The sequence below is a fragment of the Aegilops tauschii genome, chromosome 1 (genome assembly GCF_002575655.3).
Source record: "Aegilops tauschii subsp. strangulata cultivar AL8/78 chromosome 1, Aet v6.0, whole genome shotgun sequence".
In the NCBI taxonomy this organism is placed as follows: domain Eukaryota; kingdom Viridiplantae; phylum Streptophyta; class Magnoliopsida; order Poales; family Poaceae; genus Aegilops; species Aegilops tauschii.
In genome coordinates, this window is record NC_053035.3 from 493,722,665 (window position 1) to 493,794,446 (window position 71,782).

The 71,782-nt window shown below is 46.8% G+C and overlaps 4 protein-coding genes and 2 pseudogenes across 4 annotated transcripts; all 6 read right to left on the reverse strand.

Annotated features, from left to right (window-relative positions):
• Nucleotides 1-13,147: 13,147 nt before the first annotated feature.
• Nucleotides 13,148-23,097, reverse strand: LOC120972877 (E3 ubiquitin-protein ligase WAV3-like; annotated as a pseudogene).
• Nucleotides 23,098-32,189: 9,092 nt separating this feature from the next.
• On the reverse strand, nt 32,190-33,996 carry LOC109766232 (serine carboxypeptidase-like 50). The gene has a single exon (XM_020324999.4). The coding sequence runs from the start codon at nt 33,988-33,990 to the stop codon at nt 32,323-32,325; it is 1,668 nt and encodes a 555-aa protein (XP_020180588.2). The 5' UTR covers nt 33,991-33,996; the 3' UTR covers nt 32,190-32,322.
• A 1,384-nt stretch (nt 33,997-35,380) lies between these two features.
• Nucleotides 35,381-35,855, reverse strand: LOC109766248 (uric acid degradation bifunctional protein TTL-like; annotated as a pseudogene).
• A 1,702-nt stretch (nt 35,856-37,557) lies between these two features.
• LOC109766250 (ADP-ribosylation factor-like protein 2) lies at nt 37,558-40,789 on the reverse strand. Its single transcript, XM_020325017.4, has 6 exons — nt 40,536-40,789; nt 39,280-39,356; nt 38,996-39,106; nt 38,476-38,638; nt 38,174-38,254; nt 37,558-37,941 (listed from the first exon to the last, which is right to left on the reverse strand). Exons 2-6 carry the CDS (start codon nt 39,342-39,344, stop codon nt 37,804-37,806), a joined length of 558 nt encoding a protein of 185 aa, XP_020180606.1. The 5' UTR covers nt 39,345-39,356; nt 40,536-40,789; the 3' UTR covers nt 37,558-37,803.
• Nucleotides 40,790-41,745: 956 nt separating this feature from the next.
• LOC141020516 (uncharacterized) lies at nt 41,746-44,733 on the reverse strand. Its single transcript, XM_020325019.4, has 3 exons — nt 44,255-44,733; nt 42,908-43,066; nt 41,746-42,250 (listed from the first exon to the last, which is right to left on the reverse strand). Exons 1-3 carry the CDS (start codon nt 44,626-44,628, stop codon nt 41,914-41,916), a joined length of 870 nt encoding a protein of 289 aa, XP_020180608.1. The 5' UTR covers nt 44,629-44,733; the 3' UTR covers nt 41,746-41,913.
• A 3,221-nt stretch (nt 44,734-47,954) lies between these two features.
• Nucleotides 47,955-50,775, reverse strand: LOC109766233 (WRKY transcription factor 28). Its single transcript, XM_020325001.3, has 3 exons — nt 50,223-50,775; nt 49,247-49,405; nt 47,955-48,614 (listed from the first exon to the last, which is right to left on the reverse strand). Exons 1-3 carry the CDS (start codon nt 50,615-50,617, stop codon nt 48,245-48,247), a joined length of 924 nt encoding a protein of 307 aa, XP_020180590.1. The 5' UTR covers nt 50,618-50,775; the 3' UTR covers nt 47,955-48,244.
• Nucleotides 50,776-71,782: the final 21,007 nt, after the last annotated feature.

Consider the following 71,782-nt stretch of genomic DNA (forward strand, 5'->3'; position numbering starts at 1 on the left):
CATGGAACCCTCATCACGGCCCCTCTGTTTGGTGTGTACGCGGAAAGAGGTTTGCAACTTACTAAACCGTATTCTTTGCAGAAAACATGTGGTAGCACGAAAAGAGGCGGACGGTAACGTGACTCGGTCCACGTTAACGTCGGAGTTTAACGGTTGACATAAGACTGGCATGCTTCGACAATACCATCTTACCACCTTTCATGTCACCACATGATCAGGTTATCTCCCATCCTAAAGATCACATCAATATTCGAAGCATGTTGGTAGTTGCCTTGCACGCAACATGACACTCACTGATGCATACATAAACCTGTTATGCACTAACCATGCAAGCAAACATGCAAAACACTCATCATATCAAAGGTTCAAACATGCTTTCCTGGTTCGGAGAAGTCGGAGTCTAGCTCGGCGAAGTTCGCGGCTCCGTCACCTCCTCCGGTATCTACGGTATAAAGAACCGTATACTAACGTGAATACCGTGTGTGTATAAAAATTATTCCAAATTTTTTCCAAATAAATACTATAAAAAACTAGACAAAAATATAAGACTGAAAAAAAAATAATCAATCAAAAAGCATCTTTTGTTTAAAAGATATAAGGGTTTTAGTCCAAGGACTAATATGTGATGAAACAGAAAAGATCCAGGGGCTTGTTTGAAAAAGCAGGAAACGCCTCGGTACGAAATATGCCAGCCCAGAAGGAAAACACACTTTGCCCGAAGGCGTCTTCAGAAAACGGTTCGAAGAAAAGAAAGAGAGGCTGACGGGGGGGGGGGGGGGGGGGGTCCCACCCGTCAGGTTCAAACTTTGAACAGAGCTCGCCGGCGCCCGAGGGCTGCGGTGGTCGCCGGCGTTGATCCACGGCGAGGTAGGGGGATCGGAGGGTACCTACGGGTTCACTGTGCCCTTCCGCGTCGGTGGGTGGTGCACTTGACCGTCGGCGAGCACCACGGCGATGGCGGCCTTATCTCCGGCGGACGGTGGTTCGGGCGAGGATGAAACTCTCCGGTGGGTGCTGCAAACTTCAAATTAGTGCGCGGGTTAGAGAGGTGGATGCACTAGGAGGCTACTGGCATGAGTTGAGAGGCGGGGGTGCACGCACTGGAGTGAATCTTGCCGGATCCCGAAGCGGGTCGAGGCGGCTGGAGTTGGGGAAGAAGACCTCCTCGAGGCCTTCCCAGTGGCTTGGCGTGGTTCTTGTGGGGTGGAGTGATGGTGCGTGGTCGAGATCGAGCTCGGGACCTCCTTTTATAGACGATCCGAGGAGGTGGCCGTGAACGGGATAACGCCGGCGAGCAATTACGGCGAGGCAGAGGTCGGGCAGGAGGTTTAGGTGATCTGGCATCATCGTGGTGGTCCACTGGTACCGTTTCTTAGTTAAAACCTCGGTCGGACTTGGGTAATACTCCGGCCCTCGACGGAACGGCCGTACGGGCACTTCGGCGGCAGGGAGCGCGCTCCGTGCCTTCCGGTTCACGATGATGGCTCTGCAGCGTGCACAGGGGAGGGGACGGCCACGCGGTGGCCTCTGGTGGCTTGGCCGGTGCTGGACGGCGCCGTCCCTCGCTGCGCCTCTCTGGCAGCCACAGCGGGTGCTGCTGCCGCCGCTCACGGGGCGACGCACCTCTGCCAGCTCGCCGCCGACGCCCGCAAGCGTCCAGGTGACCGTGCGGTGCGGTGGATAAGAAGGAGGAACAGGGAGCAAGGCACCACTGCAGTTACTGGCGAGATCGACGTGGGGTTCTGAAGAAAACGACATTGACACCTGAAGCTGTTTCTCTGAAACTCTGAACTTCGACAGGCACAGTGCATGCCAGGTGTTCGACGATATGATTTGGGCACGAGGAAAATTTTTCTGGAGCTGGGACTTGGTGAGGTGACCTCTTGATGCATCCAGAGGCTGCCTGATTTTTCTCAGATTTTTAGGAGGAGAAAACAAATGAATTTCACCAAATTTGGCAAATATGGCCCAAACTTGCAGCAAGCATATTTTGAAAATTTTGAACTGGGGACCAGTGGATCTTCCTGGATCTTGGTTGAGGCTTCTCAGGACTAGCCAGGGAGGCTGGTTTGGAATCAAAACTCAAAGGAAATCTTGTGGTTCCTTTGTAAATCTCTAAGGGCCAAAATAGAAGACAGAAAAGATTTTTGATTAAAAATAAATGGAGATAAAATCATGGGGGAGTTAAACTTGCTGGATTGGAAGTTTGACTTGACACAAAGTGGGAAGATGGTCTTTGGGAGGGGTTTTCAACTTTGGTCATGGTAAGAGATGATTTTTGAAAGGGGAAGGATCACTCCATAAGCCATAGGGCTATTTATAAAAGAAAAGATTTTCAAAAACTTTCCCAATGAAAAACATTTGTGTTGAGTCAACATAAGATGAAAAACCCTCAAGACCAAAGATCAAGTTTTGGATGAACCCAAAGAAAATACTTGTCATAAAAGAAATTTTTTGAAGGGGAGAGTCCTTTAGAAAAATAAATAAATTTAAATGACCTCCTTCAAATCAAATAAATAATTTGATAAATCCAAATAAATTTTTTTTGGGTGTCACACATGATCTACGAAGTTTGTCCGGATGCTCAATGATCTTGGAGTTTAGCTTGATGGAGCACATTGCGTATATCGCTTGTGAGGTGACTACAGAGTTTAGAAGTGTCAACTTGGAGCCATAGTCAAGCAAGGAGACTGCTGCCGGAATTTTCCTCTGCACTGCTGTGACCAAGGGCATCAGATTAGTCACCGTGGGGCGGGTTGTCCCCATAGGCAACCCTAAGTACGTGAAAGGCATATGTCCCACAACACATCCAAAAATCTCCGCCATCTCCGACGCCGTCGCCGGATCCAAGTTGATCGGAACGAGGGTTGATTTATGGAAGTTAATCTTCAGACCTACTGACGTGGCATAATCCATCATAATTCCCTTGAGGACTTGAGCTTGGCTAGAGCAGTCCGGGAACACCACAATCGTGTCGTCAGCGTACTATATTACCGGATAGTTATCATCATGCGATGGTATCGGTAGAAGCAGCTGTCCGGCCCTGCACGCCTCGTTGATCGCCGCTTGCAACAGGTTTGCAGCAAGGACAAAAATGAGGGGCGAGAGTGGATCGCCCTGTCTCACGCCACACAGACAGGAGAACTGCTTCCCGGGGGTTCCGTTGAGCAGGACAGACGAAGTACCCGAGGAGAAAATACATTTGATCCACCCAATCCACTTCTCGTCAAAGCCCATGTGTCTCATGATCTCTATCATAGGTTCATGCTGTATCGTATCAAATGCCTTGGCAAAATCCAATTTGATCAGACAGCATGCATGTCCAGAAGCTTGACATTGGTGGATGTACTCGAATGCCCAGGCCAAGCAGTCTTGGATCGATCTCCCTTTAAGAAAGCCATACTGGTTCCGGTGGATGATTTTGAGAATTATTTTCTGCAACCGATTAGCCAGCAACTTGGTTATCAACTTCGGGCAGCAGTTGAGGAGGGTGATAGGCCTATATTCATTTGCAGTCTCGGGTGAATAGGTTTTCGGGATCAGGGTGATAAACCCAGAATTAAGACTTTGCAGGTCTAACTTTCCATCATAGAAGTCAGCTCACAGAGTGTAGAAATCTTGCTTTATAATGTGCCAGCAAGATTTCAAAAAACACCCATTAAAGCCATCCCGACCTGGAGCACGATCAGATGGCATTTCTTGGACCACTTTATCGATCTCATCATTCGTAAAGGGTTTTGTCAAATCCTCAAGCCCTTCAATCTTTTTGATAATCCGTGCGAGATCATACTTCATCTCATGTGGTTCTGACCTGCCCAACCTGTTTTTATACGTCTGATAGAGCTCTTGTGCTTTCCTTACATGATCAGAGACGACAGATCCATCAGAGAGTTTTAGTGAGGCAATGGAATTCCTTCTGAAACGTTCACTTGCAGCCGAGTGGAAGAATTTAGTGTTGTCCCCGACACACTGAAACCACCGCACAGCGTACCTCTTCTTCCAATATTCCCGTTTAAAACCAAGGAGAATCACCAAATGTTCTTTAAGAATTGCACGGAAGTTTTTCTCCGGTGTTGTGTGAGGCCTCAATGTTGGAAATATGCCCTAGAGGCAATAATAAAATGGTTATTATTATATTTACTTGTTCATGATAATTGTCTATTGTTCATGCTATAATTGTGTTATCCGGAAATCGTAATACATGTGTGAATACATAGACCATAACATGTCCCTAGTGAGCCTCTAGTTGACTAGCTCGTTGATCAACAGATAGTCATGGTTTCCTGACTATGGACATTGGATGTCATCACATCATTAGGAGAATGATGTGATGGACAAGACCCAATCCTAAGCATAGCACAAAGATCGTGTAGTTCGTTTGCTAGAGCTTTTCCAATGTCAAGTATCATTTCCTTAGACCATGAGGTCGTGTAACTCCCGGATGCCGTAGGAGTGCTTTGGGTGTACCAAATGTCACAACGTAACTGGGTGACTATAAAGGTACACTACAGGTATCTCTGAAAGTGTCTGTTGGGTTGACACGGATCGAGACTGGGATTTGTCAGTCCGTATGACAGAGAGGTATCTCCGGGCCCACTCGGTAATGCATCATCATAATGAGCTCAAAGTGACCAAGTGGTTTGTCACGGGATCATGCATTACGGTACGAGTAAAGTGACTTGCCGGTAACGAGATTGAACGAGGTATTGGGATACCGATGATCGAATCTCGGGCAAGTAACGTACCGATTGACAAAGGGAATTGTATACGGGATTGATTGAATCCTCGACATCGTGGTTCATCCGATGAGATCATCAAGGAACATGTGGGAGCCAACATGGGTATCCAGATCCCGCTGTTGGTTATTGACCGGAGAGTCGTCTCGGTCATGTCTGCATGTCTCCCGAACCCGTAGGGTCTATACACTTAAGGTTCGGTGACGCTAGGGTTTTAGAGATATTAGTATGCGGTAACCCGAAAGTTGTTCGGAGTCCCGGATGAGATCCCGGACGTCATGAGGAGTTCCGGAATGGTCCGGAGGTGAAGAATTATATATAGGAAGTCCAGTTTCGGCCACCGGGAAAGTTTCGGGGGTTATCGGTATTGTACCGGGACCACCGGAAGGGTCCCGGGGTTCCACCGGGTGGGGCCACCTATCCCGGAGGGCCCCATGGGCTGAAGTGGGAGGGGAACCAGCCCCTGGTGGGCTGGTGCGCCCCCCATGGGCCTCCCCCTGCGCCTAGGGTTGGAAACCCTGGGGGTGGGGGGCGCCCCACCTGGCTTGGGGGGCAAGTTTCCCCCCCTTGGCCGCCGCCCCCCCATGTAGATGGGATCCTAGGGCCGGCGCCCCCCAGGGGGCCTATATATAGTGGGGGGAGGGAGGGCGGCAGTACCCTAGCTCCTGGCGCCTCCCTCTCCCTCCCGTGACACCTCTCCCTCCCGTTTGCGCTTGGCGAAGCCCTGCCGGGATCCCCGCTACTTCCACCACCACGCCGTCGTGCTGCTGGATCTCCATCAACCTCTCCTTCCCCCTTGCTGGATCAAGAAGGAGGAGAGGTCGCTGCTCCGTACGTGTGTTGAACGCGGAGGTGTCGTCCGTTCGGCGCTCGGTCATCGGTGATTTGGATCACGACGAGTACGACTCCATCAACCCCGTTCACTTGAACGCTTCTGCTCGCGATCTACAAGGGTATGTAGATGCACTCCTTCCCTCTCGTTGCTAGTAAACTCCATAGATGGATCTTGGTGATGCGTAGAAAATTTTAAAATTCTGCTACGATCCCCAACAGTGGCATCATGAGCCAGGTTTATGCGTAGTTACTATGCACGAGTAGAACACAAAGCAGTTGTGGGCGTAGATCATGTCAATTTACTTGCCGCTACTAGTCTTATCTTGATTCGGCGGCATCGTGGGATGAAGCGGCCCGGACCGACCTTACATGTATGCTTACGTGAGACAGGTTCCACCGACTGACATGCACTAGTTGCATAAGGTGGCTAGCGGGTGTCTGTCTCTCCCACTTTAGTCGGATCGGATTCGATGAAAAGGGTCCTTATGAAGGGTAAATAGTAATTGGCATATCACGTTGTGGTTTTACGTAGGTAAGAAACGTTCTTGCTAGAAACCTATAGAAGCCACGTAAAAACATGCAACAACAATTAGAGGACGTCTAACTTGTTTTTGCAGCATATGCCTTGTGATGTGATATGGCCAGAAGATGTGATGAATGATATATGTGATGTATGAGATTGATCATGTTCTTGTAATGGGAATCACGACTTGCATGTCGATGAGTATGACAACCGGCAGGAGCCATAGGAGTTGTCTTTATTTTTTGTATGACCTGCGTGTCATTGAATAACGCCATGTAAATTACTTTACTTTATTGCTAAACACGTTAGCCATAGAAGTAGAAGTAATCGTTGGCGTGACAACTTCATGAAGACACGATGATGGAGATCATGATGATGGAGATCATGGTGTCATGCCGGTGACGAAGATGATCATGGCGCCCCGAAGATGGAGATCAAAGGAGCAAAATGATATTGGCCATATCATGTCACTATTTGATTGCATGTGATGTTTATCATGTTTTGCTTCTTATTTGGTTAGTACGATGGTAGTAAATAAGATGATCCCTTATAATAATTTCAAGAAAGTGTTCCCCCTAACTGTGCACCGTTGCGAAGGTTCGTTGTTTCGAAGCACCACGTGATGATCGGGTGTGATAGATTCTAATGTTCGAATACAACGGGTGTAAGCCAGATTTACACACGCAATACACTTAGGTTGACTTGACGAGCCTAGCATGTACAGACATGGCCTCGGAACACGGAAGACCGAAAGGTCGAGCATGAGTCGTATAGAAGATACGATCGACATGAAGACGTTCACCGATGTTGACTAGTCCGTCTCACGTGATGATCGGACACGGCCTAGTTAACTCGGATCATGTTTCACTTAGATGACTAGAGGGATGTCTGTCTGAGTCGGAGTTCATTGAATAATTTGTTTTCACCTCCCGTTTGCGCTTGGCGAAGCCCTGTCGGGATCCCCGCTACTTCCACCACCACACCGTCGTGCTGCTGGATCTCCATCAACCTCTCCTTCCCCCTTGCTGGATCAAGAAGGAGGAGACGTCGCTGCTCCATACGTGTGTTGAACGCGGAGGTGCCGTCCGTTCGGCGCTCGGTCATCGGTGATTTGGATCACGACGAGTACGACTCCATCAACCCCGTTCACTTGAATGCTTCCGCTCGCGATCTACAGGGGTATGTAGATGCACTCCTTCCCTCTCGTTGCTAGTAAACTCCATAGATGGATCTTGGTGATGCGTAGAAAATTTTAAAATTCTGCTACGATCCCCAACACTCAAGTCTTCAATTCCATCCAATTCAAGCAGAGCCCAATTAGAATTGCCAATGCACAAATTTAGTCTGGAGATGTTTTTGCTCCACTTCTTCAGAGCATACCTCAAGTGTTTAAATTTTTTGCAGAGCATAGCAGCCGAATTGTGGGCAAAACAACTTTTGTTCCAAGTGGATTGAACAACTTCAAAGAAACCAGGGTGTGAGATCCAGAAGTTCTCAAATCGGAAGATTTTGGTTTCAGGGACCGTTGTTTCAATGGAGATCACACACGGTACATGGTCAGAGACCGGTTTTGGGAGGGGGGCACTGTTGTCTTTGGGTAGCTAGAGGTCCAATTGGCCGATGTGAAGAACCAATCGAGTTGCTCCAAAAGTGGGTCTGTTTGCATGTTACTCCATGTAAACCTCATCCCTTTGATTGGCAGTTCAACTAAAGCTTGCGATTGGATGAAATCATTGAAGGTGAGCATATCATTCACATTCCCTCCTGGTTTATTTCGATTATCTGGGGCCCTGATGTAGTTAAAGTCACCACACAATAGCCAGTCCTCATCATCTGGTATGTCTAAATCAAACATCCAGGAGGTGAAAATGTTTTTTACTTTTGGTTACTTCGGTAAGTATGATTTGTGACAAGTGAAATAGTCGATCAGTGGAAATTGGATGGAGGTCGAACGCAAACTTTTAAGTGTGAGTTCAAGGTTTAGAAATTATTACCATGCGTGACTTTGTCTACAATTTTTTGCATTGAATGAACATGGGAATTGTGAGGAAGATGGCTTTTTATGAGCGTGCCAAAGGAGGAAAATGACCGCTGCATGTGAAGAGGCGAGTGCCGTTGGGGAGGAGCCTGTGCATTGAAGACTGATGGGTGGTTGGGGAGATAGCGGTTGAGGCTAGCTCAACCACATTTGGACAGAAAGATCACCCTCAAGGATAGAAGCGCGTGGACTGTGGCATGGATATACAGAGCAATGCACGACGAATACGCGACGAAGAAACTTTGAATACAAATCAGCTAATATGTGATTGCGGATCCCGATGAGAATTGATGGGGCAGATTCCCGTGTGTTTAGTCGCCGAGTGCTCCTATGCAATTTCGGAGAGGGGGGAGCCCTAATCCACCAGTTACAATGATATTTACATGCGGACACGACCGACCCCACCTAGACTAAAGCTATCCGCAGATCCGTAGGACTACTCATTACCGGCCCACCGCTTCTCATCCACACCGAATCCACTATCATCACCCTTGAACAGACCGGCCTTCGCCCATAGCCTCCCCTCGTCCTGTATATGCTGAATGAGCCTTAGATTTTCAGGTGAAAGATGCCACTGAGGATAGCTCGAGTCCCATTAACCTGGCCGCATAAACTGAGCGGGACGAGAAGTTGCCATTCGCTTCCCAAGCCCAAGCGACCGAATCTTCCACCCCATCCATTAGCTGCCAGGCTGTGATCAGCGGCCATAGTCGCAGAAACTGGCCCAAGGTCGCTTGGGTAATGTCAGGGCCAATATCTCCTGCCCAGTTGCTCTCTACGGGTGCATCTGCCACCAGTCTGCTTCTTCTGATTCTCCTGGGGATCTTGTTATAAACATCTGGTGTTATCTCGCAAATTCGGAGTCCGTTAATCCATCGATCCTCCCAAAACAGTGTGGATCTCCCGCCGCCGACCGTCGTGCGTGCGGCCGCCTGGACTAGAGCGTGAGCTTCCTGTGGAACATCGATTTGGAACTCCGCCCATGGTCTATCCTTATCCACCTTTTGCAACCATGGCCACCGTGCTTGTAGTGCCTTGTTCAGCTAGTGAAGATTCAATATTCCTAGGCCACCGGCCCATTTCGGCGTGCAGACCACCTCCCAAGCTACCGCACAGTTTCCACCTCGCGCTTCTTTCTTGCCGCACCATAGGAATCCTCGACAGATTTTGACCAGGGCTGATAGGGTTTTTAAAGGCAGCTGCAGTGCTAGCATTGAGTGGACGGGGATGGCGCATAAGACAGATTGTATGAGAAGTAGCCTGCCACTTTTTGGCAACATGGCTGCCTTCCAAAGCGGGAGACAGTCGGCAACCTGGTCCACCAGGCCTTGGAGTTGTACCGCAGAAGGCTTTCTGAGCGTCAAAGGCATACCCAGATATTTGCACAACAACAGATATGTAACGCAGCCCAGGGACGTCGAGACGGCCTCCAACTCATCATCCGAGCATCTTATGGACATGGCTGCACTTTTACTCATGTTCACTACCAGGCCTGAGGCATGTCCGAACAGCCTCAAGATCGCATCGCATCGCTGTTCATTATGTTCTTATTTAGACTTCAGCATGCAGCCTCATTTTGTTCCTTTTTTCACAAGAAAACTTCTGATCTATTTATCAAAAAACTGTCAAGGGGTAGTACAAAAAACATCAGAAACAAAAATCACGTCTAGCTTCATAGACCACCAAATGACGACTACATGCACTGGAGCAAGCCGAAGTCATGCCGTTGTCATCGCGCTTCCCTCATCGGAGCTGGCAAATATTATTGTAGTAGACAGTCGGAAAGCTGTCGTGTTAAGGCCTCATAGGATCAACACACTAGAACAACAATCGCCGCTGATGAAAACAAGCGTAAATCAGAAAGTTCCAACCTGTAGATACAAAAGCGCGGATGAACGAAGACCGGATCCAAGTGGATCCATCAATGACAAATGTCGACCTGATCTCACAAGATCCATGGGAGACACATCTCCAGACCCCATCCGACGACATTAGAAGCACCGTCAGAAAATGGGGGCTAGGAGGGAGAACCTTATTCCATCTTCAGCAAGCCGCCGCCGCCTCATTTTGTCCTCTACTATGCGTAAAAGCCAATGTTGTGATTATTTTTGGACAATTTATACAGAGAAAACAAATGCTTACTGATCCTAACTGCTAATTGGTGCATTCTTACCATTCTTAGTATTGTACTAATTGATCGTACACCATGGAAATTTTTCATGTCGAATCATATCTTAGATCATCTCTACCCCCCCCCCCCCCCCCACCCCTCTCCCACTGTCCCACCATGTCTGGGCGGATAGCCAAGATAGGGTTCAAGCAAAAAAGCATACCCAGCCAGACCCCCCACCCCCTCACCAAAAAATGCATTTTACATCACCTTAAACTTTTATGCTCCAACAAATGATGTAAAATAGGTCACCAATTTGTTCGAACACGTGATGTATATTGGACACGGCAATTGCAAACATACATATGGCATAAAGGTGATGTATATTTTGTATGTGGGCACTGGCTGCGTGAAGCAAATTTGCATCACCTTGGGCTCATTTTACATCATGCCCTAAAATGGGACCACACAAATATATGTTTACATCACCTGCTGGAGCTCGTTTTTCGGGCACGACGATGTAAAAAACGGTTTTACATCAAGTGCCCTATTGTACATCACATGTTGGTTTTACATCAAGGTTTGAGTGGTGCCGAACATCCCGGACATGTCTTCCACATCATCTATCTATCTATCTATCTATCTATCTTTTTCCTCGGCTGGAAGATGACGTAGCATGATCGGCGCGTCCGAGCCTGGAGCTTGGGCGCTTTCACAGCCGCGTCCAAGGCCAGAGAAGACCTCGCTCTCACTTCCAGGGAGGAGCTCACACATCGGAGCTCACGTCCAAGGCTAGAGAGGAGCTCAAGCAATTCTGGGCCCACACTCCCAACCGTAGCTGGTCCTCATGCGCCCGTGGTCGGACCTCACGCCAGCGGAGCTCGCTCATCTGCGGGTGGATCTGGTACCCCACTGCGAAGCCCGCCTGCAGGTTCCTCAAGGTTGCCCGGTTTGTTGGATTATGCAAACAACCAGTTTGATGAAATGTCGCGTGCGGGACGAAAAGTTGGGGTTCAAGGAGAGGATTGTGATTGTGTGGCAGAAAAAGTGGGTTCTAAGTGGTTATGCCCAGAAACTGCCCGGGTGCGTCCCCAAACATATAGAGGTTCAGATTTGCCCATTCCAATTGTAGATGATTTGAAGTTGTATGCCATGTTTCAAGGACAATGCACCACTTGACAAAGATAAATACAGTCGAGACCAATGTTTTTTTAGATGAAACGAGACCATATTTTTGTACCCAGAAAATCGAGGCAACGTTGGACATTTGGGAGGCCGGAATTTTAAAATTTTCAAAATTCAAAATTTTTAGTATAAAAAAAATCCTGAAGTATATATGTGTAAAATTTCATGATGAAATAACTTTCAATTGTGAGCTGCACAAAGAAAACAAATCATGGACTTTGAGAATGAACGGTGCATGTGCTGAAAAGTCACATTGTAACTCTCATTTAAACGTTTTACATCTTGAAAATTTACACACGTTTATATCATGTCTCTGGATGTATGTGTGTTTTCGGGATTTTTGGAAACATAAAAGTATAAATTCGACCTCCATAAAGCTCATCCTTCATTTGGCCTTTCTGCAACTTACATTGCTTTAGACCCAGCATGTGTGGTTGAGAGATCAAACCTCGTTTGTTTGTCCCAAAACATGCAACTATACGCCCCGGATTCGCTGACTTGAACAAGCAAAGTCAGCCTAGCTATTGTACCGTTGACTTTGCTATATGCGAACCATTAGATCTGAAGACAACGTCTCAGATCAGATGCTACAGCAGATATCTACAGTACACTGCTACAAGGACAGAATAGTGGCGCTACACTACTTCATGCACATCTAGCTATCTCTTCTGTTCGTTTTTTATCTGACGGTCCACGGAAGCAAAGTCAGGCTCCTGTAGCTAAGACTTAGCAATGTAAAGTCAGCCAATCTGAGCGTATTATTACCAGTCTGCGTACTGGGAAGATGACGCTGCTGCAGTGTTAAACACTAACACTTGTCCAACGAATCGAGATTGATTCTCTGGCCTAGCTACATGCAATAATCCTACACCTACGAAACAAGTTACGAAAGGCTACGTAAACTTTCCTTAGATAATTCTCTTCGGCCCCCTGATTTTAAGTGGGGTGGGCCCCTCCTTCCCCCCATCCTAATCACAAATTCCCATGTGGCTAATTATGTAGCCTTTCATTAACTCATTTGTAGATGTAGAATTGCTCAGCTACATGGTACGGTATATTTAGATGTTATGAACAATGCACACCCATCAAAAGCAAACAATATCATTTGTCCTACAAGGACATGAAGACATATGCTGTATATTTCGCTAAGCCCTCGAAATCTGAGTCTTCGGTGCTAGCAGGAACCTGGAGTGCAAAGGAATGACAGAGATTTGGTCCATAGTTTGAAAAGAAGCTCATTCGAGAAATCCCCAAATATCAAACCCTAACCCGAACTCTGAGAACTGACCTTAATGGTGCCGTCGTCGGAAGCTGAGCTCATGTACTCCAAGGTGTGCTCGCTGCTATCCGACCCATCACTCCACGACACCATGGCGCTGCGGCGGCGGCGGGGCGTGGCGGCGACGGATGCGGCGACCAAGAACAGAGCGAGAGCGAGAGATGCACGAGCGAGGAGCGAGCAAGCAGAGTGGTGGAGAAGTGGCAACGGTTCACGCTTTCGACTGATAGGACCGAACGGCGGCGACGGCGCCGTCTAACACAGTCTACCGGCTGTCGGGACGGCCTGGAGTGCCACGTAGGCGAAAAACAGGCCCCAGCTGTCATAAACTCACTTAACACGGCCCGATCCGCCGGTCAGTGGTTTTTGCAAAACAATTACGCTAGACGTGGTGCTTTCTGCAGCGAATCTGTATCCTAATGTTTTTCGCAAACCTAGCCCCTCAAAGTGGTGGTTTTATGCAATTTACTCCTATGGATGGCTCTTGGCCGGTCGTCACCTCCGTCGGTCTCTTCACAATGGCGTCCTCACCGGCCACCTCCATGGACTTCCCTGTCGCCGCGTCTTTGTAGGTGCACCTCACCTTGATAAGAGGTGTGGCCATGGCGTCATTGTCTTATGTGGCGCCGGCGACTCTTGGCACGTCCACGAACAGCAGGAAGCGCCTCTCCTCGTCGGCGTAGAGTTTGCCAATATCCACCGAGGCGGCACGTCCATAGGCAAGGACGCGGCTCTCATAGCGGACTTGACGTCCCGGACGCACACGTCAGGGTGTGGGCACGAGATGGCGATCCATGCCTCCTGCGCGGTGACCGAAAGGAGGCCGCCAATGCACTGCCAATGCACTGCGCGAATGCGTCCTGCACCACCGCCTGGTTCTCGATGAAGGAGTAGGTGTCGCCAGTCAGCTCGGCGATGGCGTGCATGGCCGCCGGATCATGTTCGGTACCGAAGCCGAACGTGTGGATCGGCGCCATCGGGCGGCCACCTTTGTTGGAAATATGCCCTAGAGGCAATAATAAAATGGTTATTATTATATTTCCTTGTTCATGATAATTGTCTATTGTTCATGCTATAATTGTGTTATCCGGAAATCGTAAAGCATGTGTGAATACATAGACCACAACATGTCCCTAGTGAGCCTCTAGTTGACTAGCTCGTTGATCAACAGATAGTCATGGTTTCCTGACTATGGACATTGGATGTCATTGATAACGGGATCACATCATTAGGAGAATGATGCGATGGACAAGACCCAATCCTAAGCATAGCACAAAGATCGTGTAGTTCGTTTGCTAGAGCTTTTCCAATGTCAAGTATCATTTCCTTAGACCATGAGATCGTGTAACTCCCGGATGCCGTAGGAGTGCTTTGGGTGTACCAAATGTCACAACGTAACTGGATGACTGTAAAGGTACACTACAGGTATCTCTGAAAGTGTCTGTTGGGTTGACACGGAGCGAGACTGGGATTTGTCACTCCGTATGACGGAGAGGTATCTCTGGGCCCACTCGGTAATGCATCATCATAATGAGCTCAAAGTGACCAAGTGGTTGGTCACGGGATCATGCATTATGGTACGAGTAAAGTGACTTGCCGGTAACGAGATTAAACGAGGTATTGGGATACCGACGATCGAATCTCGGGCAAGTAACGTACCGATTGACAAAGGGAATTGTATACGGGATTGATTGAATCCTCGACATCGTGGTTCATCCGATGAGATCATCGTGGAACATGTGGGAACCAACATGAGTATCCAGATCCCGCTGTTGGTTATTGACCGGAGAGTCATCTCGGTCGTGTCTGCATGTCTCCCGAACCCGTAGGGTCTACACACTTAAGGTTCGGTGACGCTAGGGTTGTAGAGATACTAGTATGCGGTAACCCGAAAGTTGTTCGGAGTCCCGGATGAGATCCCGGACGTCACAAGGAGTTCCGGAATGGTCCGGAGGTGAAGAATTATATATAGGAAGTCCAGTTTCGGCCACCGGGAAAGTTTCGGGGGTCACCGGTATTGTACCGGGACCACCGGAAGGGTCCCGGGGGTCCACCGGGTGGGGCCACCTATCCCGGAGGGCCCCATGGGCTGAAATGGGAGGGGAACCAGCCCCTGGTGGGCTGGTGCGCCCCCCCTGGGCCTCCTCTGCGCCTAGGGTTGGAAACCCTAGGGGTGGGGGCGCCCCCCACTTGGCTTGGGGGGGGGGGGGAAGCCACCCCTTGGCCGCCGCCCCCCTTGGAGATCAGATCTCCTAGGGCCGGCGCCCCCCAGGGGGCCTATATATAGGAGGGGGGAGGGAGGGCAGGCGCACCACAGCCCCTGGGGCCTCCCTCTCCCTCCCGTGACACCTCTCCCTCTCGCTGAGCTTGGTGAAGCCCTGCCGAGATCCCCGCTACTTCCACCACCACGCCGTCGTGCTGCTGGATCTCCATCAACCTCTCCTTCCCCCTTGCTGGATCAAGAAGGAGGAGACGTCTTCCCCAACTGTACGTGTGTTGAACGCGGAGGTGCCGTCCGTTCGGCGCTCGGTCATCGGTGATTTGGATCACGACGAGTACGACTCCATCAACCCCGTTCACTTGAACGCTTCCGCTCGCGATCTACAAGGGTATGTAGATGCACTCCTCTCCCTCGTTGCTAGATGACTCTATAGATTGATCTTGGTGATGCCTTGAAAATTTTAAATTTCTGCTTCGATCCCCAACACTGGCATCATGAGCTAGGTCTATGCGTAGTTACTATGCACGAGTAGAACACAAGATTGTTGTGGGCGTAGATCATGTCAATTTACTTGCCGGTACTAGTCTTATATTGATTCGGCGGCATCGTGGGATGAAGCGGCCCGGACCGACCTTACACGTACGATTACGTGAGACAGGATCCACCGACTGACATGCACTAGTTGCATAAGGTGGCTAGCGGGTGTGTCTCTCCCACTTTAGTCGGATCGGATTCGATGAAAAGGGTCCTTATGAAGGGTAAATAGTAATTGTCATATCACGTTGTGGTTTTACGTAGGTAAGAAACATTCTTGCTAGAAACCTATAGAAGCCACGTAAAAACATGCAACAACAATTAGAGGACGTCTAACTTGTTTTTGCAGCATATGCCTTGTGATGTGATATGGCCAGAAGATGTGATGAATGATATATGTGATGTATGAGATTGATCATGTTCTTGTAATAGGAATCACGACTTGCATGTCGATGAGTATGACAACCGGCAGGAGCCATAGGAGTTGTCTTTATTTTTTGTATGACCTGCGTGTCATTGAATAACGCCATGTAAATTACTTTACTTTATTGCTAGACACGTTAGCCGTAGAAGTAGAAGTAATCGTTGTCGTGACAACTTCATGAAGACACGATGATGGAGATCATGATGATGGAGATCATGGTGTCATGCCGGTGACGAAGATGATCATGGCGCCCCGAAGATGGAGATCAAAAGGAGCAAAATGATATTGACCATATCATGTCACTATTTGATTGCATGTGATGTTTATCATGTTTTACTTCTTATTTGCTTAGTACGACGGTAGTAAATAAGATGATCCCTTATAATAATTTCAGGAAAGTGTTCCCCCTAACTGTGCACCGTTGCGAAGTTCGTTGTTTCGAAGCACCACGTGATGATCGGGTGTGAAAGATTCTAACGTTCGAATACAACTGGTGTAAGCCAGATTTACACACGCAATACACTTAGGTTGACTTGACGAGCCTAGCATGTACAGACATGGCCTCGGAACACGGAAGACCGAAAGGTCGAGCATGAGTCGTATAGAATACGGTCAACATGAAGATGTTCATTGATGTTGACTAGTCCGCCTCACGTGATGATCGGACACGGCCTAGTTGACTCGGATCATGTTTCACTTAGATGACTAGAGGGATGTCTATCTGAGTGGGGGTTCATTGAATAATTTGATTAGATGAACATAATTATCATGAACTTAGTCTAAAATCTTTACAATATGTCTTGTAGATCAAATGGCCCACGTTGCCCTCAACTTCAACGCGTTCCTAGAGAAAACCAAGCTGAAAGATGATGGCAGCAACTATACGGACTGGGTCCGGAACCTGAGGATCATCCTCATAGCTGCCAAGAAAGATTATGTCCTAGAAGCACCGCTAGGTGATGCACCAATCCCAGAGAACCAAGACGTTATGAACGCTTGGCAGTCATGTGCCGATGATTACTCCCTCGTTCAGTGCGGCATGCTTTACAGCTTAGAACCAAGGCTCCAAAAGCGTTTTGAGCAACACGGAGCATATGAGATGTTCGAAGAGCTGAAAATGGTTTTCCAAGCTCATGCCCGGGTCGAGAGATATGATGTCTCCGACAAGTTCTTCAGTTGTAAGATGGAGGAAAACAGTTCTGTCGGTGAGCACATACTCAAAATGTCTGGGTTGCACAACCGCTTGACTCAGCTGGGAGTTAATCTCCCGGATGACGCGGTCATTGACAGAATCCTTCAGTCGCTTCCACCGAGCTACAAGAGCTTTGTGATGAACTTCAATATGCAATGGATGGAAAAGACCATTCCTGAGGTATATTCAATGCTGAAATCAGCGGAGGTGGAGATCAGAAAGGAACATCAAGTGTTGATGGTGAATAAAACCACTAAGTTCAAGAAAGGCAAGTGTAAGAAGAACTTCAAGAAGGACGGCAAGGGAGTTGCCGCGCCCGGTAAGCCAGTTGCCGGGAAGAAGCCAAAGAATGGACCCAAGCCTGAGACTGAGTGCTTTTATTGCAAGGGAAGTGGTCACTGGAAGCGGAACTGCCCCAAATACTTAGCGGACAAGAAGGCCGGCAACACTAAAGGTATATGTGATATACATGTAATTGATGTGTACCTTACCAGTACTCGTAGTAGCTCCTGGGTATTTGATACCGGTGCGGTTGCTCATATTTGTAACTCAAAGCACGAGCTGCGGAATAAGCGGTGACTGGCAAAGGACGAGGTGACGATGCGCGTCGGGAATGGTTCCAAGGTCGATGTGATCGCCGTCGGCACGCTACCTCTACATTTACCTACGGGATTAGTTTTAAACCTCAATAATTGTTATTTAGTGCCAGCTTTGAGCATGAACATTGTCTCTGGATCTCGTTTAATGCGAGATGGCTACTCATTTAAATCCGAGAATAATGGTTGTTCTATTTATATGAGAGATATGTTTTATGGTCATGCCCCGCTAGTTAATGGTTTATTCTTAATGAATCTCGAGCGCGATGTTACACATATTCATAGTGTGAATACCAAAAGATGTAAAGTTGATAACGATAGTCCCACATACTTGTGGCACTGCCGCCTTGGTCACATTGGTGTCAAGCGCATGAAGAATCTCCATGCTGATGGACTTTTAGAGTCTCTCGATTACGAATCATTTGACACATGCGAACCATGCCTCATGGGCAAAATGACCAAGACTCCGTTCTCCGGAACAATGGAGCGAGCAACCAACTTATTGGAAATCATACATACTGATGTGTGCGGTCCAATGAGTGTTGAGGCTCGCGGTGGCTATCATTATGTTCTCACTCTCACTGATGACTTGAGTAGATATGGGTATGTCTACTTGATGAAACACAAGTCTGAGACCTTTGAAAAGTTCAAGGAATTTCAGAATGAGGTGGAGAATCAACGTGACCGAAAGATAAAGTTCTTATGATCAGATCGTGGGGGAGAATATTTAAGTCACGAATTTGGTACGCACTTAAGGAAATGTGGAATCGTTTCACAACTCACGCCGCCTGGAACACCTCAGCGAAATGGTCTGTCCGAACGTCGTAATCGCACTCTATTGGATATGGTGCGATCTATGATGTCTCTTACCGATCTACCGCTCTCATTTTGGGGCTATGCTTTAGAGACTGCCACATTCACTTTAAATAGGACACCGTATGAATTATGGTTTGGGAAGAAACCTAAGCTGTCGTTTCTAAAGGTTTGGGGATGCGATGCTTATGTCAAGAAACTTCAACCTGAAAAGCTCGAACCCAAGTCGGAGAAATGCGTCTTCATAGGATACCCTAAGGAAACCATTGGGTATACCTTCTACCTCAGATCCGAAGGCAAGATCTTTGTTGCCAAGAACGGGTCCTTTCTGGAGAAAGAGTTTCTCTCGAAAGAAATAAGTGGGAGGAAAGTGGAACTTGATGAAGTACTACCTCTTGAAGCGGAAAGTAGCGCAGCTCAGGAAAATGTTCCTGTGGTGCATGCATCGACTAGAGAGGAAGTTAATGATGATGATGATCAAGGTACGTCGGATCAAGCTCCTACTGAACTTCATAGGTCCACAAGGACACGTTCCGCGCCAGAGTGGTACGGCAACCCTGTCTTGGAAATCATGTTGTTAGACAACGGTGAACCTTCGAACTATGAATAAGCAATGGCGGGCCCAGATTCCGACAAATGGCTAGAAGCCATGAAATCCGAGATAGGGTCCATGTATGAAAATGAAGTATGGACTTTGACTGACTTGCCCGATGATCGGCGAGCCATAGAAAATAAATGGATCTTTAAGAAGAAGATAGACGCGGATGGTAATGTGACCATATATAAGGCTCGACTTGTCGCTAAGGGTTATCGACAAGTTCAAGGGGTTGACTACGATGAGACTTTCTCACCCGTAGTGAAGCTGAAGCCCGTCCGAATCATGTTAGCAATTGCCGCATTTTATGATTATGAGATATGGCAAATGGAAGTCAAAACGGCATTCCTTAACGGCTTTCTGAAGGAAGAATTGTATATGATGCAGCCGGAAGGTTTTGTACTAACAAGGTATGCAAGCTCCAGCGCTCCATCTATGGGCTGGTGCAAGCATCTCGGAGTTAGAACATTCGATTTGATAGGATGATCAAAGCGTTTGGGTTTACACAGACTTATGGAGAAGCCTGTGTTTACAAGAAAGTGAGTGGGAGCTCAGTAGCATTTCTCATATTATATGTGGATGACATACTGTTGATGGGAAATGATATAGAATTCTTGGAAAGTATAAAGGCCTATTTGAATAAGTGTTTTTCAATGAAGGACCTTGGAGAAGCTGCTTATATATTAGGCATCAAGATCTATAGACATAGATCGAGACGCCTTATTGGTCTTTCACAAAGTACGTACCTTGACAAGATATTGAAGAAGTTCAATATGGACCAGTCCAAGAAGGGGTTCTTGCCTGTATTGCAAGGTGTGCAATTGAGCACGGCTCAATGCCCGACCACGGCTCAATGCCCGACCACGGCAGAAGATAGAGAAAAGATGAGTGTCGTTCCCTATGCCTTGTCCATAGGGTCTATTATGTATGACATGCTGTGTACCAGACCTGATGTAAACCTTGCCGTAAGTTTGGTAGGAAGGTACCAAAGTAATCCCGGCATGGAACACTGGACAGCGGTCAAGAATATCCTGAAGTACCTGAAAAGGACTAAGGATATGTTTCTCGTATATGGAGGTGACGAAGAGCTCGTCGTAAAGGGTTACGTCGACGCTAGCTTCGACACAGATCTGGATGACTCTAAGTCACAAACTGGATACATGTATATTTTGAATGGTGGGGCAGTAAGCTGGTGCAGTTGCAAGCAAAGCGTCGTGGCGGGATCTACATGTGAAGCGGAGTACATGGCGGCCTCAGAGGCAGCGCAAGAAGCAATCTGGATAAAGGAGTTCATTACCGACCTAGGGGTGATTCCCAATGCGTCGGGCCCGATGACTCTCTTCTGTGACAACACTGGAGCTATTGCCCTTGCCAAGGAGCCCAGGTTTCACAGGAAGACCAGGCATATCAAGCGTCGCTTCAACTCCATTCGTGAAAATGTTTAAAATGGAGACATAGATATTTGTAAAGTACATACGGACCTGAATGTAGCAGATCAGTTGACTAAGCCTCTCCCTAGAGCAAAACATGATCAACACCAGAACTCTATGGGTGTTCGATTCATCACAATGTAAATAGATTATTGACTCTAGTACAAGTGGGAGACTGTTGGAAATATGCCCTAGAGGCAATAATAAAATGGTTATTATTATATTTCCTTGTTCATGATAATTGTCTATTGTTCATGCTATAATTGTGTTATCCGGAAATCGTAATGCATGTGTGAATACATAGACCACAACATGTCCCTAGTGAGCCTCTAGTTAACTAGCTCGTTGATCAACAGATAGTCATGGTTTCCTGACTATGGACATTGGATGTCATTGATAACGGGATCACATCATTAGGAGAATGATGTGATGGACAAGACCCAATCCTAAGCATAGCACAAAGATCGTGTAGTTTGTTTGCTAGAGCTTTTCCAATGTCAAGTATCATTTCCTTAGACCATGAGATCGTGTAACTCCCGGATGCCGTAGGAGTGCTTTGGGTGTACCAAACGTCACAACGTAACTGGGTGACTATAAAGGTACACTACAGGTATCTCTAAAAGTGTCTGTTGGGTTGACACGGATCGAGACTGGGATTTGTCACTCCGTATGACGGAGAGGTATCTCTGGGCCCACTCGGTAATGCATCATCATAATGAGCTCAAAGTGACCAAGTGGTTGGTCACGGGATCATGCATTACGGTACGAGTAAAGTGACTTGCCGGTAACGAGATTAAACGAGGTATTGGGATATCGATGATCGAATCTCGGGCAAGTAACGTACCGATTGACAAAGGGAATTGTATACGGGATTGATTGAATCCTCGACATCGTGGTTCATCCGATGAGATCATCGTGGAACATGTGGGAACCAACATGAGTATCCAGATCCCGCTGTTGGTTATTGACCGGAGAGTCGTCTCGGTCGTGTCTGCATGTCTCCCGAACCCGTAGGGTCTACACACTTAAGGTTCGGTGACGCTAGGGTTGTAGAGATACTAGTATGCGGTAACCCGAAAGTTGTTGGGAGTCCCGGATGAGATCCCGGACGTCACGAGTAGTTCCGGAATGGTCCGGAGGTGAAGAATTATATATAGGAAGTCTAGTTTCGGCCACCGGAAAAGTTTCGGGGGTCACCGGTATTGTACCGGGACCACCGGAAGGGTCCCGGGGGTCCACCGGGTGGGGCCACCTATCCCGGAGGGCCCCATGGGCTGAAGTGGGAGGGGAACCAGCGCCTAGGGCCTCCCCTGCGCCAAGGGTTGGAAACCCTAGGGGTGGGGGCGCCCCCCACTTGGCTTGGGGGGGGGGGGGGGGGGGGGGGGGGGGAAGCCACCCCTTGGCCGCCGCCCCCCTTGGAGATGAGATCTCCTAGGGCCGGCGCCCCCCCCAGGGGGCCTATATATAGGAGGGGCGGAGGGAGGGGAGCCGCACCACAGCCTCTGGCGCCTCCCTCTCCCTCCCGTGACACCTCTCCCTCTCGCTGAGCTTGGCGAAGCCCTGCCGAGATCCCCGCTACTTCCACCACCACGCCGTCGTGCTGCTGGATCTCCATCAACCTCTCCTTCCCCCTTGCTGGATCAAGAAGGAGGAGACGTCTTCCCCAACTGTACGTGTGTTGAACGCGGAGGTGCCGTCCGTTCGGCGCTCGGTCATCGGTGATTTGGATCACGACGAGTACGACTCCATCAACCATGTTCACTTGAACGCTTCCGCTCGCGATCTACAAGGGTATGTAGATACACTCCTCTCCCTCGTTGCTAGATGACTCCGTAGATTGATCTTGGTGATGCGTAGAAAATTTTAAATTTCTGCTTCGATCCCCAATTCTTGCCAGGGAGCGTGGCACCAGATCTTGGTAGCTTCTTTGCTCCAGGTCGTGGCCGTCGGACAGCAGAATGATGCTGGCGATGGTGTTCTTGTGCGTGCAGCCATCAAGCACCTTGGCAGCCATCTTAAGGCCCTTGAGGATATCTGTGAAGCCATCGACATAGAGCGACTGCACGACGAGCTTCACCGAGGCCTAATTCCTGGCTTCCGACATGCGCGCCAGCGGGGTGACCCGGCGAGCCTGGTCCGAGAAGGACACGACGCTGAGGCGGTCGGCGGGGCCAAGGTTGTCCACGACGAACCCCGTCGCATCCTTCAGTAGCTTGAGCTTGTGGCCGGTCATGCTCTCGCTGTCGTCGAGCACCGTCACTAGGTCGACCGGCGTTTTTACGGCGGTGGACGCCATGCCGGGAGCTTTGGCGTGCACCAGCACGGCGAAGCCGTCATGGGCCGTGCCCCTCGCGACGGCCGGAATCTCGCAGTGTGTCTTGAGGACGAGCGCTTCTTGGACGACGCTCCGGCCATCGTGTGGAGGCTCCTCGACGGGCTTGTTGTCGTCGTACACGCAGGTCTCCGGGGCGTAGTCTGTCCGGAACGACAAGCTTGTCTGCACAGACCCCGGCTGCATGAGCGTGGCCGGAGGTAGTCCAAATCGAAAATTGTCCATCGCTGGCGGGAAGGAGAAGGGGTTGGCCATGGCCCGGTGCACCGGCTGCACGCGCGACCAACCGAAGAAGAAGGGGTTGGCAGTGGACCGATGCTCCGGCTGCGCGGGCGGGCCGCCGAAGGAGAAGCGGTTGGCCGTGGACCGATGCTCCGGCTGTGCGGGCAGGAAGAAGGGCCCATGCACCTTCGGGCCGCAGGCTCCGGCTCGGCGGGCGAGACGCCAAACGTGGTGGTGCGCGCGGCGTCGCAGACCGGACAGGTGGCCGCGGCGCCGAAGCGAGGGTGGAAGCAGGCGGGGCACCGGCTCTCCATGGATCGATCGGCGAAAACCGGGGATCGACCGAACGTGCAGGCGGTGGAGTGGATGAATGGATTCGAGTTGAAGATGTTTGAATTTGTGCACGTACGTATTTATAGGCAATGCAACCGACAAAGCAGAGGTGTACTTAGCGTGAATCCGGGCGCCAACTCAATTGCGTTCGGTGGACGCTAAGGAAGAAGCATCGATCGATATGGAAGACCTGGCAGCAGAGCCAGACTCGGTTTAGGGCTTTAGGCTCGTGCATGGATGGAAAATTAGCCCCCTTTAGCCTCTACCGCCGCAATGTGGACACAGACCCGACTAAGTTATTTAGCAAAGCCCAAATATACGGCAGTAAACACGCTGTTCATTCTCTCGTATGTTATGTTCTTGTTTAGGCTGGTCATAGTGGGGAGTAATTTCTACTAGTGTCATGCATATGACACTAGTCTAAATTAGTAGTACTTTCATAGTGCAAAGTAACATAATAGTATGTCATAGATGGGTTCATTTATTAGCTTGTAGACTCATCATTTCTTAGTTTTTGTTCATTTATTACTACACTATGTGCAGGCAGCCTCATTTTGTTCTATTTTTTCACGATTCGATCTATTTATCAACTGTCAAGGGGTAGCACTAAAAACACCAGAAACAAAAATCATGTCTAGCTCTATAGACCACCAAATGACGACTACAAGCATTGGAGTGAGCCGAAGGCGCGGTGTTGTCATCGCGCTTCCCTCATCAGAGCTGGCAAACATTATTGTACTAGTCAGTCGAGAAGTCGTCGTGTTAAGGGCTCATGGGACCAACACACTAGAACAGCAACCGCCGCCGATGAAAAGAAGCGTAAATCAGAAAGTTCCGACCTGTATGTAGATACAAAAACACGTACGGACGAAGACCGGATTCAAGTGGATCCATCAAAGACAAATGTCGACCGGATCTCACGAGATCCATCGGAGACACACCTCCAGACGACTCTAGAAGCACCCCCGGAACGGGGGCTAGGCGGGAGAACCTTATTCCATCTTCAGCAAGCCGATGTTGCCTCATTTTGTTCTCTACTATGCGTACAAGCCAATGTTGTGATTATTTCTGAACAAATTTATACGGAGAAAACAAAGGCTTACTAATTCTAACTGCTAATTGGTGCATTCTTACTGTTCTTAGTATTGTACTAATCGATGGTACACCATGGAAATGCATTTTACATCACCTTAAACTTTTATGCTCCAACAAATGATGTAAAACCGGGCACCAATTTGCTCCAACGTATGTATATTGGACATGACAATGGCATACAGCTAATTTGCATCACCTTGGGCTCATTTTACATCATGCCCTAAAATGGGACTACACAAATATATGTTTATATCACCTATTGGGGCTCCTTTTTTGGGCACGGTGATGCAAAAAACGATTTTACATCAAGTGCCCTACTGTACATCACATGTTGGTTTTACATCATGGTTTGAGGGGTGCCGAACATCCTGGACACGTCCCCCACATCAGCCAAATTTCACCCAATCCACCAAGGCCCCATCTGCAGCTACACATCCCTCCCCCTCTCCTCTCTCTCTATCTTTTTCCTCGGCTGGAAGAGGAAGGAGCATGGTCGGCGCGCCAAGGCTGGAGCTTGGGCGCTTTCGCAGCTGTGTCGAGGCCAGAGAGGACCTCGCTCTCACTTCCGGGGAGGAGCTCACGCGTCGGAGCTCGCGTCCAAGGCTAGAGAGGAGCTCAATCAACTCCACGCCCAGACTCCCAACCGTAGCTGGTATTCATGCACCCGTGGTTGGACCTCACGCCACCGGAGCTCGCTCGTCCGCGGGTGGATCTGGTACCCCACGGCGACGCCCGCCTACAGGTCCCTCAATGTTGCCCGGTTCGCTGGATGGTTCAAACAACCAGTTTGATGAAATGTCGCGTGCAGGGACGAAAAGTTGGGGTTCAAGGTGAGGATTGTGCTTGTGTGGCAGAAAAAGTGGGGTTCTAAGTGGATATGCCCAGAAACTGCCCGGATGTGTCCCCAAACATATAGGGGGGTCAGATTTGCCCATTCCAATTGTAGATTATGTTATCTGATAATTATATTGCCGGTTTTAGATTGTTTGAAGTTGTATGCCATGTTTCAAGCACAATGCACCACTTGAGAAAGATAAATACAGTTGCTGCCACTTTGACGTACGCTTCAGCCGAGACCATTGTTTTTTTAGATGAGCCGAGACCATAGTTTTGTACCCTAAAAATCTAGCATTGGACATTTGGGAGGCCGAAATTTTCAAAGATTCAAAATTCAAAAAAATTAGTATCAAAAAATCCTGAAGTATATATGTGTAAAATTTTACGATGAAATAACCTTCAATTGTGAACTGCACAAAACAAATTCATGGACTTTGAGAATAAACGGTGCATGTGCTGAAAAGCCACATTGTAGCTCTCATTTTAACATTTTACAACTTGAAAATTTATACATCATGTCTCAGGATATATGTGTGTTTTCAGGATTTTTGGAAAAAAACATAAATATAAATTCGGCCACTATGAAGCTCATCCTCCATTTGGCCTTTTCGCAACTTACATTGCTTTAGACCTAGCATGTGTGGTTGAGAGATTAAACCTCGTTCGTTTGTCCCAACATGCAACTATATGCCCCCGATTCGCTGACTTGGACAAGCAAAGTCAGCCAAGCTACTGTACCGTTGACTTTGCTATATGCGAACCATTAGATCTGAAGACAACATCTCAGATCAGATGCTCATGTGTCAGGATGACACCAAATAAGATTCCGCAGCTTGTCAAAACACAGACTTGTATAGCAATTATAGCAGCACACAGTAAACCACTTATTCGTAGGGAACTCTCATCCCAATCTTTTTCCTTGAGGTCCATTTGATATAATATATGTTCTTTCAATTAAATTTGATGCCTTCGATTCTAGAGTTCACTGAGATTGCTGATTCTGAGTTCATGATTTTGACTGTCAGATGGTCTTTCCTTTCACATGCTGTTCATGTTGACACACTGACACATGATCTTTGACATGCACGCCTTAAAAACCAAGCAAGCAAAAATGGTGTTGACCGTTATATCTCCTTGCATGTTTACTTTACTTCTGCATAAGCCATAACAATGTGCACCTTCAATTGACCTCCACTTCACATCTAAATGACAGTAGCCAATAATATTTCTTACTCCCAGTGGCGTACCCAGGTTGAGCTACCCGGCTGCACAGGACACCGGGTGCAAGATGTTTTCTTTGTAAGTTTCATGCAAAATATAGTGTGTGACACCCCATCTTTAGATGAGAAATATGAGTGATCATATGCTAGGACACCTGGACGTTTTCTCTCTAGGTCCACCCCTGCTCATTCCATATGTGCTCAAATAATATTTCTACACCTGTATCAGGGGCAGCCAGATGGATGATATATGATGATGGGAATGGGAGCTGGTGAGGAAAGGAATCTCATGCGACAACCAGATCGACTCCGTTCTCTTGATTCATCAAGTCTTAAGTTTCGACCCCGATACTCTGTTATTCACTTGAACGTAACTAACCAACTCTGGGAGTTCGCACGACGCGGTTGGATGTGTCTACGATAAGCCTGACACGAGTCGTGCGGTGGTCCATGGTCAACGGTTTGGTTTCTAGAACGACTGGACAAAAGAGGTATGGGTTGCCTTTCCCGATGATCCTCTCGGCCTTGTGCGCCTGAGACCAACGACCCCTGGCCATGAGCGCCGCTGGTATATCATCAAGTTTGATTCGGTCGATCGCCATTTTTTTCTCCTTGTGTTGTCTACTCCAACCTAGAAAGAAGGCAAGCATGGATCATGTAAAACTTCGGTCATCCCTCTAAACCTTCCCACAAACTCAGCCACGACCGAACCCCGAACCTTGTCCGCAAGATGATCTACTCCCTCCGTCCCATAATATAAGAACGTTTTTGGCACTATACTAGTGTAAAAAACGCTCTTGTATTATGAGACGGAGGGAGTATGTTTTTCTTCTAATTTGGTGATAAAGTGGTCGACAAACAATGCGTACCTTTTTTAGTTTCGGTGGTGATGACACGGTGACCTCTGCAACCGTTTCCAGCTCCTCAGCCCTCACAAGATCTGATTGGAGTTCAGATTATGCCGAATATGTGTGAAAAAACAGTGCTTGTTTGCAATAAATGTTTTTACCTGCTGGAGGGCCGGGTCGAGGGGCGCCCCGGCTACTCCCGATGAAGCTCCTTCTCCGGGCTCCCCCATTATGATTTGTCACGGCCTTGGACAATACAAGATACAAAGGTGGAATCAAACAGCCCCTTTCTTGAAGGACAAGAAATAAACATGAGATGAGTCGGCAAAATCATCTACAGTGCGTGCAAGCGGCAGGAATAGGCTATCGGCCGGCAGTTTAGAGCAAGGTTTTTTGTAGCTCGAGCTCTGTGATACCTCCTATCTACACCGTTCACTGAACCTTCCTGTTCCTAGAGATTGGCGCAAAAGCTGACCAGTTTTGCTGGGTTTGAGTTATTTGTTCTGCAAATCTGAAGCTGGGGAATTTTGCTGGCATCTGCCGCGTGCAGACCCGTGACAAGGTCTTGTCGGACTTCCCAGTCCCAGCCCACCTCTACTCTCTCTGAGTTGCAAGATTTAAATAGTGCCAGCCACGACATTGCAACTTTTCAGCATGCGTACAGTGATGTGATCCCATCAGAGAAGCCAAAATAGAGGCAAGGAATATTGCCAGCTCTCTCTCCTCCCTCTTCGTTTCTCTCTCACAGCCACTCTCTTCTTGTTGTTCCTTCCTCTCTCAAGCCTCTCACATCCACTCTCTTCTTCCTCTTCCTTTCTCTCTCTTCCTCCTCTTCCTTTCTCTCTGACGTGTGTGTGTGATTCTTGGAGAGAGAGAGATCCCTCCCTCAACAGCATCTTTTTTTTTCTCTCACGAACAATACTTCCATCTTCTAACAACACCCCCTCTCTCTCTCATCTCTCTTTTCTCTCATAATCTGGAGCTGTTTCTATGAGGAGGTGGAAGCGGCCTGGTGTGCTACAGATAGGAGAGGATCGCGAGCACCTGTTCTTTACATGCCCGGCTGCTCGGGGCATTTGGCAGGCTATCTCCATTCGCCCGTGCTTTACGCCTATTAGTGACCTCTTCTCTACGAGGTTACTAACTGCTTTGCGAACTTCAGTCCGCTCCTTCATGTTCCTAATCGTCCTCTGGAAGATCTGGGACACACGGAACAAAAAAGTCTTTCAGGGAATAGACCTTCCCACTGCTGATTCCATTAAGGCTATTATTGATGACATAACTATATGGGCTCCTCGGCTCAAAACCGAGAGCCTAAAGGAACACGCCGGGCTGTGGCGTGACTTCCTCTCCTCACAAAACTTGTGAGCCCTGTACTCTTCTGCTGTGTTTGAAATATATTCAGGTGGGGAGACTTTCCCCCGTGACAATTTCAAAAAAAAAAACAAATAGGAGAGGATGGGTGGCTGAAAAGACGTGATAAAGGTTAATGCGTTGGGCAGGAGGTGGTCGCTGACAGCTATAGAGTGCCACGACACGCACAGCTCCAGAAATAGGTGGACTCCACAGGACTAGCCTGCAGACCTGTACCTACTTTTACTATTTAGCTAGATAGGACAGCTCCTGCTAATTACACTGCATCGAACTGATGCGTTGCTCGTGACGCTCCAAACTGCACAAATCTCGAAACGAATCAATGCTCCAGATAGAAGGCACCGGGGAGCTCGGCCTATGAAAGAACTTTGTGGGCAGTTTATGATCATGCATGGTCTCATGGAAATTAAGAAGACCAACCAGAGCAACAAGCAATGAGAAATTGAGTAAGATAAGGCGACGAACAAGATCGTCCTACCTGGATAATAAGCACGGCGGCGGCAGACTGGGGGCGAGTCACGGTTAGGGTTAATTTAGCTAATACAGACGTTTTATCCTGGCCGGCCGGTGATATCCGAAATTTCTGTAGCAGTTTAACAGCTCGTCGGACCCACATGTCATACAGCTGTCATGCACATATTTGTCTAGGGAAAATATACCATTTACCTTTTTCTAATTTCCTGAACCTCCTCCATTGACAGGCCAAAACTCGACGGTCAGTACAAGTGTTACCACTAATGGGCTGCTTCGTTACAAAAGATTCAGTTTTCAGAAGACCTCCTGGTCGCCGCCCGTGAGCGAGCCCAAATGGGCCAGCCCATACTGGGAAAGGTCCCTTGAGAGGGTTTTATTTAGTTTTTTTCTCTTTCATTTTTTCCCAAAAAACTGGCTGCTGGATGAATTTATCTTCGGTTTTCCTATTTGGTTTTTGCAGAAAAATGTTCGGTGCGTGTTTAATAAAGTTACATGTAGATTAAAAAAGGTTCACAGTACATTGAAATGGTTCAGTTTGTACTAAAAAATTATTCAAGTATATCAAGAAAAAGTTCACTGTTTATTAGAAAAAGTTCATCATATGCTGGAAAAAATCACCATACATTAGAAAAATACAAGTTTGCATTAAAAATGTTCACTATATATATATATATATATATATATATATATATATATATATATATATATATATATATATATATATACAAGAATAATCATGTATTACAAAAAAGTTCATCGCATATAGAGAAAAGGTTCACCATATATTATAAAAGTTCATCATGTATGAAAAGAGAAGTTTTGTACATATTAAGAAAATGTTCACATATATTTAAAAAATGGAAAAAATATAAATAGCAAAAGAAGCAAAACAGAAACAAGAAAAAATATGAACAACAACCAACAGAAAAAGGAACAAAAGAACGCACAGTAGCTTAGCAAACACACAAACAAAATCTAGAAACGGGTGCCCGGCCCCGCCTGCGAGCATCGCCCCATCTATTTGCCGCTCACATGGGGCAAAAAGGATCCACCGGCTTTCAGCAGAAAAAGAAAAATTATCACGCATAGGCGTAAATCCTAGATCGCCGGTAGTGTCATACATCTATTGTCGACGAGTTATGCGGAGAGGCCTTATAATTCGTGGCCCGTCAGTGCTAGACGTTGCACAGCTCGGCACCTTTGAGGCTAAAATATCCCACTAAATGTCAATTGTGTTCCATGCACTTTTACCCATGGCATTAAACCCACATGGGCAAGGCCCAAACCCTACGCGACTAGTCATGGTAGCGCGTGGATATAACTCTGTGTTAATGGGCATGTCGGAACCCGACCCGACAAGCTGGCATGTGGTGCCTTATTACGGTATGTGACCCTAACTATTTAAGTTCTAAACATTTATTTGTGTGATGTGGGCATGTGCATGGAGTCCTTCATTTGGCCCCTTGAAGTCATTCGTTTGAACTATTGAAGTTATTTATGTTTGATAATATCATGAACCTTATTTTAATTTTGTGTTTCAATATTAGGTGATATATTTCAATATGTGTGTTGACTTTCCTGTTGGGTACCACCGGGTGTGGGCCTCGCAAGGTTTTATGCACACCAACATGGCACACATGAGCAAGTTGGGTATGGTATGAGATTGTAATATCCGTCGTATACTTGACCCATTGTCATCCTAGTAACCAAATCTCCAGCCCCCTCAGCGGCACCATCCCCCTCCCCCTCGGCCACCACCAACCTCTCTGGCACACTCACCTTCACACATTCTCTCTCAAGCACAACACACACACTCTCTCTCTCTCTCTCTCATCCTGCTCCCCCGGCCCCACCCCGATCCACCGCCCATTAGCCTCCTCTGGCCACATCCTTCCTACATGGCAGGACTCATGGATGCACACATTATGCGGAAGCGTTTCTTGTGGCCCTCCATCGCAGAGAGAGAGAGAGAGAGAGAGAGAGAGAGAGAAATAGTTTTAGAAACATCAATTGTGCATCATTTTGCATTCTCGCATGCTAAAAATTAGGGGAATTTAAATTTAAAATATTTACAAACCATGTCTTGAATATGGCTGTGTGTTACATTGTGCTTTGTACAAAACTAGGAATAATTCGAAATACTTATCTAACTAAACAAAGTTATGCTATTACTTAAGACACCAGTCATTAAATTAATACACTATTGGTTATGAGTCTTAACACGAGGAAATAGAAGTATAGTAAACCATAAGGCCTAAAGTGCAAAGTGCACATGTATCGAAATCAAATTCAAACCATAACATATCAAATGAATTAAATTTAGTGAAACAAAGCTTGCTTATATTACATTAAAGAGTTCAAACCAGCTCGAGTCGTGTGTGTACCCAATTTAGTGTACAACTCCCGAGAGACGACTGGATAGGTGAAACCGTTGCCTCCTTCCTTCGCGGGCGATGTCCCCGGTCCTTGCCTCCTTCGTCGTCTGCTTCGGCAATTGCAGGGAATGTGGACCTCATGGTTGACAGTGGCTCGAGGATTCATGATGGGTGGGCAAGATCCCCGTCCGACACATCACAATGACAAAGGCCTTGCCCGCGGCAGACTTCTTCATTGACTCACAACACCCTTTTGGGCTCTACCATTCTAGTGACCAAAGCCGACACTCTACAACACTTCAGTAGATTCCAAAGCTGCCATCACAGCTTCCTCTCTGACTAGTGACCACGGCGATTGAGATTAATATGTGAAAGAACAAATGAAGTGACCACACTATAGTCTACGTCGATATTAAACGAAAAACAAAATTGTCATCATTCTTATGTTTTTCATCTGTCATTTCCAAACATTGGTAGGGCAAAAGTCAATGCCCTTTTGTATGTTTTTTGTACATCAATTTTGTTGTAAATTAATCTGTCACTAACGAGATTGAGTCTGTTAGCTCTGATTTTCGTAGTAGAATCATTCTTTTTGTAGAATCAATTTTTCCGATGATACGACCGATATTCAGTACAAGAAAATTCATTATTACTGAACCATTTTCGTCACAGCAAGAAAGTAGCTTTTTCAAGCTGGAAGCATTAGGTCGCCGTCGCCTGGTTTGGGTTGCCGGCCGGCAGCAGACCGCGCGACCTCATGCCGCTGCCGAATACGCCCGTCTGCGTGACCCAGCCCTCAATCATCTCCTGCGTGGCGCGCCCATTGTCCGCCGGCACGAGGTGCCCAGCGCCGTACACCACCACATGCGTCAGCGCCCCCGACCGCTGCACGTAACCGGCGAGCTCCTGCCCGTCCCCTTCGCCGGTCCGCCACACGGCGCGGTCGGCGTCCTGGAACGCACGCAGGCCGCCCCAGCGCAGCTCCTTCATCCACGCCTCCTGCGACACGACGCCGTCCCGGAGGTCGCGGATGCCCTGGTAGAGGAGCACGCGCGTCTGCCGGAGCAGCGCCTCCACCTCCGGCAGCACGCTCTTCATGATGTCCTCGTGCATCGCCGCGCCCACCGCGTCGCTGCACTCCTCCCACGTCACGTCCGGGCGCGCGCCCAGCGCCGCCTTGACCTCCGGCCGGTTGACGAACTTGCCGACGCCCGCCGACGCGTACGGCCGCTGCTTGGCGTAGTCGTAGAGCGTGGCGAGGCCCGTGGCGTTCTGCAGCCAGTCGAGCACGCGGCCCCGCGCGTCCGACGCCTCCCGCCACCGCGCGGCCTTCGTCAGCGCCACCGCCTCCGCCTGGAGCGCCTCCAGCTCCCCGCGCTGCCGCGCGTTGATGAGCCCCGTGAAGTAGGCCGAGTCGGCGTGCGTGGCCACCTGCGCGACCGGGTGCGTGAGCCCGTTCCCGATGGCCACGCCGCGGAGGTTGACCCTCCGCCCCGCCGGCAGCGTCGGGTTCGCGGCGAAGATGTGCGCCCCGGCGGCCGGCACGTACTTGCCGGCGTAGCTCTCGCCGGAGAGGAAGAACGGGCGCCTGCGGAACGAGGGCGGGCTGGCGTCGAAGAAGGACTGGAGGGCGGCGAGGATGTGCGCGGCGACGGCGGTCTGGTTGGTGGGGATGAGGGCGGGCGACGGCGCGGCGCTGAAGCCGGTGCCGAGCGGGCTGTCGAGGAAGAGCAGCCCGAAGCGGCGGTTCCAGGCGAAGGGGTTGCGGGAGAGCGAGGCGCCGTCGGGGGCGGCGAGGTAGGGGCCGAGCTCGAAGAGGTCGCCGACGAGGCCCGAGCAGCCGGGCCCTCCCTGCAGCCAGAGGAGCAGCGGCGTGTCGGCCGGCGCGGCGGCGAGCGGGGCGCTGGCCTCGTAGAAGGCGTAGAAGAGGGAGGCGTTGGCGGACGGGTCGACGGAGAGGTAACCCGAGCTGGTCGGCAGCGCCTCCTTGGGGAACACCACGGTGGCCGCCGAGGATGCGAGGGCGACGGCGGCCGCCGCGAGGAGCAGTGCGAGGAGGAGCGGCGGAGCCATCGATCGATGTGGATACTGGATAGGATATGCCGTGCGTGCGTGCAGGTGAGTAGAGTACCGCCGAGTGAAACCGATGATGAGATGAGAGGTTTGGTTGGTGAAGTGGTTAATGTCGTCTTCAATGTGGGGCCGGCCGAGTATGTTTTTGAGGTGGTTGTGGGGTCCGCCGCTTGAGTGGAGTGGGACGGCGACGATGGACGCTCCTGCCGCGATGATATTTTTTTTTTTTTGTAGCGTAGCGTGGTGTTTGGAATAAATACACATGTGCGAGCAAGCACGCACGCACGTTGACGCCATCGAACACGTGACGGGGATGGGATGTAAGCAATGACTGTAATTTATGTGTACGCCATGTGTACAGATTAGCTGCTCTCCTCCATGAGAGTACATAAACTACATCCATGGTCCTTGTACTAGTTGGCACGTAACATAATGGTTCTTAAACTTGTGAAATGCTTTCAATACATACAGTCCTTGAAGACGACATGTACGGTCTTGGCCACGTCTCTCTGGATACGCATGGCGCCATGTGGATGTACAGTTGAGCGTGGGACCCGCATGTCAGCATGGGAGAGAGAAATACCATGAAAAATTTAATTGCACGTATGGGTTTGAACTCAGTGCCTCCTTGTCATCGGAAACAATAAGCGATTTGTGGGTTACAATTAGCTAGAACGCGCAGTGGTTCCCTGATTCATTTTCTGTTGATCTATCACCAAAGTTGTCCCTAGCTGCTTTGCCAGATTTCCCTTTTCAATCTATGGAAATAATAGTAAATGTTAAGACCCAAAAGATATATTTGATCACAACAATGGCAATGAATACCGGTCCTCACTCTCACACATACATCGGGCAAAATCAAATACAATTGACAAATTTGTTTTTGCGTTAAAAATACCATGGACAATCTAAAATTACTCTTTGCCAAGATATGAATGCACAGAGTCATAAATCTAAAATTACTCTTACATCTTATGCGCAAACAAAGTTTGCATGCCTATCATCTTCAAGGCATACATCATAGAAAACCGCAAAAAAGATTGCCTTGCCCTAGTACAGATTGGGTTGACATCAACATTGGCAGGGGTGGAGCACACGATCCTTGACGAAGGTTGTCCAAGCGGAGAGAGGAGGTCGGCATCAAGCAAAGAGGCGGCGGAGAAGGAAAACTCAATCAGGGCGGAGCAAAGAGGCCAGTCGGCGGCTGGTGAAATATGTGACATAAAATCTAGCGGTGGAGAAGTGGCACCACACTCAAGGCCACCAATCACAAATAGCAAGTGATCTCTACTTTTATAAAAAAAAACAGAATTGGTGATGATGGTGTGCCTATCGTCCTGCAATATAGGCCGTCCGATTTACATCTAACTGATAGGAAGGAAACTATGACAATTTTGCAAAAAGATACCCACACCCCTCTCCACATTTGCAAATAAGGTCTTCCCTTGTTCATCATTTTCTCCCACAAGATAAACTACTCATACAAATGCATCTTGATGTTCCGTGCAACGCATGGGCATCTCGCTAGTAAAAGTATTAAAACAATTTATTTCATTGCCACTTCATACTCAAGCTTCCAATTACATGGAGAAATTTATTTCATTGCATCTCGTTTATGACCATATATTAGAACTTGCTTCAACCCACTACCTTCATGTACTCGATGTAATTTACACATGAATCGAGCTTAACTGCCATGGTAAGTGGTAATCAAAAATGGAGAATACAACAAAGGAGCATGGAAATGCTCGGTCGTCTAGCCCTTTTTATCTCAAATATGATGCTCACATAAGGGAAGAACCCTGATAGTGCATACTTGGAGATATTGAAACTTATGCAGGAGAAACTAGGAGCCACATTGTCCGCAGCGTCCATCAGATGACCGTTATGTCCACCATTGTTTGTAATCGAAGAGCCCAAGGTTGTCCATCCATTGAAATCATTGTTGTCGAATGATGGGGAACTGGATGCATCCTTCCACATCTCCAGGTGAACTTCAATTCCAGATGCTGGTGATCCAAGAGTTGTGTCAAGCACATGGGTTGTGATAGGAGGGTGTGTCCGGTTGGAGCTACCTGTAATTTCATGAGCTTTATTGGCAAAAGGCTGGGAAGAGCTCCAACGTGTGCTCCAATAATCCACATCCAATCTTTCAAAGTTTTTAATGAAGAGTAAGAAAGTTAAATGCCCCGAAGCTACACAGATGTAAAAACTACTATTTATAGTTGCACTTCCACAACTACACAAGCAAAGTACACAAAACAATCCATATAATCATGGAAGTACAGATTTTGAAATTCTGGTGCAAGAATTTGATAAAAAATTCAAGCCAAATAGAAGAAGAAAGAAAGATCCATGCCCGGATATTTCTTTCCAGCATATGACCATTCAACAATGACAAACTATTTTCATGATGTCACAACACAGTTACTGTCAAGACAATGTTTAGAATGATACTTGCATTATATCTCTTTCATGTAGACAATTCAATTGCCTTCAGATAAACAAACAGAGAACCAAGACAATTCAATATCTTGAGTTCTTCCTCTGCTGCAGCCTCAAGTTCAACAATCGGCTTATTTGCATAATGCCTCTGGAAAGAGAAGCAGGATGATAAGGCAAGTTCAAAACCATTACATACATAGATAGAAAGGAAAACATTGTATCGAAGCTTTCTAGTAATATGATTTTGTGATTAAGTCATAGAATGGAACACACCGAATCAGGGCTAAACTCAAAAAAGTAAATACCCCGGTTATGTAAAAAAAAGAAGCAAATGCCCCAAATTTGGATCGAATGGAAAAAAAAGTTCAAAAGCCAAAGGCACAGAATTTAGTTTCAATACAAAACTTGTAAACGATCGAGGAAGACCAGTATTGTCATTCAAAAAAGAGCAGTTGTTCCACTATTCGGATTTTACCACGGATCACAATACCACATCACCAAAGAGAGGGCTGATAACAAACTGTAGAACACAGAAAAACCTCATTACTGCTGCAGGGATTGTTAAGATGACCCAAACAGGCAGGCATACATGTAAAAAATTACAGAAACCAAATAATACTCTGGAACTTAAGCTGGACACATGCAGACCTGAATATCTGAACTTAAGCTGGACCCTTGGGGGCGGTCCGCTCAGACATGAATATCATGATGACAAACCCAAACTTTCCCCTGTATCTGGCATTCCCTCGGGCAATTCCTGAGACAAACAGTTTGAAGAAACCAACTGAACTGAGTCCACAAATCGGATGAGACAATCACAGATGCAAGGAAGGAACGCGGCATCTGGTCCGACCTGCACGGTGGAATCAGTGGCTGTAGAAAGCTGGCCTGACCGCTCCTCCTTGCTCCACCTGCAGTGACTGACTGACGGTGAGTGACAACAAAAAGTGAACAAATGAGCCCAATAAACAGAAGTGGGACTACGGAAACGGACTTGGAAACAGAGGGGGAGGTGATGCGGATGGGCGGGTGGGCGGCGAAGGCCTCCAGCCATCGACTCACGTCCACCTTGATTTGATTTGTTCCGCGAGGAAGAAACTCTATGTTTGTGTGTTACTCTTATATTATGGGACGGAGGGAGTACCTTTCAGTCGGCCATTGGTGATGGAGCAATCCCCTTCTATCATGGATTGGGATGTGATGTCGGAATTCTATGCTGAACTCGGTTTACCTTTCAATCGGTGGAAAATTGAAGAGGAAAAAACAAGTGATAGCTGTAAAATATTATCTCTTTTGCTATGTTGCATTTCATTCTTTCTTTTCTGAGGCATCCATCGGTCTTTAGATGGTGCACTTCTATAGTTAAGTGGATGCATCTCTGGTGTCAAGCAACAGATCAGGATAAGGAAGATGTAAAACTTGTTGCAAATTCAGCAAGAAAATTCACATAAAACTGAGGATCCAGATATCAGTTGATCTACACATCTATCGTAATTGACCTCGATTACATTACACACAGAGCACAAGTGCAAAACTTAATGCCATCTATGGTTTGGTTCAAACCTGATCAGATTACATTACATATTATAAGCGAGCCAAAGCCTACGGCTGTGTAACCAATAACAGTAGTACATATGGCTAAATCGGCTGACATTGGTTGTTGTTTCAGTCGAGGACATAGATGCGGGAGGCGATGTCCTGGAAAAGCCAGTCGAAGCCATGGAGCAGGCCGTCGCCGGTGTAGGCGCTGCAGCCGACGATCTTCCAGTGCCGGTCCTTGTTCATCACTTCAAGATTCAGAACCTGAATCAAAAACTCAAATCTGTTATCATCAAACTTCTAGAAACTGCTAAACTTGAGTCCGAGTCGTTCAAAATAACTAAAATCATCTTGGAGCTATGCTTGCTGGGATTAGTTTCCAAGGTTTCAACCATTCCTTAAAACGAAGATCACCAGATGATGTGACTCCAAGTAAGAAGATTGGCCAACGTCTGCCAGTATGAATAATACATGCTCCTGGACTAGTATGCTTTACCTTGCCAATTTCGTCAGGCTTCAGAGCGCCCTGAATGTCTTGCTTATTTGCGAAAACTAACAGCGATGATCCAGCCAGTCTCTGTAGTCAATATTTCAAAGTTCGCCCAAATAGTTAAACAATACGGAGTAGCACATAAACTAATCACAAACATGCTAGGCAATCAAATTAGCAGTCCCGAGAATTTTCTGATGCCAGACAGTAAACTCTCTTTTGCTAGTTTTCTGCAAAGTTATTCAAAGGTAGACTGCAGAGAAATTACGTTAAAGCAGATGATCAGTTGTATTCACTAGGAGTTTTACCTCTTCTTTCAAAAGATTGTGGAGCTCAGCACGGCAATCATCGAGCCTTCGAACATCAGAACTATCGACCACCCAAACTAGACCGTCAGTCTGCTCGAAGTAGTTCCTCCAATACGAACGGATGGTCTTCTGACCCCCGACATCCCATATGTTCAGCGAGTACCTGCCACAATCACCCCATTATCAATTCTTGTCAATTTGTTCTGCTGTTCCCCATGACTGTGCTCGATGCATTTTGAGTTTTGACCACCATGATTCATGAGTGATGGGCATCAAGCAGCTGTCAAAATTTCGGCCAAAATATGTAGTATTTTCACCGATGTGATTTAGTACTCTTTCAGATAAATGCAGATTAGTAATCGCATTGCCTACTTTGAATGCTAAATGTACAACCACCCATGCCGCTTGCCTCGTAGTAGGATGAAAACACAACAGATGAATACAACATATTTAACTGGAAGCAATGTTTCTTGTTATGGCATATTTAACTTGATAAATAAGCAATGAAAGAACTACATACTTTTGGTACTGGATGGTCTTGATATTAAAGCCAAGAGTAGGGCTGATGACACTGGTATCCTCCCCATTTATCTTGAGCACAGTTGTCGTTTTACCCGAGTTGTCCAGGCCACTGTAAATTTGACATCGGTGGAATAAACCAAGAAGAACAAAGAACTGAATGACACAAACCTTGAATGTCCAGAAGCATACATATCAACCAAAGAACCTAGAGTAATAGTTCATTCGGATAGGAGAATTCTGGGGTAAAATAATTAGGCGAAAGGAATGGAGCAGGACACTTACACCATGAGAATCCGCATCTCCTTTTCCTTGCGCTTGATTTTTCTGATGATGCTGAGGAGACCCATTCTGGAGGTGGCCTGGCAGAGGAATCAGTATAAAGTAAGATGAAGAGGGGGAATACACTCACACATGAAAAAGACTTGTGAAATTCTAATGCAGTTAGAGACGCTCAGTCAGGCTGCTATGGACCCCCAATGTTTGCAGAAGTATCACACATACAGAATAACTAAACTGCGCTAGGAATTGGTGATGATGCAGGGTCATAATTTTGATAATCACTGAAGATTCGGACATGGTTTATGTATCTCACTTAATTCAAAGCATGGTCTGATCTAAAAAGACATGAACCGTAGGTAGATTGGAAAGCACGACACGCCACTGTGAAGCCATGTTGAGCTCAGAATTCCAGGGGTGCACTAAGAAAACAATTCTTGCCACTGCCTCTACTTTCACCAAGTATAAATATAAGATCTGTACATTCATATACTGCTATGCCACTGCCCCATATCAGTCGATTTCTGCTTACCCACCAGAGGCAATGGTGGATCTCGGATTTTAATTTCTAAAACAGGGTGGTCCACCTAAAAAAAGCTGACAACAAATATTACATGTGAACGTTCTAATGAAATTACCAATAGCACATACAAATAGATCAACATGATCTTACAGACATGCTAAAGTTCTCATGTAGACAGTTTGCATGCTTCTGAATATGAAACTGGATTGTAGCTTAGAGGTCCAATATATTCAGATATTTCAAACAGTGCTTCTTTAACATGGAAATGATGTATCATTCATCTTTGTTACTGAATGGGAGAATGGAGAGGGTGGACTGAGGACCCCAGGAGCTGACGTCTAAGACACTGGATAATTTCTCATGCCTCCAGGTGTACTTGGATGGATGCTCTCCGTTCACTTGTACGTGCTGAGATAAGGTCGGGCCGAAGTGGCCAACAGCACTGCCAGATGACCTTAAGAACGTGGTACTATCTCAAACTTGAAACATATTATTATATCCATCAGAAGATATAGATTTAACTGAGCTGCCTATTCTAAAGAGCATTCTACAGATACAGACTAAAGTTATAAGGGATCCATTCTTCTGACCATTTCAGTTTGAACTTTGTCCAGTCCATTTGGCATGCGGAATGGTCCTTGATTCACTTATATTATGGGCAATTGGGCACTATATGGTAGAGTATGACTGAAATTAAAGCAGCAGAAAATGGTTCTCATTTACTGAAACGGGACCGTACCTGCCTCCGGTCTCCGGACGAATCAGGGTGGCTGACGGCCTGTGCGGACTGCGCGGCTGGGCGCGCCGGCCTGCTGCCGACTCCCGATCGGCGCGGTGGCGCCTGGCGACCGCGATCGGCGAGGGCGCGAGGCAAGCGGCAGATCGGAACTCCTGCCTATAGGAACAGGGGAATCGACACGGACGACAGAGCAAGACTGCCGCCCCGCGGTGGCCTTTTTTTTTTGAGTAGAGGCGGGTGACTCGTGTGCTGGAGCAGGCTTTTTTTTAGGAATTGTGCATTAGTAGGCTATATATATGCTAAACCCTACTAGAGGATACACCCCGTGTTGTTGCGGGAATTGGTTGATGACAATTTGGGTTAATACAATGAAAACCAAAATTAAAATACAAATGTCTTATTATATTTGAGTATTTATAATTGTAACAATTTTTATTGAACATATAAGTACAATAATTGGACGAACATTTTCATATGAATGGCTCAATGGTGTAGATGATCTTTTCCCATGCATGCTTGTTTGTTGAAGTGGGCCTTATCCTATTCATAATTGTATGATGAGGTGGCATGCTTGCATGCTGAGATAAATAAGTTAGTGAGAAACTTATGCATATATTTCCTTAACAATGCATAACTGGGTAGTAATGTCCAGGATTCCAAGACCGCCGTGAGTTTTAGGCAAGCAAACCATGTCACAGGCAATCAATGCATCACCTCTCTCTTGGGTACCATATTTCCTCCAGAAGCACTGTTTGAGGTAGATGTTAAGCTGCTTAACCACTATCTGTCACATAAGGGAGGACATGAAGAAGATGGGCATGCCGGAGAATACTGATTTGATGAGGATAAGTTTATCTTCAGTTGACAGAAGTGTGGAGCAACCCAATAATCTATTTTCAATTCTTTTCAGCATGGGAACAAAGTCTTCAATTCTAGGTTTGATAAGGCTCCGTGGAAGGGCAAGGGAAGTGTGAGATAAAGTACCTACTTGGCAACCAAATAGCACAACCAACTCTTGCATTGTATGCTCAGGAGTGTTGAGTAATTTCTATATATTTCGCAACATATCTTAGACAACGCACAAAAGGTACACAATTACATACATTTTGTTACAAAAAAATCTTCATGACATTCCTGAGTTGCACACTGTGCAATCCTCGCCATATAGAGTTGTGCTTTGCATTGCAAGTTTGTAACTGGAGTAGCTAGCTATGAAGAATTCGATTTCAACATCCATAATAAACCCAGGACAACAAACATTTGTACCTGTCCGTTTGAAGAAGAAAAAAGTGTGTACCCATCCGCCAGCTCCATGCCTTGCTAATTAAGGCCAAACTGAAGCTATAGATATATTATGTACATACTCATAGTGACAGACTTAACGATACCCTTGCTGGTAGCCCATCACGGCATCGGGAAGAAGATCGGCATGGAACTGCATGCCACCGTGCTCCGACAATCGGTGTGCCACCAATGGAGCGTAGACGTCAGCACCAGCTGAAAAAAAGCAATGTTGCTGATGTTGAAGCGCGGCAAGCGCGTAGGCAGTGTTGGCACCGGTGGCCATTAGCATCCGTGGGCCACGGTGGGTGGCGACGGGGCTTGGGTGCCCGTGGCGGCCCTCGTAGGTGGTGACGACCGTGGAAGGGTCTTGCTGCGACCGCTCCACCAGCTTCTTCACCCCACACCGTGTGGCCGTGCACCGGTAGTAGCTCCTGCACACGCTTTAGAATATCACTTCAATGCAATGTATTGGTAAACTGCTGTTGTAGCATGCTGCCCTTACCATGCATGCATGCACAGAGAGGGGCGGCGCTAGGGGCATTCTTAGGTACTCACATGAATACCAAAGATTTGTTATCCGTTGGTATATTCTTGTTAGCTTGTTGTATATTTGTTGTCACATTGCTATTGTATTGCACAAATGAATACCAAGAAGGAAATTTCTGGCTCCACCACTTGCACATAGACATATTTTGCTAGAATATGGCTGCCCTTACCATGCATGCGCGCACATACATATTCATTGCTATCTATATGCATATTGTGATGCCTAATCAAGATGATTACATGTGTTATGTGTTGTAGAAACTTTAATTTCAAGTGAGAGTTTGTGTAGCTCAAACTTAAAAAGATGATTATGGCGACAAAAAGTGGAAGAGGATTTTTTTTATAGAAGGGATTTCTCCCCAATTTCATTAACGAAAGCAAAGTAGGGGGTCATATTACAGTCCTGCATTTGACTTGAATATTTGGGTAGCATCTCCAAACTGAAGTTGCAAGCTCACTACAGGAGGAAAAATAAAAAGTGGAAGGGCATGCTTTTCTTTTCAAAACACATACACATAGGGGCGAATGTAAGGAGGTAGTACCTTGGGAAGGAACTGTTCTTGACGGCCTTCTGGCCGTACTTGCGCCAGCGGTAGCCATCGTCGAGGTGGTCAACCTCGCTCTTGGTTGCAAAGGCCACACGGGAGCCGTGCGCCTTCTTCTCCCCCTTCCCCTTCTTCTTTTTCTCCTTCTCGTTGCTCCTGCATCAGTCGGTGAACAAAATTAGGAGAATCCTTGGTGATTCTAAATTGTGCGTTCATGACTTGATAATTTCGCCACGGTAACCGCCGGTTCAATTTCTACATGCAAAGTGGAACTAAACAAGAAGTTGCCCGGAAAACTAGCTAGTTAGTTATGTGCCTGCTTCGAGCGGCCGGTTGTTCTTTCATTTCTTTTGATTGAAAACAGGGATGGAACCCTAGTTCCATTTCATGCAAATGAAGCGACAGCTCCACCAACAACAACGTCTGTCTCTCGGTACAAAGCACCGTAGCTACTAAGTCTAAAAATCAACTAGGCAAAATCTTTTTTCCATAAAAGACGTTTTTATTGACTCATAAAGTAGCATCAAAAGAATAAAAGCAATTCAAGATGAACTCGAGGGGCAGGGAAAACAACAATTCAAAAGATAGACATCTAACGGACACATGCCTCATCCAAGAATGATAGGATAAGCTTTGTTTGTTTGGAATGGTAGGTAGGTAGATAGGGTATGGATGAACCCGGATACATATGAACCCATTTTGAAAAACACATTTCTAAATGCTAAAAAAATCTGAAAAAGGTTGCACGGGTATGTCTTCATGTTCTATGTGCGTACATAAAGTTTCACGAAAAAATAACCTTTTTTGTGGCCTGTACAAAAACGACAAAAAATTGTGTCATGAAACACTATTTAGAAGCACTGAAATTTGTGTTTTTTACGGAGACAAACCAAAAAGACATTTTTTTACAAAACTTTGTGCCGCGCGCACACATTTGCGAACATGTATGCATGAAAATTTCTTTTATATTTTTTGACATTTCAAAACATGCTTAAAATGCATTTTTTTTAAATGGGTGCAGATGCCTGCCCACTCGGTAGGTAGGTGGCAAGTTGACGGATGGCGAGCCCTAAATCCCAGTGTTCAAGTCTCACGCCGTATGCCACGTGCGGCAGTATCTTCGCGTTCAGACCGTCCGGCCGAGAAGATCAATGGAGGCCAAGATCGATATGGCAAGAACACGTACCAGTGGAGTTCTTTCCCCCTAAATCGACAAAGTATATGTACGCATGTGATGGACTGATGATCGATCGATGGGCAAGAAATACAAGAGGATGAGCTGGGATTCAAATAGCACACAGTTGCACCAAGATCGGATCCATCGTGATAAAGTCGTTGGCGTACCTGCAGCTGCCATGATCGGCCGATCCGTCCTCGTCCTCCTCCGGCGCCGGCGTGCCTCTCTTGCACCCGCGGGGCTCGTCCGCTGCCTCGCCCGACGTCGACGAGTTGGACGTGAAAGGGGCCGCTTCGGCGCCGATCACTTCGCTCGCCGTTGGGAAGCACGGGGGCGCGTCCAGGTGCCTCGCGAGCTCTGCTGGGTCGAGGAGCCCGTGCAGGTAGTCGGTGATGGTGGAGTAGGCCGACGGGGTTGCACCAACATCGTCCCCACCGCCGCACGCCGGACTCTGGAAGAAGACGGTGTCGTCCTCGCCGTAGAGTTGGCCGCCGTCGTGATTTCCTTCTCCTGATGCGGATCCGGACATGGAGTAGCGCATGAGAGAGCGTGGGGTCGATTCTAGATAGAGCGTTGAATGATGGAGAGGAGGAGAAAGACAGGTGTTGTAGTCGTCGGCCCTTTGGAGGTGCAAGCAAGATATGACTATGACCTTAACCTTTTGGGACCAAACTTGTGTGCCTTCGTGTGGTATTAAACAAGAGTGCTACTACTTTGGAGGAGTATACTATAGTAGCTAGTAGCATGTGCTTGAATTAACCTAAGCAGTGATGAAGATAGTGTTTTGTACGGGATGGAGACGGAGGGAGGGATGTTGATCGATCCTCATCCTGGGTCGAGATATTTTAGGTGGACACCTACGTACTTTGGGCGTATTAGGCGCGGAAAGTACTTCAATGTTCACATGTGTACACGCGTCTCCTGCTGCGCATTTTATTCATATTTCATGTTTTTTTTAACACAGATGGAGGCAAGCGTTCGTATATACGCGCATACACTTACCTGTATGAACGTACACACGCACACCCTACCTCTATGAGCACCTCCGAGAGACTGAGCCGGCATATCATCTTAATATTTTACGAAGTCATCATAGGCGCCTCATAGTCGACGGGAACGTCTTCTCTCACTGAACGCGCATCGCCGGAACTCTTGAAATAAATCTAGATTGGTTCACCTAAATGTGAAATAAATGTGAGTACCAGGATTTAAATCCCGGTGGGCTGAGGATACCACTGTCCACCTAACCATCCAACTATAGATTGGTTCGCCATATTTCATGCGAGATGTGAATTATAGTGGGTGGCACACAAACATACACTTGCTTTGCTTACACGTGGATGGGGTTCGTACACGTTTTATTTTTCTCGAGTACTACCACCAAATTAACTCGATATCCTCACCAATGACTTGGAGCAACTCCAATAGCATACGTATCCTTAAAATAACCATTGTTTATGAAAAGTTGAGCTCAACAACTCCCATAAACCCATAACCTTTTTTAGGGATCCATAAAAACACCTCCTCCGCGCTTCAACCTTCAAATTTACGGGGCGATGGGCTTTCCATATGATTTTGCTAGACGGATAACCTTCTGAAATTTCATGAACGCCGCCTTCAGAATGTAGGAACAACACCGCTCCGTCACCGGAATGCCTCCGCCGCTGCATGCCGCCATCGTCGCCACATCCCAACGCCACACCTCACTGGCTAACGTCGAACTGACACTTGCTTGTGGGCCCTATGCCTAGTCTAATATAAAAAATTAAAATAAAAGATTTTACAGAAAGATATTTACAGGAACCGGGAAAAATTTTCATCGAAAAACTTGCCGTAAATTATACAGACATCCTGTAAAATGACTTTTACGAAACGTTTTTTAGGGAACTCTTGAAGTTGCTCTTATTATGGAACATTTCTTATCGCTTCCGTTGAGATCAGTTGGAACACTCATTTTTCTACTTAGGGCATCTTGAATGTTAACCCGTAAATTTGCTTCCGCATTCATCCGTGGACGACTAGTTTGATGTACAAGTATCCGTGCACTCGATCGCAGGCCGGCTGGCGATGGTGCCATGTGCCACGCACGTACGCACGACGAGGCCATGGATTCCGGCCGGCCAGCCAACCAGAGGCGCGCTGGCGATGGTCAAACCTCCCCTGCTCCGGCCAGTTGCCCCGTCGCTTTCCGTCGCTTTCAGCGGCCGGACGCACGCGCGCGCGGCCATGACAGATGCGCATACGACGACCACACCGCTCGCCCTCCTTCCGTAATCCGTGGTAAGAGTACTAGAAGCCCGTCGACGTCGCCACTGTCTATATGTGTGCGTGGAGGTGGAGCCAGCGGTTGCGTCGTCGGTGGCACTCGCACGTGCTCCTGAGCGTCGGTGCGTTCGTTTGGACTGAACGGCCGGCGTGGCGCGGGAGGAAAACGGGACCCGACTCCCCACGCGCCGTGAACAGGAGCGTGCATGCGGCCGGCCACGATACAAAGTAACTCATATGACTACAAATTGCAATGAAATTTCTTGGAAACACCTTTTTCACGGCGTCAATCTCTACTCGAAGAAATACTCAAAAGGCTTCAGTAAAGAGGCTGCAACTGAGCAACGATGTTGTCACTCTTTCATCCGCACGCACATTATGAATAATGATTTTTGAAAACGCCATGAGTCGTCCATCCAAAAAGATTGAAGAAACAAAGCAGAACATAGGGTTTTACCTTTTCGAGAGGGCCTGAACCTGGGTAAACATCGTATCATTTCTTTGTCATGTTAGCATCGTGCCAAGATCACCAGCTCGGGACCCCCTGCCTAAGATCTGACGGATTTAGCTCCGTCATGGGGCATGTCATCAATGCCTAGAGAGTGGCCACTGATGAGAAAAATATATCTGTTGTTAAGGGCTAGGCCACTCCCATATGTGTCCGACATGTGTGGGGATTTTTGGGCGGGCTTGGCAGTGTACTACAGAAGGTTTGTCCGAGATTTTGGTCTCATCAGCCGACCTCTGACAAGTCTATTAAAGAATGCTTTTTTTTGGTGGAGTTAGGAGGCCGAGGAAGCATTTCAGCATCTGAAATCAACACTGATCATAGTGCCAGTGCTTGATTTCTCACAATTTGACAAGCCTTTTGAAATAGGGACATATGCATTATACTCTGGTGTTTGGGCAGTGCTCATGCAAAACGGGCATCCACTTGCCTTCACCGGCAAGGTGTTGGGGGCTAAGAACCTTCGCCTATCTGCGTATGAGAAGGAATTCATGGCGATACTGTTAGAAGTGGATCGCTGGTGCTCTTACCTTCAAGGGGGCGAATTCATCATGCAACGTCAGCTACTAACAATAAGCACGTGGAGACTATCTCTTCATTTGACACATATCCACTGTTATTTTCGGACCCGGAGAATGTAGCAAAAAATCGTTTGAAACTTAGCGGGGAGATGTGGTTAAATTGGGCTCGAGGCGGTTACGGCTAAAATGGCATGGAATTTATATATTTTTTAAGTATCATTGATCTTTTTTTTTTTGCGGAAAGTACCATTGATCCTAAAGCCATATAATTTTAAATATTGTGTTTGACTTCAATAAATACTTATTTTAAAGAACAATGGTATTCTAGATTTTGTCCGGCGCATGTTGAAGATACGTTTCTGCAACATTGAACAATTTGCCAACCAATCCATTCATCGGTACTCAAAAGTACCAAACAAGTATATCCCTCACTAACCCGCATGCCCACACCACATCCTTTTGGATCAACATACTATGTGCACGTAGTTCATTGCCTCGCTGGTTGGTGTAACTAAGTAGTTCAACTCATGGTTCTAAATATTTCGCAACATATCTTATACATAGCACAAGATGTACACAATTGCATACTTCTAAAAAAAATCCTCATCACATACCTGAATTGCACACTGTATAATCCTTGCCGTACAGAATTGTGCTTTGGTATTGTAACTAGAATAGCTAGCTATAAAGAATTTGATTTCAACATCGAGAACAAATTCAGCACAACAAACATTTGTACATGTTACCCTTCGTCTGTCAGTTCAAATAAAAAACGTGTGTCCCCATCAGTCAGCTCCATGCCTCGCTAAATTAGGCCAAACTGAAGTTATCGGTATATTATGTACATACTCATAGTGATTGAGTTAACGATACCCATGCTGGTAGCCCATCGCGTCATCGGGAAGAAGATCAGCATGGAACTGCATGCCACCATACTCTGACAATCGGTGTGCCACCGACGGGGTGACGGCGGTAGTGGGTTGCATGCACATGCGCCCGTAGACGTCGGCACCAGCCGGCAAAAAGTCATGTTGGTGATGCTGGAGTGCGGCAAGCGAGTAGGAAGTGTCCGCACCGGTGGCCATTAGCATCCGTGCGCCATGGTGGGCGGCGACGGGGCTTGGGTGCCCGTGGCGGCCCTCATAGGTGGTGACGACCGTGGACGGGTCCTGCTGCGACCGCTCCACCAGCTTCTTCACCCCGCACCGCGCCGCCGTGCACCGGTAGTAGCTCCTGCACGCGTTTCAGAATTTCACTTCAATGCAATGGATTGCTAAACTGTTGTCGTAGCATATGGCTGCCCTTACATGCGTTCCTAAATATAAACCTTTGTAGAGATTCTACTATGGACCACATACGGAGTAAAATCAGTGAATCTATACTCTAAATGCATCTATATACATCCGTATATAGTTAATAGTTGAATATCTATAAAGACTTATATTTAGGAACGGAGGGAGTATTTTGCTACAATATGGCTGCCCTTACCATGCATGCATGCACACTTATATATTCATTGCTATCTAAATATGCATATCGTGATGCCTAATCACGATGATTACATGTGATGTCTTTTGTAGAAACTTTAATTTCAAGCAAGAGATTGTGTTGTCCAAACTAACAAATTAAAGATGATCGTAGCAACGAAAGTGAAAGGTTTTTTCTTATAGAAGTTTTGTTTCTCGCCGATCTCACTAACGAAAGCAAGTAGGGGTCATATGACAGTCCTGCCATTCAACTCAAACATTTGGGTAGCATCTCTAACTGAAGTTGCAAGCTCGCTACAGGAGCAAAACTGAGAAATGGAAGGCGTGTTTTTCTTTTCGAAACACATATGCATAGGGGTGAATGTAAGGAGGTAGTACCTTGGGAAGGAGCTGTTCTTGACGGCCTTCTGGCCATACTTGCGCCAACGGTAGCCATCGTCGAGGTGGTCGACCTCACTCTTTGTCGCAAAGGCCACACGGGAGCCACGCGCCTTCTTCTCCCACTTCCCTTTCTTCTTTTGCTCCTTCTCGTCGCTCCTGCATCAGTCGGCAAACATAATGAGGAGTATCCTTATTGATTCTAAATTGTTCATTTTTGACTTGATGATTTCGCCACGGTAACAGCCGGTTCAATTTCTACATGCAAAGTGGAACTAAACAAGAAGTTGCCCGGAGAACTAGCTATGTATGTGCCTTTGGATCACTGCAAGTTGATCTGCATCGAGCGGCCGCTTCTTCTTCTCCTCCTTCTCCCCGCAAAAAAGAAAAAGAAAAACAGGGGTGAAACCCCGGTTCCATTTCATGCAAATGAAGCCACAGCGCCAACAACAACAGCGTCTGTCTCTCGGTCGGTACAAAGTACCACCGCTACAATCTACTCCCTCCGTAAACTAATATAAGAGCATTTAGATCACTATTTTAGTTATCTAAACGCTCTTATATTAGTTTACATAAGGAGTAAATAACAAGATGAACTTAAGGGCGGGGTAGGGAAAACAACAATTCAAAAGATATAGACATCTAACAGACTCATGCCTCATCCAAGAATGATAGGATAAGCTTTGTTTGTTTGTTTGGAATGGTAGGTAGGTAGGTGGCAAGTTGACGGATGGCGAGCCCTAAATCCCAGTGTTCACATCTCACACGGTATTCCACGTGCGGCAGGATCTTCGCGTTCAGACCGGCCGGCTGAGAAGATCAATGGAGACCGGGATCGATCTGCCAGGAACAAGTACCAGTGGATCTACACTTCTTCCCTCTAATCTACGATCGGTCGATGGGCAAGAAATCCAACAACTTCGAGCTAGATTCAATTAGCAAACGGTTGTACAGCAAGATTGAATTGCACACGTACCTGTGGTTGTGATGATCAGCCGATCCATCCTCGTCTCCCTCCTCCGGCACCGGACTGCCTCTCTTGCACCCGTGGGACTCGACCCCCGCCGCCTCGCCGGACGTGGACGAGTTGGGCGTGACCGGGGCCGCTGCCTCGCCGATCACGTCTCTCATCGTCGGGTAGCACGGAGGCGCGTCCAGGTGCCTGGCGAGCTCCGCGGGGTCGAGGAGCCCCTGCAGGTAGTCGGTGATGCTGGAGTAGGCCGACGGCGTGACACCACCATCGTCTTCACCGCCGCACGCCGAACGACTCTGGAAGAAGACGTCGTCGGCAGGCGGATGGTCGCCGTAGAACTGGCCGCCGCCGAGGTCTCCTCCGCCTGCCGCTGCTGATCCGGACATGGAGTAGTGCATGCGTGGTTTGGTTTGGGAGCTGGTGAGATGGAGGTCGAGCGTTGAATGGGAGATGAGGGGAAAGGCCGGCGGGCGTTGAACTGAGGCGCAGTAGTCGTCTTTGCCCCTTTGGGAGGTGCAAGCAAGATACGACTATGACCTTCACCTTTGGCACCAGACTTGTGTGCTCGCACGGTCGTGGTATTAAAGTACTACTACTAGTAGGGTAGGTGCTTGAATTAGCCTACTAAAAGCATCTCTAGCATACCTCTTATATCGCGGACCTTTATATCGCTTTTATAGTTCACAGAAAACCGGTTTTACGGGCTGGCGCGGGCGGCGGCCGAACAGACTCGACCCCGTATAATCAACCCATAAAAAAGAATATTCTCTGAATATACATCTTCCTCTTCATTTTCCTCACGCCAATTTGAAATCGACCGCCGACCGACCTGCGGACGAGAAAGACACAGCCAGAGCGGAGGCCGGCGGACGTCCACAATGCGCGGGCGGCGGTCGGGCGCCCGCGGCCGGACTCAGCTAGCTAGCTAGCGCGGCCGTAGCTAGCTAACTAGCTTGCTCGCATCGACGGGCGGCAGCGGTGCGGTCGCTGCAGGCGGCGAGCTTCAAGGCGTTGGCGGGAGCTGAAATGCCCCAACTACTAGCGTTGACTGGTATTCGGGGCCCTGACAAAATTGCCTCTGAAACTAAAGATACACGGGTCTCAGGCATGTGTTCACAGGCCCTGTAAAAAAATGAAGGGTCGGACGATTTTAAGGGATCTATTCGATTCCCTTTTTTCGACTGAAACTGTAAAAAATGATTATTTTACGTGTTTGACCACTTATACGGGGTCTACTAGATATGCTCTAAGCATTGATGAGCACGGTGGGAGCACATATGAAAGACTAAGCATTGATGAGCACATATGAAAGACTAAGCCGATATATTATCTTGAGATTTACGAAGTCACCGTAGGCGCAACGTCTCCTCCCACTGAAAACGCGTCGCCGAAAATTCTGAAATAAATTCAGGAATAATGCGAGCACCAGAACTTAAACCCTGATGGGCTAGGAATAACACTGCCCCTCTAACCAGGTTGGTTCGCGAGACGTGAATTATTCTGGGCGCTACATGAGTACACTTATTCCTTCCCCCGCGGCAAAAAAAATCGCAGATCGCAGCACATACGTAGCTCTTGGCTTGTTTTATACGTACAGTTGCTTTGCTTACACGTGCATAGGCTTTGGTCTCTTGGTAGTTGGTACGCGTTGGGGGTTGGTACCCGTTGGGAGTATATCCGTAATTTTAGCTCCATAGCTCGATATCATATAAGTATATTAAATAACCTTTATATCTATTTCCGAGAACTACAATCATTCATTTCCATATATGTTCGGTATGATTTTTTTCTTCACTTTACCTACTAGCAAACATGGAAATTAAGCATGAAGAAAATGTATTCTCATCACGTGGCCAACCGTGTATTCAATATCTTGTTATTTTGGTCAAAGTTTGAGAGCAGGCACACCTTCGTCGTCTTCTACTCACGATCTCTTGTTATTATTATTATTACTTTTCAAAAAAAATCTCTTGTTATTAAATATACTAGTCTTCACTTGAGAAAGAATAAGTCAAATTTATAATGATTTTTTTTCTTCTGGTGTGGCCTATCTTACTTTAAAATTGGCCTTAAAACGATTTTAAAAATCATCTTATTTAGTTCGAAACTAGCTCGAGATCGACTCGAGATTGTTACAAGCTGAGCATGAGCCGTTTTCTGCAGCTCGGCCTTGAGCTTTGCACATTTTGAGCTCGCTCGAATTTTAGTATGAGTTGAGTTGAGCCTAGGCAAACTCGCTCGAACTCGACTCGTTTGCAGCCTTGCTCCACGGTACGAGTACGCTCATTCCTTTCTCCCGCGGAAAAAGAAAGTCGCCGATCACAGCACATACATATACGTACACTTTTTTGACATGCACGTATACATACACTTGCTTTGCTTACACGTGGACGTGGATACATTTGGTAGTTGGTACACGTTGGGGGTTGGTACGCGATTTGTTTTTTTTGTGAGGATCTTGCATATCCGTATCGCCAAGGCCAAATCTACAGTTGAGATCGATCAGTGCGAACATTTCTTGCTTTAATTTCCTCGAGACCGGCCGGCACGCGTGGATTGAACGGCGAGTGCTCCGTCCCGTCCCGCTGCTCCCTCGCTTTCGGTCGCTGTCAGTCGCCGCACGCGCGCGCGCCCGTCATCGTTAATGTGCATACGACCACGCCGGACACCGCGCTCGCCATCCTAGTAGAGAACAAGTCCGTCGACATCGGCGCTATACATGTGTATGTGTGCGTGGAGGTGGATCGGAGCCACCGGTCGAGTCGGCGGTGGCATTGCCGGCTGGGTACGTGCCCGTGACATAGCTATAGAGGCGTGTCGGTGCGGCGTCTGAACTGAATATATACGGCGCGTGCTGTAAACTGGAGCGTGCGTGCGGGCGCCGCGCCATAGAACGACGGCAACGTACACGGCGGTGGCGCGCGACGGGACCTAGCCAGGACCGATGGACGATGGAGGCGATAATGTACTCCTGTTCTGATTGTAGATCTGCATCTTCAGGCCAAGGCTGGAAATCCGCAGGACGAGGAGGTTGTCGGGACGATTCTGTGGCGGCGGCAAAAGTACTACCAGCCCCTTCCGAGCACCAGTTGGCCCTAAAAAGTCTCAACCTGAACCCAGAACTCACACCACTTGTTCGCCAAGAGCCTGCCGACGCGAGGAGGCTTCAGCACCAGCCACTACTTCATCACCGCCCTGAACTTAGTGTTCGCACACGAACACGTCACCGTGTACCTCCAACGCCGAGGGTGATGCACCGCAGCTCACGTCGAAGGAGATCCGTCCGGAAGCGCGGTACGCAAGCAATCCGGCGGGCGCTTTTGTTGACCCGAAGCCCCACATGTCCGGGAGGGACCCCGTCTGGGCGCACGGCGGCTACGAGCTGCCCTAGGTCGACCTGATCGCCCCTAGGGCCTCGAGGTTCGCCGCCCTGCAACAAGAAGAACAGACGAAGAACGAGGAAGAAGAAGGACAGGGGGAGAGATAAAGTAAAGGTAAAAGTGATAGATGATTTGATCGATTGTGTGTTGTTCAATCGGCCGTCACCCTTTAGGTATATAAGAGGCGGCTGGACTTCCCGTGCAAGGAAAAGGCTTGGATTCACGTCCAAAACCTTAGTCAAATTTGGATTGGTTTTGTCCGAACTTTCCAAAACTGTTCGGTTTAAACTGGCTGCACCGTGCGGGTCTTTTTTGTGGTGGTAAACGATCTCGAATGGAAACGAGTCCAAAAGCAATCTCGACCGCTTCGACGAGACGAACAACTTCCATGTTGAAAGTTTTTATCAGAAGTCATCTTGAGGGTCAAATCGCTCGCGCAAAACAGGTTATTATTCGCGCTACCCATCAGACAGGGTGTGTGGTGGGGCGTGCCATTTTTTGCCTCCTGACAGAGCTGCATTCCGATGGCTCTAAATTTTGCATACGAACTCGGATTGGAACGATTTTTATATCAAAATCGATCTTTTCGACGAGACGAAAACAAACCGTGTAGATCATTTTTCCATACGAGGCCGTCTTGAGGGCATAATCAGTCAAATAGTGTTCTGAATACAAAATCTGAGTACTTCAAACACAACTTTGGCCTTAGAGATGAGATCGGATGGCTATGGCCCAAATATCAAAGTTTCTCCTTTTGACGATACAGAACTTTCTGGCTTTGAGCACTTTTCATTTGAGGCTATCTTAATTGTGTTTTTGACCATGTCAAAATCTGGTGTCAACACATGCCTCCCCCCCCCCTGTTTTTCGGCAAAACTTGCGTGCCGAAAAATAATTTGCAATGTATTTGTTATAAGGACGATGTCAACACTCCATCCGCCATCTATATTTTTTAGGGCTATAATTATGTATCGGCCATGTTTATGCTAAGGGCGATAGTTATTTATCGGCCATGTCTTTGCTTAGGACGATATTCATATATCGGTCGTTGCTTGTTTGAACCACTGGATGCAACTTGGGTGAAAACTTCTCAACTTATATAACAATCCGATGATAAGATTCCATAGATATGTATCTCAAAGCCATCCTCCGAACCATATCATTCACCCTTTCACTAGGATTTTGCAGATAATCAAGAATGAACTTCCTCGAGTCCTTGCTTTGCCTGCATAAAAGTTTCATTAGTGACCGAGGTGGTGAGCTCCAATTCGGTCTTACCTATGTTGGCAAGAATAAGCATCGGCTATTGATAGATGTGCAATACACCATGAAGGACATGGTAGCCGGATGTTTGCTATGCCAACTCTCTCCAATTGTCATGTCTAAAAATATGAAGAATATTAAAGCAACCCAAGGTAAATTTTGCTTCTACACATACCCCAAGATAAACTATAAGTGATTCGTCAAAACATTGATAAACCCTGGATATTTGTTGCACTACTCATAACGAATCACCGAATATTCTAAGCGGCATGAGGCTTAAAAAAATAGTACCATAAAGAAATATATAAACAACACCACAACTTTGGCCATTGGCACGAATTGAACCATCAAAACATAATCTCCATAGTACTAGAAAGACAAGGCTAATATCAACATTATGCATGTCATTAATCCGATGTTCAGTAATAAAATCATCTATGATTTGGCCTCTTATAGATCTCAAAGATGCATAAGGCAAATCATATTCAAACAAAGTGTAAGCCCACTAGTCAATTCTGCAACTATGAATTGGCCTATGCAGCATATATTCAATAACATCGGTCATGATGTCTCAACTCCATTCAATCATAATATAGGCATACATATAAATTTCCATGAGCACGTACCTTATCTCGCTCTCCAATCGAACTAAGGACGATGTTAGAGTACTACACCGGCCATGCATTGACATAATCTTAGGACGATAGATAAATATCGGCCATTACCATGTAAACTTCATTCCAAGCACATATAGCTGAAATAAACAAATGAAATGACAAATCAAGTATTTCAGCCCTTTGGATCAGCAACAAACTTGTAGCTAATCAAATGTATAGTGATTTGGCAATACCCTTTCATGATATAAGAAATTATATTGCATCCATGGATTAAAATAAGCCCATTGAGGGTTACCAATCATACCTGATGACGAATTCCATGGCATAGGCGTTAATGGCATAGTTGAAGAATATGGATAATGTGTAGACTAAAGATGTTGAAACCTTCGGCTTGGTCTTTCATAGTTCTCACTCTTTTCCTTCTTCACCTTCGCCGCACTTCTTGTAATGGAAGCTTGCACATAATTATTATTTTGAGTACTTTCTTTGGGAACCCATGCCATGTTCCTTTCTTCAAGTTCTTGTGCACTAAGCTTTTGTAACTCCTTCTTTTGCCAATACGATAAGCCGAGTGAGCACCTCGACAGTGATTTTGTTTCAACCAATGGCAACTCTTTTTGAGCCTTGTGCACCCACAACTTCTTTTTCTTCAGATTTGGCACTCTGATTTTTATCAATTCATTGCTTCACTTCTTTGCCTTTTGTAGCCAATGTCAACATCTTAATTGGCTCTTTATTATTTGAGATCAAATCTGAAGTAGCACACTTATGACCATCTCTTTTCACGCGGTAAACTTGCTTTACCACCTCTTTCTTCTTCCTTGAGCTCTGGACCAATTCATTATGATTGAAACGGTCTTTGGTGCGTGATTGTTCAAATGTTGATCTTCTTGGAGCTGCATGATATTGGTGAGATGGTCTAAAATAAGATAGAGAATGTGCCCTCGTATCATACCTGTCCCATGATGAATATGGATCTATATGAGCATAGGGAGGCATCCACGGCATTGGCATTGGCGACCCAAAATTAGGATATGGATATGTTGCATTAAATTTCTCACTTTGCCAATACCGATCCTCATATTTGCGCCTTGGGGGTGATCTTGGTTTCTTTGCATGATTTGGCCGATAAGCATTCTTCTCTTCACTCTTCCTTTGATATTTATCCAATAGTTCAGCGAAGGTGATTTTTGATCTCTTACACTTGTGCTTATTTCGGTCTTTGTTTTCTTTTGGTTTGGTTTCATCGATCACTGGATTTGCTTGCTGCCCCCCAGTCCTTGGCGTCCCCATTGTAGCTTCGATGGAATTTTCGCCCTCAAGATTATGTTCATTATGCTCTTCAACAACTTCTTTACTTGAAATCTTGATCCCATCACTTGTAGTTTTTACCTTCTCTTTAAATGGATCGTCTTGAAGCAGCCGATGCAAAAACTTTCTGCCATCGGGACCAATCGGAATAGACTGGTCATCTCTTGGTGTCTCAACAAATTTCAATCGTCCTTTATCAATGGCCGATTTAACTATTTGACGAAACATGTTGCAATCCTCAAAATTATGCTTGGACGAATCATGCAACTTACAATACATTCGTCCCTAGACAGATGGCTCAACGTTGTGATCAAGAATTCTAATATAATTATTTCTCAATAACAAATCAAATATTTGATCACACATGTTTGCATTGAAGGTAAACTTTTTATTCTCTAGCCGATCTTGTTGTGAGAACGGCTTGGGAGTTAAGCAAACGAATGGTTCAGATTTTGCATCACCCCATTCGGCGTCGCATTGTGTTTTGCACTCTATCTCCGATGTCTTTGGATAAGAAACTATACTGTCACCGGTTTGCTCAGAAGATTTTAACCTTGGCTTTAAATTTCTGAAACAAAAATAGTTAGAACATACATGTCTCAATTGAGACCAAGTGTAAGCCAAGTAAGAAATAAGCAAAGCTACCCAATTAGATATGAGCTTTAGATAAAGCAATGGGGAAAGCCTTGGCTGCAATAATTTTTTGCTATTGGTCTTTCTGAATGATGCAATGTGTTGACCGATATGCTTTGTGACAATCTGATTGCTAACAAATAAATTACCCTTCTTCATTGGTCTCTCAATATTTCTTATGAAGATTTTTCTGATATATGCATCAACAACTAAGTCATGACCAAATCTGAAAACAGGTAAATTAATTGCTAGACATACCTCTTCAAATATGTTGGGAGAGCATGATGGTGGTGTGACTTGAAGAATATCTTGCTCCGCCTTCGGATAGCTCCCCAACGCCTTGTCATCATCTTTTTCTTGATTTCATGCATCATTAGTTTGAAGATATTTCTCCACCAAACTTTCTTCGGCTACTTGTTCTTGTTCTTGAAGCTCGTCAATTTCTATGGCACGAAACTCATAGGGATGGAACTAGGTTCCATTAACTTCAGAAAAATCAAGTATGGATGTCTTGCTATACTTTCCATGCCCTTTCTCAACAATGTTTGCCTCTTTGGATTTGATGGATTCGGAATATATACTACTTGATTCGGCTTTTTCAACCGAAGCACTTTTAGTTTCCGAATCATCATTCTTTTCACCGGTTATATCAATTGGCAAGGCTTCTTTTCTTTGAGCTAATTCCCTATCAATTCTCTCTTGGCGAAGTACTTGCACCCTATTGCGCAAAGCTTTTAACTCCCCTCTCAATTTCAGCCCGCTCTAGATTAGTTTGCCCCCCAATGCTTTTAGGATCTTTCGGCAATGAAGTGTTAGTGTTGCCAAAATTTTGCAATTGTGTAGGGGGTGTATAATATACTGCGGTACTAGGTGGAGGTGTATGCACTGCTGTATAACAATATGCTCTCTCGCCAATTCTATCAATTGATGAAGTTTTATCTTCTTGCAAAATTCTAGCCTTTATTGCAGCATAATCAGAAAACAACCCCTTTTCATATTGTTCAAGGCAAAGAGCACTAATCCTCTTGTTTTGTGCCAAGATCTTTTTTAACACAGCCACAACCGCTTCTGGAAGGGATTGCTCCATAATACTTTTAGATTCTTTCGGCAATGATTCGTGAGTGTTGCCGAAATTCTTGAATCGCGTAGAATATGCATTATATGCTACAGTTTTAAATGACGGCACGTGTGTTCCTGTAAAATTTTCACTTATTCGGCTATGACCATGAAGGTGCGGGGCCGAATTATGAACATCTACAGTTGCATATGGTGCTGAAAAATTATTAACATGAAGTGTAGCATATGATAGTTGAGAGTAACTGGTCTAATAGCTAGTAGTAGCATGGCCAATTCCCCCATCCATCGGCAAGGTTGGATTCACATATGCAAATTAGTTGCCGACGAATAAAAGGGTGAAACACGTTCTTGTATGCTATTGGAAATTTTAACATGAGGTGTTTCAAATTGATTAATCAAACCCATCATGTTGTTCATCGGCATATGAATTTGTCGGGTTGCCGATGCATGAGAGTTTGGATACATATGTTGTACGTTGCTAAAATCATAAGAATTTGAAGCATGAAGATTGTTTTGCATCGGCCCTTGCGCATAATTAGATGCATGATTGATAAAACTAGGGCTAGCCGATACATTATGCTCATTAGGTGATCCAGCAACAACATATGGATTATTTGCATCTACAAACACTAGTAGAAAAAGGGCCTTCATTCCCGGATCTGGAACCGGGACTAAAGGGTTGTTACTAAAGCCTCCCCCTTTAGTCCCGGTTCTTATATGAACCGGGACTAAAGGCCCTCTACGTGGCCGCTGCCTGGAGGTCCACCCTTAGTCCCGGTTGGTAACACCAACCGGTACTAAAGGAAATTTTATGATTTTTTTTAATTTTTTTTGAATTTTTTTTATTTTCAAATTTCTGAATTATTTTAACCTCTAATCACCCCTCATCACTGCTCAATTTAACCTCTAATCTCTAATCACCCCTCATCATTCCAAATCATCTAACTTCCCGGACGGTCACCCATCCTCTCACTACTCCAGTCTGAGCACGCTTAACTTCCCCGGTTCTATTATCCCTCGTTTCCAAGTCTGCACTTGTTGTTTTCCTGACAATAGTAAGATGTCAATCCTATTAACCCTCAGGAATTTAGCTTGAGCATGAAGTCACACATTTCACTGTTTGATTTTGAAACTATTGTTCTAAAAAACAATAATTATTTAGTAACACTAATATTTCTTTAATAATTAGTTTGACCATTGTTTGACCACAGTTTGACCAGATTTGACCAAAATTCAAAAAAACTGAAATAATTATTTAGTAACACTAAGAGCATCTCCAGCCGCGCCCCCAACAGGCCCTCCCAGGCGTTTTTGCCACGCCGGCGCCGAAAAAACGGCCCAGTCGCCCCCCAGAAGCCCGTTTTTCGCCGGCTCGGGCCGAATCTGGTGCCGGCGGACCCAGGCAGAACCCGGCGCCCTGGGGGGCGCCTGGGGCACCGGCACAAGCGAAAAGGCGCGCGTGGGTCCACCCTGTCGGCGAGTCGAGCGCCTCTTCCCGCCGTTTCTCCCCGCTCGCCTCCCATTTTCTCCTTTCCTCCCGCCATTCTCTCCCCCGCGACGCCAACGAGACCGAGACCGACATGGACGACATCATCGCGGAAGGATCGGCCGCGGCCGCCGCGTCTCCCGGGTTCACCGCGGATGAGGCGGTGGATCTCAGCGGCGGCATGGACGGCGAGCTCGGCTACGTCAACGGCGACGAGGAGCCGGAGGAGCAGGAAGAAGAGCACGAGCACGAGGAGGAGCCGGCGAGGAGGCCAAGAAGAAGAAGCGGACGGCCAGGTCAGCCGAGCCGCGCATCAAGTGGGCGTCCAAGGAGGAGGAATGCCTCGCCGAGGCATGGAAAGTCGTCTGCCTCGACCCGATCACCAGCGCGAACCAGAGCATCGACACGTACTGGGCGCGCATCAAGGCCGAGTTCGACGAGCGCAAGCTCGTCGACCCCTACTTCAAAGGCGTCTACATGCAGCGCGGGTCGAAGGCGATGGCGAACCATTGGGGGCGCATCCAGGGCGTGCAACAAATGGCATGGTGTGGTCGAGGAGGTGGCCGCTCGCCCGGAGAGCAGCGCCAGCATTGAGGATCAGGTATGCCACGCCGGTCTCCCGTCTCTCTTCGCCGTGTGCGCCCGCCAACTGTTTGTTCGTCCCCGCGCAGTTGTTGCGCATGTTCGGCCTGTATAGGCAGAGCAACAACGACGCCGAGTTCAAGTACCTCCACGTTTACAAGCGCATTGACAAGTGCGACAAGTGGGCGGAAGTCCGGCGCACCCTCGAGAAGGCCAAGGAGACATACAAGCCGGACGCGCCGGCTCCGGGCGCGTTAGAAGGGTGGCCGGACGGCAACAAAGGTGCCAAGAAGGGGAAACACGCCGACGCCGCCAAGCACAGAGACCCCGTCAAGCCCGCGCCCGCCGACTCCGCCGACGCCGGAGGCCGACCAAGCCGTCTGATGCGCGTTTCTGTTCTGATTTTTGTACGCTGAACTTTTCATCGATCGCCGATCACCGCTTGGTCGCTGGATTGTGGCGTTTATTTTTGGACGCGGGAATGAACTACGTTTGAATTTGCCAAGGCTGGGGGCGCCTGGGGCCGTGGCTGGGAGCTAGGCCGCCCCCAGGGGTCGAACTAGCGCCGGCTCGCCCCCAGGGCGCAGTTTTTCGGCGCCCTGGGGGCCGAACGGCTGGAGATGCTCTAATATTCTTGAATAATTATTTAGTAACACTAATACTTCTTGAATAAGTAGTTTGACCATAGTTTGACCAGATTTAACAAAAATTCAAAAAAAACTGAAATTTGAGCATAATTTTTTTTCCTTTTAGAATTTGAGGATTCTAAAAATTTGCAAACAGGCCGTAGGCGGTCAAAATCGGTTGCGGATTTTCGTGCTGAACATTTTGATATATTATACTTTTTTTCTAACATCGTATGCAAAAGTTATAGCCGTTTTACATTTTCCCTACACTTTTTGCAAAACATGTCCAAATTTAAGTTTTTAAATTTTCCTAACTAGTACATGTAGTAACATATCTACATCTGGACGGATTTTAATTTTTGAAGTTTTTATCATTTTCTTTTGCTTTTTACAAAACTGAAAAGGCGATCCACACGGGGGGGGGGGGGGGGGGGGTAGAGTTTGAAAATGGGACCTTTAGTACCGGTTCGTGCCACGAACCGGTACTAATGTCTCAAACCCCATTAGTACCGGTTGGTGGCTCGAACCGGGACTAAAGGTCTAACCTTTAGTACCGGTTGGTGCCACGAACCGGTACTAATGGGCATCGCACCCTTTAGTCCCGGTTCGTGGCACCAACCGGGACTAAAGGTCCCATTTGAACCGGGACTAATGCCTGTACGGTGCCCTAACCGCTCGAACCGGGACTAATGCTCACATTAGTCCCGGTTCGTAATGCAACCGGGATTAATGCTCTTTTCTGGCCGAACCAAAGCCCTGTTTTCTACTAGTGAAAGGGGAATTGGGTATTCATATTACCTTTGTAGATTGCAGCAACTTGATGACGATCTCTTCGTAGCAAGAACAGGCTGGACACCGTTCAAAGCTTTGTACCCAACGGAGTCGTCAAAAAGTGTGTTCGCACATGAACACGTCACCGTGTACCACCAACGCCGAAGGTGATGCACCGCAGCTCACGTCGAAGGAGACCCGTCCAGAAGCGCGGTACACAAGCAATTCGGCGGGCGCTTTTGTTGACCCGAAGCCCCACACGCCCGGGAGGGACCCCGTCTGGGCACACGGCGGCTATGGGCAGCCCTAGGTCGACCTGATCGCCCCTAGGCCCTCGAGGTTCGCCGCCCTGCAACAAGAAGAACCGATGAAGAACGAGGAAGAAGAAGGACATGGGAGAGATAAAGTAAAGGTAAAAGTGATAGATGATTTGATCGATTGTGTGTTGTTCAATCGGCCGTCACCCCTTAGGTATATAAGAGGCGGCTGGACTTCCCGTGCAAGGAAAAGGCTTGGATTCACGTCCAAAACCCTAGTCAAATTTGGATTGGTTTTGTCCGAACTTTCCAAAACTGTTCGGTTTAAACTGGCTGCACCTTGCGGGTCTTTTTTGTGGTGGTAACCGATCTCGAATGGAAACCAGTCCAAAAGCAATCTCGACCGTTTCGACGAGACGAACAAGTTCCATGTTGAAAGTTTTTTTATCAGAAGTCATCTTGAGGGTCTAATCGCTCGCGCAAAACAGGTTATTATTCGCGCTACCCATCAGACAGGGTGTCTAGTGGGGCGCACCATTTTTTGCCTCGTAACAGAGCTACATTACGATGGCTCTAAATTTTGCATATGAACATGGATTGGAACGATTTTTATATCAAAATTGATCGTTTGGACGAGACGAAGACAAACCGTGTAGATTATTTTTCCATACGAGGCCGTCTTGGGGGCGTAATCAGCCAAATAGTGTTCTGAATAGAAAATCTGAGTACTTCAAACACAACTTTGGCCTTAGAGATTAGATCGGATGGCTATGGCCCAAATATCAAAGTTTCTCCTTTTGACGATATAGAACTTTCTTCCTTGGAGCACTTTCTCATTTGAGGCTATCTTAATTGTGTTTTTGACCATGCCAAAATGTGGTGTCAACACTTAGGTGATGAGCTTGGCGATATCCTCCTCGGCCTTGATCTAGACGTAGAAGCGTAGCGTCTCTCGTGCCCCCTCCTTGTGGCTAATCCTCGGACTACGTCCAATTCGTAGCGGCTGACTCATGACAGCGACCCTGCCAGGGAGGTTCACCCTCTTCAGCCACCGGATCGGAGGGATCAAGTCCTCGACACCAGCCACCACTTGTGCTCCTTCACCAGCTGCGTCCCACTCCATCTTCACGATCTTGTCAGGTAAGACGGCGTGTGTTAGTAACAGATCATGATGATATCATTGCACTGATCATTGGCAACTACGTGCGATGAGTGGCAGTTGCAAATGATCACTACTATGATCTGTACATAGCACTGCCTTAATTGCCCCGAGTGCAACTGCCACTCATCAATGGCAGTTGCCAATCATCAGTGCTATGATCTAAACATAGCACTATATGGTTGGCAACTGCCATTGCTCAGTGGCAGTCACAAATTTGGTGGCATGCACAAGTGCTATATTCAGAAGCGCCCAAAATTGGATCATATTTGGCAGCATTCACAATGTTCCTACTACCTATATGGTCCTACAACATATATGAGCATGCACATTCGTCCTACCAACAGTAATTAGCATGCATGTACTACGATCATGCATAAACCCTAACTACGAACATCACGAATTAGTGGCAGTAGCACTTGGGCATCATCAGCGAATAGCAAGCACAAATCTAGCAACAACAAAGTATGACTACCAATTTAGCATCAACACATTACCAGCACCAATCTAGCATCAACACCTGAGGAGCACTAATGTAACAATCTAACATGAATACATGATCATGCAACAATTTTGCATCCACACCCGAGGCAGGTGCCATCTACACTATCAGTCAACAACAATCGAATGGATTCGAGTCAATTCAATTACAATCGGATCGAATCCAATCCAATCCTAGTACTCACTAAGAACAAACCCTAAAGTACATCTATGAGGAAAGGGAAAACAATGAAACTTACCGGAGCGGTTGCCGTTGGAACGTAGGCCGGCCGAGGAACAAACCGAAGAGGATGACCCGACCATGCCCAAGGCCAGCGTCGATACGTCGATGCTTTTACTGACGCATGAGGTAGAGGAAGAGGGTGTCGTCATCCATGGCCCTGCAACGCTCCCCGCAGACCCCCCCTCCGGCCACTAGGGAACAGCGGCACACCCGATGGGGTCCCCTCCAGCGGCACAGTCGAACCCAAGACTAGTAGGTTCGAATACGGAGGCGGAGCCGGAGTGGCCGGCACCGCATGTTGGGGAACGTAGTAGAAATTCAAAATTTTCTACGCATCACCAAGATCAATCTGTGGAGTAATCTAGCAACGAGAGGGGAGGAGTGCATCTACATACCCTTGTAGATCGCGAGCGGAAGCGTTCAAGAGAACGGGGTTGATGGAGTCGTACTCGTCGTGATCCAAATCACCGATGATCCTAGCGCCGAACGGACGGCACCTCCGCGTTCAACACACGTACGGAGCAGCGACGTCTCCTCCTTCTTGATCCAGCAAGGGGGAAGGAGAGGTTGATGGAGATCCAGCAGCACGACGGCGTGGTGGTGGAAGTAGCGGGATCCCGGCAGGGCTTCGCCAAGCGCAAGCGGGGAGGAAGAGGTGTCACGGGAGGGAGAGGGAGGCGCCAGGGCTTAGGGTATTGCTGCCCTCCCTCCTCCCCACTATATATAGGGCCAAGGGAGAGGGGGGGCGCAGCCTTGGCCCTTCCTCCAAGGAAGGGTGCGGCCAGGGAGGAGTCCTTCCTCCCCAAGGCACCTCGGAGGTGCCTTCCCCCTTTAGGACTCTCCCTTTTTCTTATCTCTTGGCGCATGGGCCTCTTGGGGCTGGTGCCCTTGGCCCATATAGGCCAAGGCGCACCCCCTACAGCCCATGTGGCCCCCCGGGGCTGGTGGACCCCCGGAACCCTTTCGGCACTCCCGGTACAATACCGATAAAGTGCGAAACTTTTCCGGCGACCAAAATAAGACTTCCCATATATAAATCTTTACCTCCGGACCATTCCGGAACTCCTCGTGACGTCCGGGATCTCATCCGGGACTCCGAAAAACTTTCGGGTTACCTCATACTAATATCTCTACAACCCAAGCGTCACCGAACCTTAAGTGTGTAGACCCTACGGGTTCGGGAGACAAGCAGACATGACCGAGACGACTCTCCGGTCAATAACCAACAGCGGGATCTGGATACCCATGTTGGCTCCCACATGCTCCTCGATGATCTCATCGGATCAACCACGATGTTGAGGATTCAATCAATCCCGTATACAATTCCCTTTGTCTACCGGTATGTTACTTGCCCGAGATTCGATCGTCGGTATCCCGATACCTTGTTCAATCTCGTTACCGGCAAGTCTCGTTCCGTAACTCACATCATCCCGTGATCAACTCCTTGGCCACATTGTGCACATTATGATGATGTCCTACCGAGTGGGCCCAGAGATACCTCTCCGTTTACACGGAGTGACAAATCCCAGTCTCGATTCGTGCCAACCCAACAGACACTTTCGGAGATACCTGTAGTGCACCTTTATAGTCACCCAGTTACGTTGTGACGTTTGGTACACCCAAAGCATTCCTACGGTATCCGGGAGTTGCACAATCTCATGGTCTAAGGAAATGATACTTGACATTACAAAAGCTCTGAGCAAACGAACTACACAATCTTGTGCTAGGCTTAGGATTGGGTCTTGTCCATCACATCATTCTCCTAATGATGTGATCCCGTTATCAATGACATCCAATGTCCATGGTCAGGTAACCGTAACCATCTATTGATCAATGAGCTAGTCAACTAGAGGCTTACTAGGGACATGGTGTTGTCTATGTATCCACACATGTATCTGAGTTTCCTATCAATACAATTCTAGCATGGATAATAAACGATTATCGTGAACAAGGAAATATAATAATAACTAATTTATTATTGCCTCTAGGGCATATTTCCAACAGTCTCCCACTTGCACTATAGTCAATAATCTAGTCCACATCACCATGTGATTAACACTCATAGGTCACATCACCATGTGACCAACATCCAAAGAGTTTACTAGAGTCAACAATCTAGTTCACATCTCTATGTGATTAACACCCAATGAGTTCTGGTTTGATCATGTTATGCTTGTGAGAGAGGTTATTTAGTCAACGGGTCTGAACCTTTCAGATCCATGTGTGCTTTACGAATATCTATGTCATCTTGTGGATGCTACCACGCGCTATTTGGAGCCATTTCAAATAATTGCTCTACTATACGAATCCGGTTTACTACTCAGAGTCATCCGGATTAGTGTCAAAGTTCGCATCGACGTAACCCTTTACGACGAACTCCCTTTCACCTCCATAATCGAGAAAATTCCTTAGTCCACTAGATACTAAGGATAAGTTCGACCGATGTCATGTGATCCATTCCCGGATCACTATTGTACCCCTTGACCAACTCATGGCAAGGCACACTTCATGTGCGGTACACAGCATAGCATACTATAGAGCCTACGTCTAAAGCATAGGGGACGACGTTCGTCCTTTCTCTCTTCTGCCGTGGTCAAGCTTTGAGTCTTACTCAATTTCACACCTTATAACTCAGGTAAGAACTCCTTCTTTGACTGATCTATTTTGAACTCTTTCAAAATCATGTCAAGGTGTGCGTTCTTTGAAAGTATCATCAGGCGCCTTGATCTATCTCTATAGATCTTGATGCCCAATATGTAAGCAGCTTTATCCAGGTCTTCCTTTGAAAAACTCCTTTCAAACAACCCTTTATGCTTTCCAGAAATTTTACATCATTTCGGATCAACAATATGTCATTCACATATACTTATCAGAAATGTTGTAGCGCTCCCACTCACTTTATTGTAAATACAAGTTTCTAACAAACTTTGTATAAACCCAAAAACTTTGATCACTCCATCAAAGCGTATATTCTGACTCCGAGATGCTTGCTCTAATCCATGGAAGGATCGCTGGAGCTAGCATACCTTTCAGCATCCTTAGGATCGACAAAACCTTTCTGATTGTATCACATACAACCTTTCCTCACGAAAACTGGTAAGGAAACTTGTTTTGACATCCATCTGCCAGATTTCATAAATGCAGCTAATGCTAACATGATTCCGACGGACTTAAGCATCGCTACGGATGAGAAAATCTCATTGTAGTCAACTCCTTGAACTTGTGAAAATACTCTTTGCCACAAGTCGAGCTTCATAGACGGTAACATTACCGTCCACGTCCGTCTTCTTCTTAAAGATCCATTTATCTCAATGGCTTGCCGATCATCGGGCAAGTTCACCAAAGTCCATGCTTTGTTCTGATACATGGATCCTATCTCGGATTTCATGGCTTCTAACCATTTGTCGGAATATGGGCCCACCATCGCTTCTCCATAGCTCGTAGGTTCATTGTTGTCTAGCAACATGACTTCCAAGACAGGATCACGCATTACTCTGAAGTAGTACGCATCCTCGTCGTCCTACGAGGTTTGGTAGTGACTTGATCCGAAGTTTCATGATCACTATCATAAGCTTCCACTTCAATTGGTGTAGGTGCCACAGGAACAACTTCCTGTGCCCTGCTACACACTAGTTGAAGTTATGGTTCAATAACCTCATCAAGTCTCCGCCATCCTCCCACTCAATTCTTTCGAGAGAAACTTTTCCTCGAGAAAGGACCCGTTTCTAGAAGCAATTACTTTTGCTTCCAGATCTGAAATAGGAGGTATACCCAACTGTTTTGGGTTTTCTATGAAGATGCATTTATCCGCTTTGGGTTCGAGCTTATCAGCCTGAAACTTTTTCACATAAGCATCGCAGCCCCAAACTTTTAAGAAACGACAACTTAGGTTTCTCTAAACAGTGTCGTCTCAACGGAATTGCGTGGTGCCCCTTTTAAAGTGAATGCGGTTATCTCTAATGCTTAACCCATAAATGATAGTGGTAATTAGATAAGAGACATCATGGTATGCACCATATCCAATAGGGTGCAGTTATGATGTTCGGACACACCATCACACTGTGGTGTTCCAGGCGGTATTAATTGTGAAACACTTTTCACAATGTCTTAATTGTGTGCCAAACTCGTATCTCAGATACTCATCTCTATGATCATATCACAGATATTTTATCCTCTTGTCATGACGATCTTCAACTTCACTCTGAAATTAGTTGAACCTTTCAATAATTCAGACTTGTGTTTCATCAAGTAAATATACTCAGCATCTACTCAAATCATCTGTGAAGTAAGAACATAACGATATCCACTGCATGCCTCAGCACTCATTGGACTGCATACATCAAAATGTATTACTTCCAATAAGTTGCTCTCTTGTTCCATCTTACTGAAAACGAGGACTTTCAGTCATCTTGCCCATGTGGTATGATTTGCATGTCTCAAGTGATTCAAAATCAAGTGAGTCCAAACGATCCATCTGCATGGAGTTTCTTCATGCATATATACCAATAGACACGGTTCGCATGTCTCAATCTTCTCAAAAACGAGTGAGTCCAAAGATCCATCTACATGGAGGTTCTTCATGCGTTTTATCCCAATATGACTCAAATAGCAGTGCCACAAGTATGTGGTACTATCATTACTTTTGGCATGAACATGTGTATCACTACGATCGAGATTCATTTTAGGTGCAAGACCATTGAAGGTATTATTCAAATAAACAGAGTAACCATTATTCTCCTTAAATGAATAACCGTATTGCGATAAACATAATCCAATCATGCTCAACGCAAACACCAAATCTCGATGGTAGAGGGAGCATGCGATGCTTGATCACATCAACCTTGGAAACACTTCCAACACATATCGTCATCTCACCTTTAGCTAGTCTCCGTTTATTCTGCAGCTTTTATTTCGAGTTACTAACACTTAGCAACCGAACCGGTATCTAATACCCTGGTGCTGCTAGGAGTACTAGTAAAGCACACATTCATATAATGTATATCTAATATACTTCTGTCGACCTTGCCTGCCTTCTCATCTACCAAATATCTAGGGTAGTACTGCTTCAGTGACCGTTCCTCTCATTACAGAAGCACTTAGTCTCGGGTTTGGGTTCAACCTTGGGATTCTTCACTAGAGCAGCAAACGACTTGCTGTTTCATGAAGTATCCCTTTTGCCCTTGCCCTTCTTAAACTAGTGGTTTTACTAACCATCAACAATTGATGCTTTTTCTTGATTTCTACTCTCGCGGTGTCAAACATTGCGAGTTGCTCAAGGATCATCATCTATCCTTGATATTTATAGTTCATCACGAAGCTCTACTAGCTTGGTGGCAGTGACTATGGAGAACCATCACTATCTCATCTGGGAGATTAACTCCCACTCGATTCAAGCGATTGTGGCACTCAGACAATCTGAGCACATGCTCAACGATTGAGCTTTTCTCCCTTAGTTTGCAGGCTTAATAAACTTGTCAGAGGTCTCATACCTCTTGACGTGGGCACTAGTCCGAAATCCCAATTTCAGTCTTCGGAACATCTCATATGTTCTGCGACGTTTCAAGAACCGTCTTTGGTGCCACAATTCTAAACCGTTAGCATTACGCATTGAACTATCACGTAGTCATCAAAACGTGTATGTCAGATGTTTCGTAACATCTACAGACGACGCTGAGGTTCAGCACACCGAGCGGTGCATTAAGGACATAAGCCTTCTGTGCAACAATGAGGACAATCCTCAGTTTACGGACCCAGTCCGCATAATTGCTACTATCAACTTTCAACTAAATTTTCTCTAGGAACATATCTTAAACAGTAGAACTAAAGCGTATGACATAATTTGCAAAGACCTTTTGACTATGTTTATGACAATGAAGTTCATCTGATTAATGAACTCCCACTCAGATAGACATCCCTCTAGTCATCTAAGTAATACATGATCCGAGTCAAACTAGGCCGTGTCCGATCATCACGTGAGACGGACTAGTCATCATCGGTGAACATCTCCATGTTGATCGTATCTACTATACGACTCATGTTCGACCTTTCGATCTCTTGTGTTCCGAGGCCATGTCTGTACATGCTAGGCTCGTCAAGTCAACCTAAGTGTTTCGCATGTGTTTCGAGGCCATGTCTGTACATGCTAGGCTCGTCAACACCCGTTGTATTCGAACGTTAGAATCTATCACACCCGATCATCACGTGGTGCTTCGAAACAACGAACCTTCGCAACGGTGCACAGTTAGGGGGAACACGTCTCTTGAAATTTTAGTGAGGGATCATCTTACTTACTACCGTCGTTCTAAGCAAATAAGATGCAAAACATGATAAACATCACATGCAATCAAATAGTGACATGATATGGCCAATATCATTTTGCTCCTTTGATCTCCATCTTCGGGCCACCATGATCATCTTTGTCACCGGCATGACACCATGATCTCCATCATCATGATCCCCATCATTGTGTCTTCACGAAGTTGTCACGCCAACGATTACTTCTACTTCTATGGCTAACGCGCTTAGCAATAAAGTAAAGTAATTTACATGGCGTTATTCAATGACACGCAGGTCATACAAAAAATAAAGACAACTCCTATGGCTCCTGCCGGTTGTCATACTCATCGACATGCAAGTCGTGATTCCTATTACAAGAATATGATCAATCTCATACATCACATATATCATTCATCACATCTTCTGGCCATATCACATCACATAGCACATGCTGCAAAAACAAGTTAGACGTCCTCTAATTGTTGTTGCAAGTTTTTATGTGGCTTGTATAGGTTTCTAGCAAGAACGTTTCTTACCTACGTAAAACCACAACGTGATATGCCAATTTCTATTTACCCTTCATAAGGACCCTTTTCATCGAATCCGTTCCGACTAAAGTGGGAGAGACAGACACCCGCTAGCCACCTTATGCAACTAGTGCATGTCAGTCGGTGGAACCTGTCTCACGTAAGCGTACATGTAAGGTCGGTCCGGGCCGCTTCATCCCACAATGCCGCCGAAACAAGATAAGACTAGTAGCGGCAAGAAGAATTGGCAACATCTACGCCCACAACTACTTTGTGTTCTACTCGTGCATAGAAACTACGCATAGACCTAGCTCATGATGCCACTGTTGGGGAACGTAGTAGAAATTCAAAATTTTCTACGCATCACCAAGATCAATCTATGGAGTAATCTAGCAACGAGAGGGGAGGAGTGAATCTACATACCCTTGTAGATCGCGAGCGGAAGCGTTCAAGAGAACGGGGTTGATGGAGTCGTACTCGTCGTGATCCAAATCACCGATGATCCTAGCGCCGAACGGACGGCACCTCCGCGTTCAACACACGTACGGAGCAGAGACGTCTCCTCCTTCTTGATCCAGCAAGGGGGAAGGAGAGGTTGATGGAGTTCCAGCAGCACGATGGCGTGGTGGTGGAAGTAGCGGGATCCCGGCAGGGCTTCGCCAAGCGCAAGCGGGGAGGAAGAGGTGTCACGGGAGGGAGAGGGAGGCGCCAGGGCTTAGGGTATTGCTGCCCTCCCTCCTCCCCACTATATATAGGGCCAAGGGAGAGGGGGGGCGCAGCCTTGGCCCTTCCTCCAAGGAAGGGTGCGGCCAGGGAGGAGTCCTTCCTCCCCAAGGCACCTCGGAGGTGCCTTCCCCCTTTAGGACTCTCCCTT

Coding starts and splice junctions, on each gene's coding strand:
- LOC141020516 (XM_020325019.4), bottom strand. CDS start 44,628: ATGCGCTACTCCATGTCCGGATCCGCATCAGGAGAAGGAAATCACGAC. Junction 43,067..44,254: donor GCCGATCATGGCAGCTGCAG/GTACGCCAACGA, acceptor CGACTGATGCAG/GAGCAACGAGAAGGAGAAAA. Junction 42,251..42,907: donor AAGAACAGTTCCTTCCCAAG/GTACTACCTCCT, acceptor AAGCGTGTGCAG/GAGCTACTACCGGTGCACGG.
- LOC109766233 (XM_020325001.3), bottom strand. CDS start 50,617: ATGCACTACTCCATGTCCGGATCAGCAGCGGCAGGCGGAGGAGACCTC. Junction 49,406..50,222: donor GCTGATCATCACAACCACAG/GTACGTGTGCAA, acceptor CGACTGATGCAG/GAGCGACGAGAAGGAGCAAA. Junction 48,615..49,246: donor AAGAACAGCTCCTTCCCAAG/GTACTACCTCCT, acceptor AAACGCGTGCAG/GAGCTACTACCGGTGCACGG.
- LOC109766250 (XM_020325017.4), bottom strand. CDS start 39,344: ATGGGTCTCCTCAGCATCATCAGAAAAATCAAGCGCAAGGAAAAGGAG. Junction 38,255..38,475: donor ACAATCTTTTGAAAGAAGAG/GTAAAACTCCTA, acceptor TATTGACTACAG/AGACTGGCTGGATCATCGCT. Junction 37,942..38,173: donor AGCCTGACGAAATTGGCAAG/GTAAAGCATACT, acceptor TTTTTGATTCAG/GTTCTGAATCTTGAAGTGAT.
- LOC109766232 (XM_020324999.4), bottom strand. CDS start 33,990: ATGGCGTCAACGTGCGTGCGTGCTTGCTCGCACATGTGTATTTATTCC.